The sequence below is a fragment of the Anolis sagrei genome, chromosome Y (assembly GCF_037176765.1).
Source record: "Anolis sagrei isolate rAnoSag1 chromosome Y, rAnoSag1.mat, whole genome shotgun sequence".
Classification (NCBI taxonomy): Eukaryota; Metazoa; Chordata; class Lepidosauria; order Squamata; family Dactyloidae; genus Anolis; species Anolis sagrei.
The window spans coordinates 72,376,128-72,436,395 of NC_090035.1; the positions used below are offsets into that span (position 1 = coordinate 72,376,128).

General features: G+C 42.0%; 2 protein-coding genes across 2 annotated transcripts; one reads left to right on the forward strand and one right to left on the reverse strand.

Annotated features, from left to right (window-relative positions):
* Positions 1–6,601: 6,601 nt before the first annotated feature.
* LOC137095667 (cytochrome P450 2G1-like) lies at positions 6,602–27,726 on the reverse strand. Its single transcript, XM_067462433.1, has 10 exons — positions 27,558–27,726; positions 21,419–21,531; positions 16,644–16,806; positions 16,411–16,560; positions 16,059–16,219; positions 14,610–14,786; positions 13,196–13,337; positions 12,100–12,287; positions 10,754–10,895; positions 6,602–8,045 (listed from the first exon to the last, which is right to left on the reverse strand). The coding sequence occupies exons 1-10, from the start codon at positions 27,724–27,726 to the stop codon at positions 7,864–7,866; spliced, it is 1,587 nt and encodes a 528-aa protein (XP_067318534.1). The 3' UTR covers positions 6,602–7,863.
* Positions 27,727–30,671: 2,945 nt separating this feature from the next.
* On the forward strand, positions 30,672–57,008 carry LOC137095700 (cytochrome P450 2G1-like). Its single transcript, XM_067462500.1, has 9 exons — positions 30,672–30,851; positions 35,618–35,780; positions 38,035–38,184; positions 40,751–40,911; positions 47,398–47,574; positions 50,201–50,342; positions 51,209–51,396; positions 53,721–53,862; positions 56,627–57,008. The coding sequence occupies exons 1-9, from the start codon at positions 30,672–30,674 to the stop codon at positions 56,806–56,808; spliced, it is 1,485 nt and encodes a 494-aa protein (XP_067318601.1). The 3' UTR covers positions 56,809–57,008.
* Positions 57,009–60,268: the final 3,260 nt, after the last annotated feature.

The window sequence follows — 60,268 nt, forward strand, 5'->3', positions numbered from 1 at the left end:
TGCTAATGAATATACCCTATTCCCCTTTCTGAGCAGATGAGTATCCAATTCCTTTGAGAACAGTCATATTCCAAATGTGGGTATAGATTGAAAAGGAAACATGCCACCCTTGGGAATCATAGAATCATAGAATCAAAGAGTTGGAAGAGACGTCATGGGCCATCCAGTCCAACCCCCTGCCAAGAAGCAAGAATATTGCATTCAAATCACCCCTGACAGATGGCCATCCAGCCTCTGTTTAAAAGCTTCAAAGAAGTAGCCTCCACCACACTCCGGGGCAGAGAGTTCCACTGCTGAATGGCTTGTGCATTGTGCATCATCAGTTCATACCTTACAAAGCACAAATCAAGATGAAGTTGAGAGAAGCTGGAGGCCATAACATGACCCTCTTGTAATATGTCACATAACAATTGCGAGGTCAGATTCTGATGCTATTGTTATGGGAGTTTATTTGCATATTAGTATTGTTGTCAAACACGATACCCCTCACAACGATTTATAGTTTCCCAAAGGCACAAGGATAGAGAAATATAAATTCTAATTCTTTTGAAGTCTGCAGATATTTGCTGATACACATCAGCATCAGCCCAAAACAGATTGCCAGCAGCAGCTTCCCAACAAAGACTTTATTGTTTCAACCCTTAATAAAATTTATCCCTCTATTTTTGTTCTTATCTATAAATTCTAATAAAGATTTTTTTTAAAAAAATAAGGAAAAAATAAAACACATCCCTCTATTTTCATTTTATGCCTACATTGTATTGTTTTATATTAGATCGTATATGTGTATGTAGTATAGGTGATTCATATCAAAATATAACAAGACAAATCCCAGAGGTCTTCACTTTTCAGCCCCTATCCCTACCCCGAGGCATTTCCTGGACAGGAAAGGTTGAACTTATCCCCTGGCTATTCCCAGAGTAATAATCAAGTGCCATTATATAGAAATTTTGTTTCCATTTTGGATCTGATAACCCAGTTTATATTTGTTTAACCTGCAGGCAAACCATCGAAGTCGTGTGCTCCCAAGGGCTGAACAGGAGGAACCAGACCAAGCACATTCTGAAGTCCTCAATGGTGGAGCAGGTGAATTATAATATTTGTCTGCTTCGATCTGCTGCAGAAGGCGGCAAGAGATCAAAAGCCACTGATGGTTGAGTTAATTATGTATGTGCACCTCACTCTGTGTGTTGATCGGTTGTGCACTGACCTCCAGACATAAATCAATTTCACTCACAGACATCTTCCAAGAAGAATAAAACAAAACAAATAAAAGTCTCATGATGATTAGTGAATCACAATGGGATCAGGACTGTGAAACCTGGAATCCCCAAGTCACAGACTGGCACATAGACGGTGGGTAGGGATTCAATCATTCTAAGGTCCGAGGCAGTTGAGTAGTTTGGCAACAGTATCCAGGACTGTGCAGCACTTTTTAGGATCCACTCTGCTCACCCCATACGAGAAGGGGGTATAAAAGGTGCTCTAAACATAGCTTGCCTTTCTTATCTCTGATTGGACTTCCACGTACACCTTGCAGCCAAAAAAGAAAAATGAACTTTGGAATATAGAAGGTACAGATACTGTTGGACAACACAGACAATGAAAGCCCTGAACACAGCACTGTTATTATTGCAAGGGAGCTGCGGTGCTTTAACATTGCTATTGCAGCACTTCAAGAGACCCAGAGAGCAGAAGAGGGACACCTTCCTCTGGAAGGGACTGCCTGAGCAAGAATGAAGGATATGCAGAATTGACTTTGCTATCAGAAATGACATGGTGAAGCATCTCTCCGAAGCACCCATCGGCATTAACAAATGATTCTCAGCCCTTTGAATTAATCTTACCAAAAACAAGCAGGCAACTATCATAAGTGTCTACTCACCAACTGTAGATGCTGACAAAGACATCAAGGAAAAAAATTTATTATAAGTTGGACATCATCCTATCAGAGATACCTAAGGAGGTCAAAATCATCCTCCCAGGGGATTTCAATGCAAGAGTTGGATGAGAATTTGAACTGTGACGAGGTACCATAGGAAAAGATGGGATTGGAAACAGCAACATGAATGGCATCCTACTTCTCACCAAATGTGTGGAACACAACTTTGTCATCACCAACACACTCTTCCACCAGAAAACAAGCTCAAGACATCATGGAAGCACCAGACAAATCATTGACACCTCTTAGACTATGTAATTATACATGCCAGAGACTGCTGCAATGTGCTTCACACAAGAGTCATGACAGGCACTGATTACTGCTAGACAGATCACAGGTAATTCAATCCATGATGGCCATCAAGATCACCCCAAACGCAGACTACAAGGAAGAAAGTTAAGGTGTAAAATGAATGAGCCCGCCAAACGAGCCCTTCTTCAAACAACACTCAAGGATCATCTACCCATAGAACTTCTTGAAAACATTGAGGAACAATAAACTTAAGACCTCTATTATCACAGCCTGTGAAGAAACCATTGGATACCAAATTAAGAAACATCAAGAATGGTTTGATGAAAATGATAATGAAATCAAACAGTTAATTGATAAGAAAAAGAAAGCCTTCCAAATATAGCAGTGAGACACCAACTGTTCTGCAAAGAAAAAGGTCTATGCTAGTGCACATAGAGGCTATATGCCATGATTTGTTGGACATAGAGGCTATATGCCATGGAACCAAACTTCTGAAGGATAAAGGATCAACCACAGCTCCAACGTGGCCATAAAGGTTCTCTTGCAAATCCCACAACAACAAACTAGGGATGAGTTTGCAACACTGCCTAGTTTGGAGGAAGTCAGCATAGCCACTAGACAGCAACTAAAAAATAACAAAGCCTGCGGACCTGATAGGATCCCTCTGAAATCTTTAAAGAGGGTGCACCAGAGCTGACACAGTTGGTGGAAACAAGAGAGGGGTTGTTTTTTTCAGTGATCACTCCCTCTCTAAAGAACTAAAAATGCCCCCCTCTCTCCTCTCCTTTAAAAAGCTTTTAAAAACTTACTTATGCACCTTAGCTTATGGAGAGGAAGAAGACTAGTATATTCCCATATATATCCTTGCCTAGATATTGGATACCTACTGCCACCTGTTGGATGCTGTAAACCATCTCAGCTTTTAATGCCTTTTTAATTTAATTTTTAGGAGTTTATCATGTAATGTATTGTGTTATGTTTAATTAAGTTTAAATTTCAGTTATTTTTCCATTAGTTATATAACCTTATATTGAGATTATTTTATCTACTGTTTTGACTTTCTACTTGTTTGGTTTTGGCATTGAATATTTGCCATTTTGTTACTTTGTTGGAAAACACCGTGAGTCCCCCTCGGGGAAATAGCGTGGGTTATAAATAAAGTATTATCATCATCATCATCATCATCATCATCATCATCATTATTATTAAGTATTCAAATCCTATTCTAAATTGAAAATTTTGACTGGTATGGTGTTCTTTCTATGAAATGAGTTCATTTTTTTTTCAGTTTTATATCAGAATGCTTTATCAATAATGCTGTTAACTTCAAAGAAATTTTGATTATACCTAGTAGGTCTTAAAACTTTAACCCATGGACCATAATTCAAGGATATTTTCAGTCTTTTGCAAACGTATTATTATACAGCATTGTGCTGGTACAACTGTACCAGGAGCTCCAATTTTGTTTGCTTTGCAGTTAATGTTTGTTTGCAATCCCAGGCTTGGGATTTTGCAGCAGGGTGGCTTCCTGCTACAGTTTGCAATCCTAGGGCAAGCCACCTGTCAGTTATAGTTAGGTTCCCTGGTCCCGCCCCTTTTTGAGTTTTGGAGGGAATAGGAGCCTTTTTGAGTTAGTTCTCACAGAAAAGCCTTTCGCACAGGACATAAAACGAAGTAGCTCCTGTAGAAAGCTTCGTCTTCTACGGCTTGGCCAGGGAGATATTCAGCTTACAGCCTACAGCTTGGCCGGGGAGAAAAGGCCCCACAGCTTGGCTGAGGGACTTCAGCCACCCATCACAGCAACCTGAAGTCCTTCTTTTTCCCCTGGAAGTCTACAAAGTTCTGCTTGGCAAGGGTCACTCGCGGAAGCCAGACGCAGTTGGTACCCCAGGGGCTCCACGCCAACAGAGGCAAGTACAGACTGCCCAGATTAGAAGTTAGGATTTCCCCATTAGTTAATTACAATTAAGAAGATGGTGCCTGTTCCCAGTGAACAAGATTGCAAGAGCCAATAGATTGTTATTAAAGCTTGAAAGTACCTGTTTGTTTTCATCAATAAAGAACTTTGTTGGATTTACTTTAAGCCTCTACAGAACTCTGTTTGGGGGAATCTAAGGGCCTTCAATCTGAGGCAGCCCCAGCATGCCGTTGGGCACAGAGAATTTATGTCCTGTCTGCAGTCATATGCACAGGCCCAGCGTGCGACAGCACAAGCATACTCCTGTACCTAGGTGCTTCAGACAGGTTTTAATCAGAAAAAATATATAAAAAATATATGTTGGTCCTGGGATTTCTGCCTCCATCGTCCACACTTGCTGCTTAGTTGCGGGATTTAGAAGTTCCCATGGGACTTCCAAGTTGTTTTTTTAAGAAACTCAAGATGTGAATATGTGAAGATGGGTGGTATAAGCTGCAGGGCCATCTATACAGACATGATGTTATTCCTGGGTTATACAGGTCTCTTCCAGATAGCTCTTATTGTGAAAAGATGTACAATGGTGACTAGAGGGTCACAACTTTGTCCTGGACATAAAGTTTCTAGCACACAAACAAAGTTTTCATGTTCTGCTCAACTGCCACCTTCTTTTTAGGAACTGACCAATCAGGAACAAACATCTAAAATCCGGGAACAAACCTAGATAAAAAAATCACATGATTTCCAATTGCAGGAACATACAGACATTCGAAGATGCGGATTTTCGGCTCAGAACTGGGATAGTCCCTCACCTGAAAATCTTGTGTTTTTTTGCCATTTATAGCTATTGCTTCGATGTTTAAAGGGAATGGCATCTGGCCACCCTCCTGTTTGCTGATAAAGGTACTATTTGGACAGATCCTTTGAGGCATATAGCACAACCTGATTGTTCTGGATCCCCCCCCCCCCCACACACACACACACACACACACAGTCTCTAAATCCTGCTATGTAGTCAAGCAATGAATACGGGACTCATAACAAACAAGGATCAGTTATCAGGTAAAGTTATCGATAATCAATAACAGTCAAAAATCTAATTATTAAAGTAACAGTGCCTGGAAATGAGTAACATGAAAGGTGAAATACTGTTGGTCTGGAGACTGAAAAAGGAATATTTTGGCACTTTTTAAAAAAAAAATGGCAATGTGCTGCAACATTTATTTATTCATTCATTCATGTATTTACTTTCTTATTGTATATGCCACCTTTTCTTGGGGCAGGAGCTAAGGTAACTTCCCAGATCAATATTAAAAAAAAAATTCCCAGCCAAAGTAATTGTTTACATAGCAATTGCACCCATAACAAATTACTCTCAAGCATGGGGATGGTACCTTATATATTGTTGGCATGGTACCTAAAACATATGGGATTTGTAATGTAGGAGTATTGGCACATTGAGATTGGTGGTGAGCAGTGCATCTGAGACCATGTTAACTGTAGATGTGTACGGTATACAATTCCTTTGAGAATATTCAGAGTGAAGAGAAAATTCATACTGCCGTTGGAAGCTGTTTATGCATCTCCAGTTCACATTTTCTCACTACTAAAGATGAAGCTGGGAGAAGTTGGAGGTCTGCAATACCATGACATGACCCTTTTGGAATATGTAACAGTTGTTTCCTGCTAGATTAAATTAGAATACAAAAATTCATAGCCTTCTGTCATGTATCATGTTCTGCAGTTGGTGATGGGAGGGTTAATTTAAGTCTTAGTTCTAAAGGATTGAGTAATCTGTAAGAGTTCATGGGTGAAAGCAATTAAGGGTGGAGATATGCAAGAGATAGGTTGCAGCTGGGTGTTTCTGGATATAATGAGCTAGCCTTGGGACTGATCTTCGGGAGAAAAGTATTTGTTTTATTTTGATGGTAGATGCTGCTGGCTTTCCCCCAGATTTGTGGATTTTTGGTATCCTGACCTGTCTCCTGTGCTCTTGGAACCCTGGAACCTTGAATCTCTGGACTGACTTTTGACTATGGGATAGACTCTTGATCCCTGGACTTTGCTCATTGAACTCTTGGCGTTTGACCACTGGACTGGACCTTTTGATTACAGTGTTATCTTGAGCCTGCTACAGTGTTTGCTGTCAGTTTTTGTTTTATATTCTGTGGCTGAGTGCTATCTTTATGTTTTGCACTATTAAAACAGCCAGAAAGTAAGTGCTGTTTGGTTCACCTCTGCTGGAATAACGGCAGAGCCCTGACATCGTGACACCTTGTAAGGATACTGGCCTGGAGATCTATTTGCATTATCACAGTGGCCTTTAGATCAAAGAAATCTGATTGTTTATAATGAAAATAAAAGTCCAAAGCAAAAGGTAAATACACTGGTCAGAATTCACTAAGGCAGTTCACCTAGAGCATATGTGTCTAGGCAGGCCAAACCAGGTCCTCCATGTCATTCTATGTGTCCTTCCAGATGCTGGACTACCATGCCTCTATTCCTCGTCATTAGGTATCATGGCTACAGCTGATGGGAATTGTGATTCAGTAATTTCTGGAAGGGTGCAGTTGTTAAGTCTGGATAGTGAGGTTTGAATTTAGACACTAGGCTTGTAAATATAATGGTCAAATTTAAAATCTTCCTTTGACCTTTCCCCAACCTCAGAGCCACAAGTGCTGTTGAGTTGCAGGTCTCATTATTCCCAGTCCATATGGAGGATAATCAAAAGTCAGTAACATCTGGTGACCTAAACTGAGTAAAAGCACAAATCACTATATGTGTGTGTATATATATAGTTGGCCCTCTGTATCCATAGATTTTCTGTCCATGGCTTCAAGAACTCTTTGAAAGCAACCATAAGACTGATGTGGCCCTTGATGAAAATAAGTTTGACACTCATGGCCTAGAGATATGCATTTATGACTGGTTCATATTCAGGATCCCTATGTGTTCCCTATTCCAATAGTCACTTACTCGGCAGCATCCATTATGATCAACAAAGGTCTGTTCCTTTGTTGATCAGGAAACAACTGAGATTCCTACATCTACAGGTGATCTCCAGTGCAATGGAGAATTACAATAAAATGTCACCTCTGGCTGTCACACTGGAGATTGGTCATGGGGCAGAGTGGGAATATCTATCACCTGCTTCCCCATAAATTGGGATTTGGGATGAAGGACTGAGAGATACAGTGGGTCCTAGATATCTGCTCAAGCTCCCCTTGTGGATATCAAAATTCATTGATGCTCAAGTTGTGTAGTAAACTGATGTCCCTTGCATCAAATGTCAATAAAGATTTCTTTTCTTTTTGCAGCGTTGGGGATATCTTTAAGATATGAATGGTTGAATCCATGAATGTAGCGTTAAGATAGCTAAAGAATGTATGCATAACAGTCTTAAGGAATTCCAACCACAGTTTTTAAATGAGATAGTGTCATGGCAACCTGTGTACTTTACAGACATTTAGCTCTAGATATACATAAAATGGAAAAGGCATCATATTCCTGGGATTCTCCAGAAGATAGGAAATTCTAGAATGAGTCATCAACATCCTTATAACAGGACTGGGGTTTCAATAGCCCACCAGGACAATACACACTAACCCAGGAGTGGAAAATGGAAGACATTTTCTTACAGAAAAACTCAACCCTGTGTATAAGAACCAAAGCATTGAATAAGCAGCCTTTTTTTCCCCTTTGAACTCTGGGAATTAAGCTTGCCCCAAGACTGGGACAGAAAGGGACCTCAGGGTCAGCGTGGAATGATGGAGAGCTGGTAGAAGGGTGGGATGTTGCCAAAGCCACTCTCTTGGGGGCTTATGTCAAGGTCTTGTGGAGGCACAAGGGGCTTCAGCTGGAAACTCTGCAGGGTGGTGGTGAAGAAGAGGAAAAGCTCCATGCGGGCCAATGCTTCACCCAGACACATCCGTTTCCCTGAAAGAAAAAGATGAAAAACTGTCAGGAGACAAGGACAGACAAAGACAGCTTTTTGGACAGATGCCTCCTGAGATGCAACTAGAAGTGTCCTTTTCCCATCTCCACAAGTTACCTTACCTGTTTCATAGCATTTATGGACATTCCCTTCCAACCAGCCATGTCATTGGCTAAAATAATAATAATAATAATAATAATAATAATAATAATAATAGTAATAATAATAATAATCATCATCATCATCTTTATTTGTACCCTGCCACCATCTCCCCAATGGGGACTCAGAGCAGCTTACATGAGGCCAAGCCCAAACAACAAATACAATAAAAAATAAAACCAAAACACAACTGAAAACGCAAACAGTAAACAGTAACATCATAATAAAATAAAACATGTAAATACATAGCAATACAAAATTACAATAGACATAATCACAATAGCTATGGGTGGGCTACATGTAATGATTAAAAAAGAGACTAATTTAAACTAATTTAAAAGTCGGGTGAGATAAAAGAGACAGATTATTTGCGGAGGAAAGCTCATTATAGCAGGGGTTGTGGAATCAGAGTTTCCCACAGAAGGGAGGACAACATATTCCAGTGACAAAACGTTGAGGCTAAACAGTAGTGTGGGGTTGTATACCTACTCTCCAAAGGCGCAGTGGAAGAGCCAGGTTTTAAGGTCCTTTTTAAAGGTTTCTAGGGTAGGGCTTTTCCTAATTTCTCCAGGAAGTTGACTTTTTATTTTGCGTTGACTTATTTTGACTTCTAAAATATTTCTGTGTAGAAAATACTGGCTGCTTAGCATAAAATACTTTGTTGTGTGTAAAAAAGAAATGATTTGCAGAATTTGTGTAAAGAATAGGTCGTAAACTGCAAAAATTCTCCTCAGATTCTCCTTATCAGGGTTTGATGCTTGAGAATCATGTTTTTCTAATTTCCAATTTTTAAGATTTTTAAATTTTATTTCCATCCTCAACTTTTTAAAAGTGCTATTCTTAATCCTTGTCTCATGTAATTTCTGCAAATATAATAGGTTTGCTTCTTATGTGAACTTATGGAATGTGATTTCACATATATGCAAAAAACTTTGAATATTATAGAAATAGACAGGAATACCTAAGATGCTCTTTCTAGGGATGTTATTACACACACAAACATAAACCTAGTTTCTATTACATTTGTAATACAGAAAGGAAACAATGTATAATAGACCCCATCCCATGACACAGATGTACTTCCTAATTGCATATAAGAGAACTATAAAAACATCAGGAATATACTAGTTTATTCAGATATTGATCACTGCACACATCTCATCAAATCCACTTTAGTGGGTAATTACCACTGTTCCGTATGTTCTCAATTGGTAGCCTCAAAAACCTTCACATATTTACATCCAGCTTTTGAGTTTAAGTTCACTCATTTTGCTACTTGCAGAACAAAGGGAGTGATATATATGATCACCTTTGAATGTAACCTAGCATACATTGGCCAAACCCAACAGCCAGTAAAGTCCAGGATAATTAAAAACAAAAGCAAGATTAGGAATCAGTCTAGAGAATCGATACTCTATAAACACCTTTATGATCAACAGCTTTGTTCAGAATCATTCAGATTACGTATTAGAAGTGGTGACACAACCTAAACACATGGATTATTTTATTAAACTCTTACAAATAAAATCTTACTGGATGTTTAAGTTACAAAACAGCATATCCTCGTGCTCTAAATTAACATACTTCATCATTATACTCAGTAACTCCTTATACTCTGTAACTCAATTACTATTGATTTTACAAGCTGCAAGTTTATGCATCGAACACACATTGTTTAAGTTAGGAATTATTTGGGTGTATAGAGTAATTGTAATTGTAATTGTAAATATTGTACTAATTGTATTATATTCTGTACTAATCTATACTGTATATAACAGTTTGTTTATAATTGTCATTGTATATCTTTGTGTTTGTAGGCAAATCTTGTTTCAGGTGTATTTCCTGCCAGCATCCATCATGCCTCATTAAAGAAGTGTTTCTTAAGTTTCTTATGAAAAAAGGGGGAGAAGATAGGCAGAGATTGTCTTCTGAGCTCAGGAATTACGTTACAATTGAAGAAAATGGGGAAAAACATGTGAGATGGGATCTGTCAGATTCCTCTCATTGAATCAAACTGATGACATGGAGTAAGGGGCGTTCCTATGGGCAGTCTCCTATTAAACAGTGACATTTATCTCCCTGAATCCTGCTTCATGGGTCTGGCATGGTAATCTTTTAGCTGAAAAGCCAGGGGAGGGTGAAATCAATGCCTCCTGTTTACTCAGGAGTAGCAGGATTGGAAGGAAAAGTCTATATCCCCAAAGTGGTGTCTATCTACCCAGATCAATGCCTCCTGTTTAGTCGGGAGTAACAGGATTGGAAGGGAGGATCTATATCCCCAAAGTGGTATCTATCTTCCCAGATGAATGCCACACACACATGCCTCATGGTATATTTTAATCTATGTGAGATTGTCCAAGGAGTAGAGATTGCCTAAGGAGGCAGAAGAAACAATCAACTAATTCTATAAAAGCATGAAATGCAATGCTCAGAGTTCATGAGAAGAGTTAGTTGTTTGCTATGAGAGACTAAGGACATCTTAAAAGCAAGTATATATTTTCAAAAACACTAGCAAACAAGTATTGGATTAGTGTTTGTAAAAGAGTTCTACCTGAAGAGAAGGGCACAAAGGCATCATTCTTCTTGAAGCGTCCATTCTCATCCAAGAAATTCTCTGGGTTGAAAACATTTGGGCTTTTAAACATTGTGGGGTCATGCAAGACAGTGGTAAGCAGTGGGTAGACCTCCAGCCCCTGGGAAAGGAAAAAGAAAGAGTTGTGAGGTCAAAACTGCAAAGATACAGCTCTTAAACACTGCATTTCACATGAACATGCCTATGTTCGCCCAGCCATTCATGGTCTATGAACTCCATTTAGACATTTTATGTAAAGTTAGAAGAGTAGTTGGACTTATCTGTGCTTGGTTCTGAATTTCATTAATTTGTTCTGGGATTCAAGGTTGAACCTAGGAATAGATGAGCAAACAGGCTATCTGTCCTAAAGAATGGGGGTCTTGGAAACCCCTGGTGGCTCATGAGTCTCAGGTAGGAGAAAAATAAAATAATAATCATAATTTAAAATGAAAAGATTCCTACCTGGATTCTGAAAAAGACCAGTGTGAGGAAGATTTTTGGCAAAGTAAGGGAAAGAACCAACAAATGGTATGGATCGATAAGAGGTCAACTTGAACTGATCAAAGGTTGCATGTTTACACAGGCTAAATGTTTGTTTTTAGCTAAATGTTGACATATGAAGAAACCAGAGAACTGGCAAGCACATAGAAATCAATAGATATCGATCCGAGACTTGGAACATCTAAGGTCATATGGTGAGAGAGCGGCATCTATTTAATGTAAATAGCAGGCAATTTCAGAAACTCTTTTATTTTAAGCAAGTTTCTTTGGTTTTCATATTAACAACTACGTAATTGAGGCTGAATTTAACTAAAAAGAGATTGCCTTGATCAAATCTTATGTTATAAGTATATAAAACTATAAATCATTAAGAGATTTAAGGGAATTAAGAACAATTGAACATGTCATCTGGAAATAAGGGGTAAAAGGTTAATAGTTATATAAGTGGGCAAATGTTTGGGGTCATGATGATCTTGTCAGAAAGGTGTCCTTGGCAACTATACATGAAAAACAACTGTTAATGATTGTACTGTGTAAATGTCAGGTCATTTCTGCGCATGTATAAACCAGTGACTTTATGCTATAAATACTGGGGCAAGTCTGACTTCCAACTTGTGACAGTCATTGTGATCTGAACACCCTATCTTGCTTGATAGTAAAGCCTGAAATCGACTGCTGTCTCCGTTCTCTTCCTTCCTGATTGTGCTCTAAATGATCTCGGGTAACGTATATTCCGCAACAACAGAACATGCCAGATTACCTGCATTTCACCATACTCATGCCTGGGCTCCCCCTATATTTCCTGGCTACCCCCACTACTGTACCTTAGGGAGGAGGTATCCTCTGAATTCAGTGTCACGAGTAAGCCTGTGGGCCAGATCCATAGGGAGGAGATCACTGACTCTCTGTACTTCATGGATGACAGCATCTGTATATGGCATTTCACTCCGGTCATCAATGTTTGGGACACGATTACGGCCAATCACTCGATCAATTTCTTCATGCATTTTTGCTGTTAAATGTATGCATATAATTAATCCCTTGGGTAAGATTCTACCTCCAATATAGCTAAAGCAGAGACTGAATGGCTTTGGTTGTATTTTCCTCCATTACAGGGGATTGGACTGGATGGCCCTTGAGATCTCTTCCAATTCTATTATTCTAAATAAGGCATAAAATATTTGAATATAAAGTGCAACACCCCTTCTCAAATCAACCACTTGCATGCTTGCCCTGTTGGGGAGGAGACTCATAAACTACCATGCATCTCTTCAATAATTTTTAATTGTCCAGTTATTTCAGAAATGACTAACCCACACCATGGGTCACCAAACATTTTGAAGTACTTTGGGCTCTTAGTTTATGCCAGGGTTTGGTTCCAAAACACCCATGAATACCCAAATCCATGAATCACATAACAGACAATGGTGTTGTAAAATGGAGTCCTTTATAGAAAATGGTGAACAAGTCAGATGAGTGCTGGAAAAAAACTGGAGGATGTATATGATGATAGGAGGCTACAAAATGGGTTGCCTACAAATTAGTGTAGTGGTTTCCTTTGGATTTTTAATGAATATTTCCAAGCCAAGGTTGGTTGAGTCTGTGGATGCAAAAACTGTAGATATCAAGGACAGACTGTATTCAAATGTATGTGGAGCAATAACATGAACTTTGACTATAAAGGTGACCAGATGTTGAGCATAGAGTTGTCTTGGAGAACCTAGAATTTCATAGAGAAGTGTTCTCTCTACAAATCTCTAGGTATTTCAGTGTGACTCCATGAGCTACTTCTGGTGGAGGACCACCATAGTGTCACCTTAGAGAAACCTAAAGATTTTAGAGATACCATATAATTTATAATTTATATACCTGCCAACATGGGCCAGCTGTTAATAACAATAACAATAATAACAACAATACCTTGCACCTCAGGATATTTCATCAAAAGCAGGAAACCAAATCTCAAGGTGGAGCTGACCGTCTCTGTTCCAGCAAAGAACAGATTAAGTGTGTTGAGCTCCAGGTTCTTGACATTAAACTCACTGGCCGGATTATTTTTTTCCTGAAAGCATGAAAGAACAACGTCCTATAAGATGATTTCAAGAAGAACTGCTTGCAAATTGAATAGTAAAGGACATTCTGGAATGAAAGTGGACAATCCACTAAAATCTAGTTGCCCGTTTATGCTTCAAATGCAAAGTGGGTGGAATATTGCATGGCATTCTGCATTGCAGTTACAGATTCATAATCTATAGAGTTTTGGATTTGTAACGGCTCTGTATTCAATAACAATGCGGGCGGTTCCAAACAGCCCTTTATCCCACAATAGTTTTGGATTTGTAACGACTCTGTATTCAATAACAACGTGGGCTGTTCCAAACAGCACTTTATCCCAGGATCATTCACGTTTTAAAAACACGGATGTTCCTGGGGGGCTGTCTATGCCCTCCCCAGAAAGTGTGCACTTTCTGGGGTGGTGTCCAGATGTTCTGCCAGGACTAGCCCAGAAGAACATCTGGGGGCCCTCCACTCTCCCCCAAAAGCCCTTTGAAAAGTAAAGAAAACTTACCCGGCCTCTAGTACACTGTTGCAGCCACTCTCCCGGTGTATAGAAATGATGAGCCAGGAGAGGGGGGGGGGACTCTACATGCTGGGAGAGCGACTGAAACAGTTTACTGGAGGTCAGGTAAGTTTTCTTTACTTTTCAAAGGAGTTTGGGGTTTGGGGGGGAGTGGGGTGGGTATTCCCTCAGTTTTCTAGACTAATTTAGTCCGAGAACTATGGGAATGGTGTCTGGACTGCAGTCCAAACACTGGAAATAGTAGGTTTATCCCGTGCCTTCCAAGAAGGTGCAGAATAAAACCACTATCTAATTAATTCACTACAAACCAGAGTTTTCCTGGTTTGTAGAGAATTAATTTGGGATTGTCCAGGACATCATCTGGACATCCCCTTCTTTATTGTGTGAGTTACTGCAATAAATGGGTTGTCTGGATGCATCCTGTGCGGTCATGATCTTGAAAATATTGTCATACTTGTTATGTCCCCCCTCCCAACCACATTATTTTCACAGAGATGGAGCAGACTTTCAAGAGATAGAGGTCTGTTCTTTTGGTGACAGGTTCAGGAGAATGACATTTCTGCCAGACTCATTCCAAAAGGAAGTTTGTTACCATCAGAAGCATCTAATGCCTTGTCATAGCCTTGCTTGCTAGAAGGAGGGTGAGAAATGTCATCCACTTGAACCCCAATCAACATAAGTCACAGTTCCAAATATCTGGAGTTCTGCACATTTGCTGCAGAACCTTGCTGCCTTCAAGCTCCAACAATGTACCTTTTCCATCTGGATTAGGAAGCAATCAATAAAGTCACGTGGGAAGTTGGGATCAAAGGTTTCTTGATTTTGCTTCACTCTCTTGGCAACGAAGATTCTCATATCTTCCAAGATATCATAGATCTTTGTATGAGGCCCTGGGAAGTATTTCAGGAAGTCGACATAGATGTCATAGAACTGCATGAGGAGAGAAACCATGCTTAGTGGGTTACCTGTCATATTCCTCCCTAATATCAAGAGTGTTTTACTTTACTTTGGAAGGATTCAAGTCTGAGTACAATTAAAGTCAGTGTAGATAAACTTTTGCTATACCTCTTTGAGCGAAGGAGGCATGCAAAACTCAACTTTGTTCTCAGTATTAACATCCCAATACTCCCCAAAAATACATGAGCCTCCCAGATTTAGTGGCTGGGCTGTGTAACCTCAAAGTTGAATCTGCAAATATTTAATTCTTTCAGGGGATAATCATCTACAGATGCAACTTAATGTGGCCATCAGAAAGCTTCATAAGTTGCCCAATGACAACAGGAGTTTGTTGACAGAAAAGTTATGGACTGAGCACAAGGAAGGCATGCAGACATGAAGAGAGAAAAAGCTGGGAGACAAAGACCTTGCAATAAGAAAGCAGAAGACCAAAAGATAAGAAGGAAGATATGGAAACCATGATTTCTAGTGCAAGAAGTTTTATATTAAAATGCAACACAAGTCACAAGAAACATAAGTATAACTGTAACAAGAGTGTGATGTCCCAGGTGAACATACCTTCTTTCCTGTTAGAAAGTATTGGGTTTTTTTTAGATTTACAGTTAATCTTCACTCTTCTATGACCACAGTCAAATAGATGGTTCCTAGTTGTGCCCCCACTATTTCCAGAAACATCCCTTCCCACAATCCTTTGATTGTTACTGTGGACCTTCAGGTAAAGGTTTTACTCAAATATATCAATAAGGAAACTAGATTTTTATATTTAAAATTATAATTATTTTGAATGTACCTGTTGCCTGCAATATTATTCTCAATCACTAGGTGGAGACTTCTTTAACTAGGAAAGAGGAAGCTGAAACCAAGCCTACAATATTTATTTCCCCAGAAGGTCAGAATTATGGCGGCGAAAACAAGTTGAATGTGATTCAACTTCCTTCAACAAGAACTATGATATTAAGGAAGGTAACCTGGATAGCTGCATCAGCACTTAAGTTCGAATCCAGGGAGAGCAGGTTCGAATCCAGGGAGAGCGCGGATGACCTCCCTCTGTCAGCTCCAGCTCATGGGGACATGAGAGAAGCCTTCTACACGGATGGTAAAACATCAAAACATCCGGACGTTCCCTGGGCAACGTCCTTGCAGATGGCCAATTCTCTCACACCAGAAGTGACTTGCAGTTTCTCAAGTCGCTCCTGACACAACCAAAAAAAAAATCTAATAGGCAGAAGAAGAGGTATGGGTTACCTGGGACCAGCTTGAACTCATCTCCCGGAAGCTGTTGTTCATCATCTCCATGAGGGCTTGGAATTCCTTGTCCTCATAGTCAAAGCGGTCCCCAAAAACAATGGAGCAAATGACATTGGAGACCGCACGGCTTAAGAAGTAGGTGGGCTCAATAGGCTTTTCTAAAGCAGCAAACCAAAGAGAATAAATGAACCATCAGTCCACGGAAGTTGTCAAAGGTGCTGAGAAGAAGAACCAATACACATTGTGTCTAAATTTTGGGCAGAATAAGCTGTAGCCCTCCTTGGCATTAGAGAATGTGGTATTTTCACAGATCCGAATGAGTTCAGCCTGTTTTTGGCACCTCACTTACCCTTCGTCTTCCGAAATTCCTCCAGCAGGAACTGGGCTTCCTCTTTGATTCTCTCTTCAATGGATTTTTTCCCCATTCCAAAACTCCTCAAGATGGTGAGGGAGAACCGACGCATTTGCTTCCACCGTTCTCCATTGGCAAAGACCACACCTGAGGACCCCAGAAAAGAAGTCACGGGACTAGCAGAAGAAATAATGGGAAACTTTATTTCAAAGGCCATTGAGATGCCTCACCATATCCTTGGAAGGTCCGCTCGAGTGTAGGTAGGGTAGACCTTCCACTGAACTCTTCTGCTTTGTCGACTAAGGCCTCCTTCACAGCTTGATGCCCACATAAGACCAGAATTGGACGTGTTCCAAAATAGACAGTGAAAACAGAGCCATATTTATCACGAAGCTGTAGGGAAAATAAACTTCTCATATCTGGTACAACCTTCTTGTAATGCTGTCCTTTGAAGTAGATGGATTTGGGGTTAAAGAGTACATTTCACAGGATACTGAGGGCCCTTCCAGACAGGCCCTTTATCCTAGGATCTGATCCCAGATTTTCTTTTTATCCCAGATTTTCCGGCAGCGAGGACTCACATAATCCAGTTTAAAGCAGAAAATCTGGAATCAGATCCTGTCTGGAAGGGTCCTGAATCTTATCATCACACTAGATCAGTGGTTCTCAACCTGGGGTCCCCAGATGTTTTTGGCCTTCAACTCCCAGAAATCCTAACAGCTGGTAAACTGGCTGGGATTTCTGGGAGTTATAGGCCAAAAACATCTGGGGACCCCAGGTTGAGAACCACTGCACTAGATAATGAATACACTTTATATCCAGTTTCTGCCTCCTGCAGAATTCTGAGATTTGTAGTTTAGTGAGGCTGTTAAAAGCTACTTCCTAAACTACAAACCCCAGAATTCTGCAAGAGACAGCAACCGGATTTAATGTGGATTCATTTTTAGTGTAGTGAGGTCCTTAATGAAGAGTTTTGTTTATCATTTAAGGCAGAGCAATGAGCCATTGGGACTGAGCGCTTCTCCAAATTTTCACACATCAATTTCGTCATCCAAATCCATACAAGTCCAAAGCTTCTCTACTCTGCTGCTGAGTATGCATGCCCAGTGTGGAACACATCTCACCACACTAAAACAGTGGATGTGGCTCTTAATGAGACATGCCGCATTATCACAGGGTGTCTGCGCCCCACACCACTGGAGAAATTACACTGCTTAGCCGGTATTGCACCACCTAACATCCGCCGGGAAGTAGCAGCCAATAGTGAAAGGACCAAGGCAGAGACATCTCCAGCTCATCCCCTGTTTGGGTATCAGCCAGCACGTCAACGACTTAAATCAAGACATAGTTTTCTTAGAACTACAGAGACACTCGCTGGAACACCTCAGCAAGCGAGAGTTCAAAAGTGGCAGGCTCAAACCCAGCACCTCAATCCGTGGGTGAGACCAGATGAGAGACTCCCTCCTGGGCACACAGAAGACTGGGCGACTTGGAAGGCACTGAACAGACTGCGCTCTGGCACCACGAGATGCAGAGCCAATCTTAGGAAATGGGGCTGCAAAGTTGAATCCACGACATGCGAGTGTGGAGAAGAGCAAACCACTGACCACCTGCTGCAATGCAACCTGAGCCCTGCCACATGCACAATGGAGGACCTTCTTGCGGCAACACCAGAGGCACTCCAAGTGGCCAGATACTGGTCAAAGGACATTTAATCAGCTACCAAGTTTGCAAAATTTGTGGGTTTTTTAATCTGTTTGTTTGTTTTGTTCTGTTAGAAATGTAATACAATGTTCTGGTTGCGGATGACACGATAAATAAATACTCAGTTCTTGTGGGTTTTTTCGGGCTATATGGCCATGTTCTAGAGGCATTTCTCCTGACGTTTCGCCTGCATCTATGGCAAGCTTCCTCAGAGGTCAATAATAATAATAATAATAATAATACTTTATTTATACCCTGCCACCATCTCCCCAAGGGAACATTTAGTCACCAAAAAATACAATCCAGAAGTTTTAAAAAAAATGGAGACTGCGTGTACATCCATTCCCCCTGCCAGCTCCGTCTACACTAACATTGCTCAACCTTCCTAATGCCACAACCCCTTAATACAGTTCCTTATGTTGTGTTGACTCCCAACCATAACATTATTTTCATTTTGCTACTGTTATGAATTGTCATGTAAATATCTGATAAGCAGGATGTATCTTATTCAATGGATGAAATTTGGCACAAATACCCGATACGCCCAAATACTGGTGAGGTTGGGGCGAGAAACTTATTTTGTCACTTGGGAGTTGTAACTGCTGGGATTTATAGTTCACCTACTATAAACATTCTGAACTCCACCAAAGATGGAATTGAACCAAACTTGGCACACAGAACTCCCATGACCAACATAAAATCCTGGAAGGGTTTGGTGGGCATTGACCTTGAGTTTTGGAGTTGCAGTTCACCTACATCCAGAGAGCACTCAAACAATGATGGATCTAGACCAAACTTGGCATGAATACTCAACATGCCCAAACGTGAACACTGTTGGAGTTTAGGGGAAATAGAACTTGACATTTGGGAGCTGTAGTTCCTGGGATTTATAGTTCACCTACAATCAAAGAGCATTCTGAATCCCACCAACGATAGAATTGGGGCAAACTTCCCACACAGAACCCCCATGTCTTGAAGATACTCGCTGGCGTGAACTTCCCTCCAGCTTCACATGCTCTCCCTTGCCTGCAGATGCACATTACGCTGCCATAAGCTGAGCATGCCTGCTCTCCCCTCCCTGCTTGGAGTCTCAGAAACAGCCCTCCCCTTGGCTGAGAGGCCAACCAATCACAGTGGAGGAGGGCTTTTGGTAGGAGGATTCACCATCTGTTTCCAAAAAGGAAGAGAAGGACAGGGATCTTCAGCCTTCTCTGCCAAAGAGGCTCAAAAGACCATATATGTTTTCTGATGGTCTTTGGTGACCGCTCTGAAACACCCTCGTGACCCTCCCCCCCCCCCCAGAGGTCCTGACACTAGGTTCAGAAATGCTGGTCTAGAATATTCCTCTCTAGAAAATGAAATTTTCCTATGAGGTAGCTATGATAACCTGATGCAATAAAAACAAAATTCTTGAAGCACCTTAATGACAAACATGTTTAATGTGACATAAACTTTCATGGAGTACAGCCCAATTTTAGAATTTTGATATTTTTCAGTCTTCTCAGTCATTTCTAAAATGGCTTAGCCAAGTTATTGGCTTGGAAATAAACCTTATCCATGCACAAGTTCCAAACATCTGCATACAAAACCAAAAATGGCTAGAGAGATTAATGGGGGTTCCAGGTATCTTCTTAAGCAGTTATATTGTTGAAAGCTCAATTTATGACCTCATAATTGTTTCCACTTCACAGTGATCATGATATCATTAGCATGACCACAAATGCCCCCCAAACCCACCTTAAAAGGCAAGGAGCTATACAGAGGCGGCCCTAAGTAATTTTCAACGGTAAGCAAACAGTATTTTGGTGCCCCCCCCCCCCAAACAATCACTATATATTTCCTGTTTGTCGTGGAAGTTCTGTGTGCCATATTTGGTTCAATTCCATCATTGGTGGAGTTCAGAATGTTCTTTGATTATAGGTGAACTATACATCTCAGTAACTACAACTCGCATATGTCAAGGTCTATTTCCCCCCAAAAGTGCCTCAAGAGCACCCCTGGGCAAAATCAACTATACTGCAAATGCTTACTTTGCGTAATGGGTTGAGCCGCCCCTGGAGCTATATCAAGTCAGCGACTTTTGTGGTGCTGGTGAGCTTCCAACATCTTCCCACTATCCAGCCCTAGTGCAAGATGCAGCATGACCCTGATGAATGTCATGCTGTTTGTAAATGTTTGTGACACATATCTGATTTTAGGAGCCCCAGTGGAGCAATAGGTTAAACACTTGTGCCAGCAGGACCGAAAGATTGACAGATCACAGGTTTGAATCCGGGGAAAGCATGGATGAGCTCCCACTATCAGCTCCAGCTCCCCATGTGGAGAAATGAGAGAAGCCCCCCACAAGGATGGTAAAACTGCAAAACATCCGGGCGTCCCCTGGGCAACATCCTTGCAGACAGCCAATTATCTCACACCAGAAGCGACTTGCAGTTGCTCAAGTCGCTCCTAACATGTAAAAAAAATCTGATTTTAAAAAATTGTTTACAGATAGCCAGACATCTTTAAATGCAAAATTAGCATTTTCACAATAAAAACAATTCTGCACAGCCATCCTCTCCACTTTGGCATCTGCAAAAAATATTGGGTTTTTTTGGATGAAAATTCTACTTTTTGTATGAAAAACACTTTGCTCTCTTTCCCAAAAAATCCTGTTTCAAAACTCACATTTTTGTATGTAAAATAAGTGCTTTTTTCACCAAACCACAAAAAAAATCTGCATAGGTTTCTGAACACTTTGTATTTTGTACACATTTTCCCCAATTTTGTACACATTTCCCCATCTATATGAGAATAGTATACAAAATTGTTGAAACTTTGATGCAAACTTCCCACATTTGAATTTTTTAAATTCACTTACATTTCTGCACACAATAACTTCCCAAAACACTACAGAATGCATAAATACTGGGAAGCATTTCATCTAGTTTCTGTCTTCCTCAATGAAGAGAAAATTGTAGAAATCACTTGATCTCGCAGGTGAGGTCAAAATAGTCAGATATTTACATCCTCCATGTGTTTCTGCCTTCACATTAGACTTCAATGTATTTCACAGGGACTTCCAGATAGGAAATCCTATATGGTGCATCTACCATGTAGGATAATGCAGTTCAATATCACTTTAACTACCATGGCATGATGCTATGGGACTCTGGTATTTGTAGTTCAGTTTAGTGAGACATCAACTCTTTGCAGGGAAGGATAAAGACCTCATAAAACTACAACTGCTGTGATTCCATAGCACTGAATTATGACAGTTAAAGTTATATCAAACCCACAACACGTCCATAAATGTCCATACCTTGAGAAGAGATTGTAAGGTTTTAGATGACTTAATCTGTAGGAAATTCCCAATCAGGGGCAGGGGAGTAGGTCCTGGAGGAAGTCTCCTCTTCTGAGAAAATTGTCTCTTTGCTGATAAGAGAAGAAGGTATGAAACATAGACAATGAGGAGGACAGTGATTGCCCCAGTCCAATCCATGGTGCAGGCACCTATTCCAACTGGATGGGGCTCTGTAGCCTTTTATTCAATTCTGTTGAGCACCGCCTTCTGTATTACATAAGTATACAAAGCAAACATGTTAAATCACAATCTCTGGAAGTGGAATCTAATGTAACTATCCTCGCATGGCAAAGAGGTGGACTGATCCATGGCTCTTGTGGTCTCTTCCAACTCTATGATTCCCTGGTTCTATAATAGTTTCTTTCCTTGTGCCTCAATGTTGTGGATATTTGATCTGGAAAACATATGTTTTTAAATGTTTTCATTTCGATAGACATTCTAAAATGTCTTAAGCTTTTTTTAATCAATTGTAGAACATATCGGGTGTTATTTATATGTCAGCCCTCCATAGACACAAGTTCTGCATTTGTGTATTCAATCAACCATTGTTCAAAAATATTCTTTTTGAATGCCTGGGCAGCAACAAAAACTAGAGGTGGGTGGCTTTCTAAGACGTAATTGGTGCTTCCCCCTTCTCTGTGAATTTTTTTTTTTTTTTTTTTGGTCGTGTCAGGGCAACCAGTCAATTGCATTACATTTCTAACAGAACAAAACAAACAGCAGACAGACAAAACACAAAATTTGCAAGTTTGGTAGTTGATTAAATGTCCTTTGACCAGTATCTGGCCACTTGGAGTGCTTCTGGTGTTGCTGCAAGAAGGTCCTCTCTGTGAAATGACACTCACCTTATCCATAGTTCATATCAAAATTTATAGTTTTGGCCCCCAAACCTGCTCTTGACTTAGACATGAGGTCAACTTAGACACAAATATGTACTGTAATTATGAGGATAAGACCTGGGAATTATTCTCTGACTGTCTATAGTGCACTCAATGTCAGAAATTCAGGTCACATAGATCTAGGTACCTTTAGCTACATGACTGTCCAGAGCATGACTGTAGGAACTCACCCTCCTTCTAAACTTTCAGCCTCCCAAAGCCTGTTGTTTTATGACTCCTCAAAGAGTAAGTTTTTGAACTCAGTATTCTACATCCTCTTGACAAACTGATGACTCCTGATTGGTGTTAACTTCAAGGGGATCTTCTCAAAAGCACTAGGCTTGTCTCAACTGAAGTAAAGGCATGGAAATGAAGTAGACTTGTTAACTACCATAAATGCAAGTTCCATTGATTTCAATTGGTCCTCTCTAATTAGAACCAATATTGAAATTGGGGCTGTTGATGGCTGGACTTCTTGGAGATCTCTTGTTCATAAAGTCATAACAGGTTGAGACAATCAGATGGCAAACAACAATAAACGTATGTCAAATATAAAGGTGTGTGTTTGACTTGGCAGATCTAAACAGTGTATACCACTCTTCTGGAAAAGCATTGCATTTACACTGGCTGATGAGAAAGTCCTCGCTATCACGTTTTTATATTCTTCGGATCATTTGTTTGCCTATTAATAACAGCACTAAGGGTTATAGTCAAGAGAGTGGTGAATATGCATGTCAGAAGGGCCCATAGAGATCATTTGAAACTATGCTCATAATCTGGGTTTTAGTGGAAATCAATGCAAATTAACCTTGCTGCCTTGATGTTTATTGATTCAAAGTTTGGCTGTCACTTTGTGATCGTAATAATAAGAATTAGAATAAGAATAATACCTTTATTTACATACCCCACCTTCATCTCCCCAAAGGGACTCGAGGCGGCTTACATGGGGCCAAATTCAACAGAACAGTTAAAACATAACACTTTAAAATGCATATCAACAAAATGATAACAAAAACCAATATAACTAAATAAAACAACAACATTAAACAGTATATAAACGAACATCAAAACCAACAACCAATAGGAAAGTTCAATGTCTCGTCGTGGGTAGGCAGACTGGTGCCAACACATTAGAAGGTATAGCTAATGAGTAAAGTGCAAATATAATGCAGATGAGAATATGAATGATTTACCATTAAGGATTTGGATATAACAATCGTAAAGTGCTTGAGGACAAGATTTTTGGGTCCTAATGGGGGCCAGCTGTCCAGGGAATTGCCTAGTCAAAAACACAGCGGAACATCCACGTCTTTAAGTCTTTGTGGAAGATGGACAGGGAGGGTGCTAGCCTGGTATCCATGGGGAGGGAGTTCCAGAGCCGGGGGGAGTGGTCACGATTGAGAAGACCCATTCTCTTGTCCCCATCAGCCATGCCTGAGATGGATGTGGAAGCGAGAGAAGAGCCTCCCCAAAGTATGTGGGTTCATAGGGGAAGATGTGGTTGCGAAGATAGGCAGGTCCAGCACCGTTTAGAGCTTTATAGGTGATGATCTGCAACTTGCATTGAGACCGGAAACTTATCAGCAGCCAGTGGAGCTGTTTAAACAGGAGGGTTGACCACTCCCTCTAATTTGCTCTAGTTAACGATCTGGCCGCCAACTTTTACACCAACTGCAGTTTCTGGGCCATCTTCAGGGGCAGCCCCATACAGAGTGTACTACAGTAATCCAGCCTTGAGGTCACTAAGCCATGGATCACCATGGTCAAGTTAGACTTCTCGAAGTATGGTCGCAGCTGGCGCACAGCCACTGCTGACACCTGAGCATCAAGCGCTGAGTGTAGGAGGACTCCCAGACTGCGGACCTGTGTCTTCAGGGGTAGTGTAAGACCGTTGAGCACAGGTTGCCACCCTGTACCCCGATCGGTCGAACAACTGACCTGGAGCTGTCTTGTCAGGATTTAACTTCAGCTTGTTGGCCCTCATACAGCCCATCACAGCAGCCAGACACTGGTCCAGAATCCGAGGGGCTTCCTTGGAATTCGGTGGAAAGGAATAACAGAGTTGTGTGTCATCTGCGTAGAGATTGTACCAATCTCCAAAACTCCTGATGACCTTGCCCAGTGGTTTCATGTAGATGTTTAAGAGCATGAGGAAAAGAATAGAACCTTGCAGGACTCCACAAGTCAAAAGCCAGGGATCCAAGCAGGTGTCACCAACTGGGTGCTGCCCTCCAGGAAGGAGTGGAGCCACTGTAAAGCACTGCCCCCAAGGCCCATTCTGGATAACTGCCCCAGAAGGATACCATGATCAATGGTATCGAAAGCCATTGAGAAATCCAAGAGAATCAACAAGGACACATTCCCCCTGTCACATTCTCTGTGGAGGTCATCCACCAAGGCGGCCAGAGCCATCTCGGTGCCGTGACCAGGCCTGAACCCAGACTGCAATGAGTCCAGATAATCAGTTTCATTCAAGAACCCCTGGAGCTGGGAAGCAACCACTCACTTCACAACCTTGCCCAGAAAAGAAAGATTTGAAATTGGCCAATACATTTTCCACTCATCTTTATTCTTTTCATAATCAGAGGCTGTATTGCATAAGCCCTTCTTAGTTTAATCAGTTATGAAATCTACTCTCAAGTGACATCTGAATTACTCCAGCTTAAGAGCAGAAAGCAAACTACCTAGGAGAAAGTATTGCCTATTGGTTGTGGTTACTCTGCTTTTATTAGCACAGCCAAACTCCTCTGTCAACAAAAGAGCCTCACTTAGCATGCCAAAAAACAGAGGTGGTTTTTTGTGTTGCCGCCTTTCTTTTCTTTGTTTTCTTCTGGTTATCAAAGAGGAACCTGGCTCTGGTTTGATGTCCTCAAGTCATTTCTCATTTTGATCATTATATCAGTTATCAAGCAGTCAGCTGGTACCAGCCCCAAGCAAAAACCCAACACACAACAGTGGCTGGATTTCAATATATTCTTTCTGCAACTGGCATATTGGCAAAGCATGGCAAGGCAGGAAGAAGAAATGTAAACAGGTAGATGTACAAATGGTAGAAAATAACACCTGCACCATTCCGTTCTCTTGAAAGGGCGACCAAAATAAAGATGTTCAGGAGGCATTTATCATACGAAAAGAAGAAAGACATAACATGACATAACATAATACAACAATAACAACAACAACAATAATAATCTTTATTTATTTCCCACCACCATCTCCCTGAAGGGACTCAGGGTGGCTTACAAGGCACTCCAGGATGCACATATAACATACGACAGGTAAAAATGGTACAAAAGTATAAAACAAGTCACATAAAATTTTAACAACATCCCCTGTTGAGTAGAGGTTGCCACCCTATATCCCAAATGGCCTCACAACTGACCAGGAGGACCTCTGTCTTGTCTGGATTAAGTCAGAGCTGAAATGTTTAGGTGATTGTGTTGAGGCACGACGTTGTGCCATTGTAAGCCACCTTAAGTCCCCCTGTCAGGGTAGAGAAGGACAGGTTACAAATATAGCAAATAAATAAATAAATAAATAAATAAATAAAGGATATCGGTGTTAATGGATGTTAAGATCTGCTCTAAGTTATTTCAGAGGGCAGACTTCTGGAACAACAAAGCAATTTGGAAATTTGGGGATGTTGAGTCACATAATTTGCTCATTTCAAGAGAATTAATGTTATAGGGGAAAGGAAGTGCAAAGATTTCTCTTTTTAAAAAACTGGGTTCAAATCACACATACACATATAGTTAATCTAAGCTTGAAAGAAGTTCTACAGTTAAATAAAGGTTTTACATTTGAAAGGTTTATGTTGATGTTGGGAAAACATAACGAATGGAAAACATTAGTTTATGGTTAAGTTAATAACTTATGAAAATGTAAGGGAAATGTGATGGAGTGGTGGCTTAGTAAATAAAACATTTTGGATACCTTAATTTGGGTTCAGATACATAGATTTATAAAGGAAATAACACAATGAAGGTTTATATGGTTTACAATAAATGAGAAGACAAAAGTGAGAGTGAACCAATTCTCTGTTTTTAAGTCCTTGAGGAAAATAGATCTCCTTAGATAGAGAGTTCCAGAGCCGAGGGGCCACCACCAAGAAGGCCCTCTCCCTTGTCCCCACCAACCACGCTTGAGACGGCGGCAGAAGCGAGAGGAGAGCCTCCCCGGATGATATTACAGTACGTGCTGGTTCATAGGGGAAGATGCAATCACGAAAATAGGCAGGTCCTGAACCATTTAGGACTTTATAGGTAATCACCTGCACCTTGAATTGGGACCGGTAACTTATTGGCAGCCAGTGGAGCAGTTTGAACAGGGGGGTTGACCACTCCCTGTAACCAGCTCCTATTAATAATCTGGGAAGGCAGCCCCACATAGAGTGCATTACAGTGATCCAAACTGGAAGTAACTAGGGAACACCATTGCCAAGTCAGACTTTATGAGGTACGAGCGCAGTTGGCACACAGGCTTTAATTATTTATTTATCGTGTCAGGAGCGAACCAAACAGTTGTAGTGTATTAGAAAGAAACACACACACAAAGTTTGCAAACTTGACATTCTATTAAATGTCAAGCTGGCCACTTGGAGTGCCTCTGGTGTTGCTATAAGAAGGTCCTCCATTGTGCATGTGAAAGGACTCAGGATGTATTGTAGTAGGTGGTCAGTGGTTTGCTCTTCTACACACTTGCTTTAATTGCACAAAGGCCCTCCTGGCCACCGCCGACACCTGAGCATAAAGCATCAAGGTGGAGTCCAGAAGGACCCCCAAACTGTGAACCTGTGTCCTTAGGTGGAGTGTGACCAGTCAAGCACAGGTTACCACCCTATACTCCGATCGGCCACACGACTGACCTGGAGGACCTCTGTTTTGTCAGGATTAAGCTTCAGTTTGTTAGCCCTCATCCAGCTCATCACAGTGGCCAGACACTGGTCAAGGATATCGTGGGGGGGGGGGGGGGGCATCCTTGGAATCTAGTGGAAAAGAGTAGTAGAGTTGTGTGTCATTTGTGTAGAAATGGCATCGAACTCCAAAACTCAGGGTGACCTCATCCAGCAGTTTGTTAGCCCTCATCCAGCTCATCCCAGCGGCCAGACACTAGTCAAGGATCGGAGGGGGCATCCTTGGAATCCAGTGGGAAAGAGTGGTCGAGTTGTGTGTCATTTGTGTAGAGATGTCATTGAACACCAAAACTCAGGGAGACCTCACCCAGCAGTTTCATGTAGATGTTAAAAAGCACAGGGGAAAGAATACAACCTTGTGGAACCCCACAGGACAACGGCAAGGAGTCCGAGCAGGTATACCCCAGCTTCACCGACTGGGTACGACCCTCCAGGATGGATCGGAGCCACTGCAAAGAAGTGCCCCCAAGACCCATTCCCGAAAGTCGATCCAGAAGGATACCATGGTTGATAGTATCGGAAGCCACTAGGACAGTAGTTCTCAACCTGGGGTTCCCAGATGTTTTTGGCCTACAACTCCCAGAAATCCCAGCCAGTTTACCAGCTGTTAGGATTTCTGGGAGTTGAAGGCCAAAAACATATGGGGACCCCAGGTTGAGAACCGCTGAACTAGGATATTTAAATATACAAACACATTTCTTGTTAGTTTAAACTTTAAAACATTTTGGTTTGTGTCTTTAACTTTCAATCTTTATCAATCTCTTCAACACTATACAGTTCTGTACAACTCTCTTCTTTAACTGCCTACTTTCAACTGTCATCTTCAAATCATTAAAAACAGAGGAAGCTTGAGAAGGTTGCCTATTTCCAACAAGTTGTATCACTATTTCTGGTGCAATATTTTCCTTCCACAGCAGTTCTGGAATTACTACGGAATCTTCCGCCCATCCCTTTCTTATTCCTGATCCCAATGTTTAACACCGCTGCAGATGGAACGAAGGCAGCATCAACTTGGTTGCGCAGAAGCTCATCGCGTGATTTAGAATCAACAAAGATTGCATGATGGCAGCAAGCGTGTGAAAATGTTCATTTTGAATCCAGGATGTATCTAATTGCTTAAACAATGTAATTGCTTTATGAGATATTAAACTGGTGTGATAAAAGTCTTTAATTACATAACTAACATAGTTGTGTAGCTGAGTAGTGTCCTCTGGCTTACCCAGATCTTGTCCGTAGTTAGCAGCAGAAGGTGCTGTGAGCAACTGAGGTCTGCTTTTCTATGAATTGAGACACAGCAAACTGGTGTTTCCACCCTCCTTCAACCAGCAATCTTTGCTGCAACAATCAAAAGCAAAAAAATAAATTATAAATAAATAGTCTGCTGCATCCCAATCGACAGGAGAACAGAGCCTTGCCACTTGCAGAATCTGCTGCTCTGTAAGCTTTTATAATGCCTATAATTCCTCAAGACCTGGCCATTCAAACAAGCTTTTGAGAACACCTATCCCCTAGTTGTTCTATGCAATCATTTTGCAGCCTTGCACTTCATTCCATACCCTCGTTCCATGGTTCAGTTCTGCACTTACCCCATTCCCTTGTCCTATTGTTTACAGCCTGGCCACGTTTACAGTAGTTTACCGCCATTGGTTGATGAGCGCTGATTTAATTGAGTCGTGTTGATGTTTTATATGCCTATATGTTTGATTCAATTTTATTTTATACTGTGCTTTATTTTATGTTGTGTTCTTAGGCACCTTGTGCCATGTGTAAGTCATTCCAAGTCTCTTCGGGGAGATGGTGGCAGGTTACAAGAAGAAAATTATTATTATTATTATTATTATTATTATTATTATTATTATTATTAGAAACATAACAAGATGAGTCCACAGCAAACAAGATCATTCTGCTGGCTGTTGTATTGGATCACACATTGGACACTTCCCAAGTGTCTAGGACTGTGTGATGTATCGGCAAATAATGCATGCAGATCCCAATAAGGTGACCTTTTGCAGTTGGCAGATGGTAATTTTGTCAGTGCCAATTGTGTTTAAGTGCAGGCCAAGGTCTTTAGACACTGCACCCAGTGTGCCGATCACCACTGGGACCACCTTTACTAGCTTGTGCCAGAGTCTTTGCAGTTCTATCTTTAAATCCTCATATTGTGTCAGCTTTTCCACCTGTTTCTCTTCAATCCTGCTGTCACCTGGGATTGCGACATCAACAATCCATATATATTTTTTAACACAATCATGAGGTCAGGAGTATTGTGCTCCAAAACTCTGTCATTCTAAATTCGGAAATCCCAAAGTAGCTTGACGTGTTCACTTTCTGTAACTTTTTCCAGCTTGTGATCCCACCAGTTCTTTTGTCGCAGGCAGATGGTATTTGTGGCACAAGTTCCAATTAATCATCTGAGCAATGGTGTTGTGTCTCTGCTTGTAGTCTGTCTGCATGATCTTCTTGCAGCAGCTGAGAATGTGATCTATTGTTTCATCTGCTTCCTTGCAGAGTCTACACATTATTATTATTATTATTATTATTATTATTATTATTATTATTATGTTCTCTACCCTATTGAATACAGAAGGATCAGGAATACAAAATACTTATGAATGGGTATTTCTAAGCTATGCATTCATAACTGAAAACTAGAAATCCCAGCAATTATTTCACATCAAGTTAAGACTATGAAGAATCAAAAGCCGTTTAAAATGAGAGTGTCATGTTCTTTAGTATCATTTCGTAAGCAGATGAAGACTTCTGTTGTGTGTGTGTGTGTGTGGAAGGTTTGGTGAACTTTATCACTTATGTGGGAAATGATGTTTCATAATGCCCTCTATTGTTTACATCTAACAACAGCAGAGATTATGAAACATCCTTTCCACATAAGCAATCAGATCCCCCAAACCATCCACACACACACAAAATAGAAGTCTTCATCTGCTTATGAAATGAGACTAAAGGAGATGGCACTCTTGCCTCTCTAGCAAGAGAATTCCAGGGTTTGGGAGCAGCCACCAAAAAGCTCCCCTCCTCTGTTCCGATTAGATGTGTCAATTGCATTGTTGGGATGGTGAGAAGCTTCCCATGTAGATCTCGAAAGTTGGGAAAAGTCAAATGGGAGAATAAGACCCTTCAGATACCTTGGACCTGACCCATATATGTCCATTCTCTACTTCTCCAGAGATGTTTACATTGCTATACAGAATTTCAATCTCACTTACCACAGAAAGTTTACTATCTGGGCACTAGTAGCTAAGGGCACCTGCCAGGGAGATAAGTTTGCTAAAAAGGGTGTGACACACCAATCCCTTTTGTTTTTGCTCTAGGTTTTTATTACACCAGGGCCTTGCCAGGGTGGTTGTAGCTCTTTTTCTTCTTGAAATCCAGAGCCAAACTCACCTCAGCCATCTTTGGCACAATGGACGTGGGAGAAGCGATTTCGCTCTTGTTGGTGGTTTTTTGTTCCACCTTAATCCTCCTGTCAGCATGGAGCCAAATAGCCCAAAGAAGAAGCCTACCGCCAGGCCCCACTCCCCTCCCTGCTTTGGGCAACCTGTTAGACCTGAAAGCCAATGATATATTGAAGTCATTCAAGAAGGTAAGAGGGTTCTTCCATTTCAAGAAGGTAAGAGGGTTCTTCCATTTCAAGAAGGTAAGAGGGTTCTTCCATTTCAAGAAGGTAAGAGGGTTCTTCCATTTCAAGAAGGTAAGAGGGTTCTTCCATTTCCCCCCCCCCCCCCCCGGGAACCTGCTTTCAACAAGGTTGGAGTATTCATTACCTTGACTAGCAGCTGTTTGCTTGGTAATTAACCATTCCAATCAGCTGCTGTCTTGTAGAACCTTCCAAATTCCTATGAGGGATGGGTGAAGAAATGGATCAGAACTGCAATTTATAATATTGCCTGGAGTTCAGTATTGCAGTTATGGGCTCATAACCTAGAGTTACAAATCCATATTCACAAAACCTATGTATTCATGCTTGTGCCGCTACTGCTCCAATTGTTCAGGTCCCCCAATCGCGCAACCACTGCGAGTGACGGTGGTCTGTTCTCCTGACAACTGAGGCAAGGAGACAGATGTTTCTAAACCCCCCCCCCCCATTAGTAATTGAGGGTTTTTTATTGTTGTTTTATTGGTTTTTTTCCCACTCCCACCCTCCCCTCCTTGTACATGCAATTTATACATCAAACTACAGAAGTTACATTTGAAATATCAGTCTCAGTCTTAATTTTTCTACTCCACATCTTAGCACATTCTCTAAATAATTCCTAACTGGTTCCCACATCCTCTTAGTTGTTGTAACCTTTCCAATTTTATCTATATTATTCTGTTTGCAATTTGTTATTTCCACATTTAACATATTAACTATATTAGTAATTGTGTTGAGACAGGGATCCTGATTTTGGGATATTGGTCCCACAGGTATGTGGGTCTACTGTACTTATAAATAAAAGACAAGTTTAAATGGAATATTTATTGTCATTTGCCTTTAAATCATTTTTGATTTACAGTTATTCTAAGACAACCCTATCACAGGGTTTTCATGGTAAGTTTATTCAGAGAGTTTACCATCGACTTCCTCTGTGACAGATGCTGGATCCAGACAGGCCTTTATCACAGGAGAATACGTGTTTAAAAAACGTGGATTTTCCTAGGGACCTGTCCAGACAGAACCTTTATTGTGGTAACTCCTACAATAAAGGAGGGGCTGTCCAGACAATATTGCTTCCCCCCTACACTGCTCTCCTAGAGCATCATTTCTACATGCCAGGAGAGCCTCCTGAGGCATTTAATGGAGGCCTGGTAAGTTTTTTTAACTTTTCTAAGGGGTCTGGGGGCTTGGGGGAGGGGGGCAGGGCCTCCAGATGTTCTCTCGATCTAGAAAGCACATGCTTTCTGGGGTGAGTGTCCAGATGTTCTCTTGAGACTAGCCCAAGAGACTGTCTGGAGGCCCTACACCCTTCCGCCCAAACCCCCAGACCCCTTAGAAAAGTAATAAAAACTTACCAGGCCTCCAGTAAAAGCCTCAGCAAGCTCTCCCAGCATATAGAAATGACACACCAGGAGGGCTGGGGGGGGAGCAATGTTGTCCAGACAGCCCCTCCTTTATTGTGAGAGTTACCACAATAAAGGTCCTGCCTGGACAGGCCTCAAGTGTGATTGGCCCAAGGGTCAATCCATTGGTTTTCATGGCCAAGAATCCTAGTTTTTGTTGTTTATTCGTTCAGTCGTTTCCACCTCTTTGTGACCTCCTGCACCATACCTCGCCAGAGCTCCTGTCAGCCATCACTACCCCTAGCTCCTTCAAGGTCAAGCCAGTCACTTCAAGGATGCCATCCATCCACCTTGCCCTTGGTCGGCCTCTCTTCCTTTTTCCATCCATTTTCTCCAGCATCATTGTCTTCTCCAGGCTATCCTACCTTCTCATTATGTGGCCAAAGTACTTCATCTTTGCCTCTAATATCCTTCCCTTCAGTGCAGTGGTTCTCAACCTGGGGTCCCCAGATGTTTTTGGCCTACAACTCTCAGAAATTCTAGCCACTTTACCAGTTGTTAGGATTTCTGGGAGTTGAAGGCCAAAAACATCTGGGGACCCCACGTTGAGAACCACTGCTCCAGTGAGCAGCCAGGCTTTAGTTCCTGGAGTGTGGACTGGTTGGATCTTCTTGCGGTCTAAGGCACTCACAGCATTTTCCTCCAGCAGCACAGTTCAAAAGCATCTCTCTTCCTTTGCTCAGCCTTCCTTAGGGTCCAGCTCTTGCATCCATTGGTTATTACAGGGAATACCATTGCTTTAACTGAGAGAGGGAGAAAAAGTGGAGGCAGTTACAAACTTTGTATTTCTAGGTGCAAAGATTACTGCAGATGCAGACTGCAGCCAGGAAATCTGAAGACGTTTACTTCTTGGGAGGAGAGCAATGACCAATCTCGATAAAATAGTGAAGAGTAGAGACATCACACTGGCAACGAAGATCCGCATAGTCAAAGCAATTATATTCCCTGTAATAACCTATGGATGCAAGAGCTATTCCCAGTAGTAATTTATGCATGTGAGAGCTGGACCATAAGGAAGGCTGAGCAAAGGAAGATAGACGCTTTTGAATTATGGTGCTGGAGGAAAATTGTGAGAGTGCCTTGGACTGCAAGAACATCCAACCAATCCTTACTTCAGGAAATAAAGCCCAACTGCTCATTGGAGGGAAGGATATTAGAGGCAAAGATGAAGTACTTTGGCCACATAATGAGAAGACAGGAAAGCTTAGAGAAGACAATGTTGCTGGGGGAAATGGAAGGAAAAAGGAAGAAGGGCCGACCAAGGGCAAGATGGATGGATGGCATCCTTGAAGTGACTGGCTTGACCTTGAAGGAGCTGGGGGTGGTGACAGCCGACAGGGAGCTCTGGTGTGGGCTGGTCCATGAGAACATGAAGAGTCGGAAGCAACTGAATGAATGAACAACAACAAATGCAGACCTTCATTGCCAGGGTGATGTCTCTATTTTTCACTATTTTATCAAGATTGATCATTGCTCTCCTCCGAAGAAGTAAACGTATTCTGTCTTCCTGGTTGCAGTCTGCGTCTGCTGTAATCTTCGCTCCTAGAATCCTAGTTCAACCCTCAAATCACCACCCCCTTATATGTAGGATAGTTTATTTAAGCAATGAAATCTATTTAATTATTTAAATATGTATATAGTATCTTTCCAGAATCTCCACTCTTTCCTAATGTTCTATCTAGCCATGCACTTTTATTTATCTAATGCAGTGATGGACAAATATCCTCCAGATATTGCAATTTGCAACATTCATCAACAATGACATGGGTTGATGGAAATGTCAGCACAATGACTATGTGAGGATCAAACACTGCCCATCACTGGAATAATATCCGGTGTCAATTTTTCCTCCATTTTGATTGACACATTTAATTCAGCCATGAATTGATTTTTACTATTTGCAGCATATATTTTTAAGCAGTGAGGTGTTACTTAACTCTTTTGCATTTGCGTTTCACTGCTTTTCAGCATTTCCCATCATTCCTTTGTACTTTCTGCACCATTTTTGCCTGCCCACCATAAATATTCAAAATATGGGAGAAGCAAAGGTTAAGTTACACTTGAAATTTATTGAAATACCACCACAAATTGTGCATTTTTTTTCAAATTAGATGAAACAACCTTCTCTGACTACCAGAAAATGATTGAACATGTGCCCAGGGTATGCGTGCCACAAAGTGCATATTGAATTACCTGGGCGCAGCCGTTCCCAAGGAAGTGCAGCAATTCACAAGTCTCAAGTTGCAGAGTCATTCCAAGATAGCAGGCTGGGCATAGCCCTTTCTGAGGCAAATAAATATAAGTCTTGTGGTGAGAGGACAAAGATGAATCTTGGTGCTCTGAAGTGGGCAAAATGTAAATATCTGCTGGTCAAATTAAGTTACACTATACACTATTCTAAAAGGAGCCCCCAATGGCACAGTGGGTTAAAGCCCTGAGTTGCTGAACTTGCAGACCGAAAGGTCGTAGGTTCAAATCTGAGGAGCGGATGAGCTCCCACTGTTAGCTCCAGCTTCTGCCAACCTAGCAGTTCAAAAACATGCAAATGTGAATAGGTCAATTGGTATTGCTCCAGCGGGAAGGTAACAGTGCTCCATGCAGTCATGCCGGCCACATGACCTCAGAGGTGTCTACAGACAATGCCAGCTCTTCAGCTTAGAAATGGAGATGAGCACCAACCCTCAGAGTCGGACATGACTGGACTTAATGTCAGGGGAAAACCTTTACCTTTTTTATACCCTACTAGTTATACCCAGCCATGAACTATCTTGCACAACAGCCTAAATATTCATTCATGTGGGTAAGTGTTGTACAGGATTCCATCCAATATCTGGAAAACCATACCTTTCCCATTCCCTGTCCTAAAAGTTTGAAGAACAACAGACCATCAAGCAGACAGTATTGGCCAGATGGAGCAGTATTATATGGTAACTATTTATTTATTTGTCGCACTTACATCCCACCTTTCTCAACCCTAAAGGGGACCCAGGGCGGCCTTACAAATGCAACAATTTGATGCTGTGTATACACACATCATTGATAAATAAGCAAAAACATTAAAAACCAACCAGTTAAAACATAACATTAAAAAAGCAATTAACATCACATAATTCAGGTCATAATCCAGGGCCAGTGGAAGTCACTAATGTTAATTTATAGTCTTTTACTGCACTGTTCCCATTACTGGCCAAAAGCTTGATCCCAGAGCCATATTTTTAGTATTTTCCTGAAGGCCAGGAAGTGGGACAGGTGCTAGCTCCTAGGTGTCTCAGAAGAGGATCTTCACTTTGTGACTGTTTTCTTTTAAAGCTGAGAGACCAATACGGGCCTGTCTTCACAGTCCATTTGGGCCCGCGGCGTGTGGTGGTCCTATATGGCTACAAGGCTGTCAAAGAAGCTCTGGTGGACCATGCTGAGGAGTTCAGTGGGAGAGGGCATCTGGCCACCGTGGATGACTTCGTTCGTGGATTAGGTGAGTTCCAAAGAAATTACGCTGTTGTCAGAGTTTAAACATCTTCAACTATCATAGCTTGCCAGCACTTCAGTTCAGGATTGTTCTCGACTCTAAGATTCTGGATCAAAGCCTGGTAAATAGGAATGGCACCTAATGGCATCATTAGGTATTATGAATCGAATACCAATAGCAACTGCTCACAGCTTATCAACATACAGACACAGAATATACAGTTGGTCCTCCACATTTTCTGATTTGACTTTTGTGGATTTGATGAGAGAGAGAGATGCTTCTATGACTCTCTTGGTCATCCAGGACAATTTTATATTGATATTGACCATAGAATCCCAGTGTATGACTTCGAGCAGGCATGGGCAAACTTTGGCCCTCCAGAAGTTTTGGACTTCAACTCCCAGAAATCCCAGCCATCTTACCAGTTGTTAGGAATTGTGGGAGTTGGAGTCCAAAACACCTGGAGGGCCAAAGTTTGCCCATGCCTGGCTTAGAGATTCCTAAAGAAGTGGTCTTTCAGATAGTTAAAAATTGTCATTTTAAATCCAGGTTTTCAACTTTTGCAAAGATCCTCCACCCAAAGGTGGATTCTAACTGTATGAAAATATAAGATTAACTTTTTCATTTAAGAGGCTAATCTCAAAGCAAACTGTGATGAGATATTCCTTATGGCCAACTCTTCCAGAGGAAAGGGATTGGAGTATCTCTGCCTAGCAATCCAATGGAAGCATATCTCTAGTCAATGTTTACTTTCTCTTAACTTCTAACTGTGTTAGTCCTAATCTTAGCAACCTGTTACAATGCTTATTAATGATTTTTTTTCACAGGAACTCTTATTAAGTTTCCTTGTAAAGCATTTGTTGACCTTGGTGGATTCATTACTCATTAATGGAGAATCTCATTACTTCCTAAAAATCTACTTTTCTAGGCAGCTTTGCTAAAGAAGTTCTAGAAAGCAACCTAAATGAGAGGAATAAACCAAGAGGCACTAAGAGCTAGTTGATGAAATTCAAAATTTGAAGACTAGCTTTGTGGCTCATAGTGAACAACCTCACACTGGTTTGTTGTAGGTTTTTTCGGGCTATATGGCCATGTTCTAGAGCAGTGGTTCTCAACCTGGGGTCCCCAGATGTTTTTGGCCTTAAACTCCCAGAAATCCTAACAGCTGGTAAACTGGCTAGGATTTCTGGGAGTTGTAGGCCAAAAACAACCCCAGGTTGAGAACCACTGTTCTAGAGGCATTCTCTCCTGACGTTTTGCCTGCATCTATGGCAAGCATCCTCAGAAGTAGTGAGGTCTGTTGGAACTAGGAAATAGTTTAAGCAGTGTAAGAAATGTAAATCAAAGTCCAATAAGACCACCCCCCATAACTGCAGAACCCATATTTGTGGTTTCACTTATCCGCACCTGGGGGAAAATGGTCTGTCTAGTACAGTGTTTCTCAACCTGGGGGTTGGGACCCCTGGGGGGGGGGTCATGAGAGGGTGTCAGAGGGGTCACCAAAGATCATCAGAAAACACAGTATTTTCTGTTGGTCATGGGGATTCTGTGTGGAAAGTTTGGCCCAATTCTATTGTTAGTGCCAAGATTGGTTCAATTCCATCATTGTTGGAGTACCGAATGCTCTTTGATTGTAGGTGAACTATAAATCCCAGCAACTACAACTCCCAAATTTGGATGTATCGGGTATTTGTGCCCAATTTGGTCCAGTGAATGATAATCCATCCTGCATATCAGATACATTACCATTCAGAAAAGTAGCAAAATCACAGTTATGAAGTAGTAATGAAAATAATGTTATGGTTGGGGGTCAACACAACCTGAGGAACTCTATTAAGGGGTCGTGGCATTCGGAAGGTTGAGAACCACTGGTCTAGTAGGATCTAGAAAATCTAGTAAGATCTAGCATGCTTCCCACCAAAATTACTGTAAGGTGACACTGGAGGACCAAGCAAATTTCTAGAGATGATTCATCTTTAGGAGTCTCTGGGTTCTCTAGCACAACATTATGGCATGCTAGGACTGGACAACAGATAATTTGATGGTGTTCGGTCATATCCATAGATTCAGAGAACTATGGATAAGTTGGGAATGTATCCCCTGTAGTTACTTACAATAAAGTAAGGGGTCTTACTATATTGTATTGGGAGGACTGGTCTAGAAGGCTGCAATTTGTAAGATTGTAGTCTTGTTCTTCTGCCTTTTCTTCTTCCTCCTCCTCTTCCTCCTTAACTTTGAGTTTGGGGTGTTGCCTTTTCAGGGATTGCATTCGCTAATGGGGAACGCTGGAAACAGCTCCGTCAATTCACGCTCAGCACCTTGAGGAATTTCGGGATGGGAAAAAGACCTGTTGAGGAACGGATCCAAGAAGAAGCCCAGTACCTGCTGGAGGAATTCAGAAAAACAAACGGTCAGGCATGTTGTTGTTCTCCCTTCTTGAATTGCGAAATGTGGAAATCAAGAGGAATTTTTTTCTTATTTATCGACATACATTGCAATTTCCTAATTGTACTTGGGAAAGAATCAACCAACATTGCTTAGGAAACAGATTTCCCAATTTTTTTAAAAAACCACAAGGCTCTGAAATTGCTCTTGAATTGAAATATGAATCCCCTCTTCCTCATGTAATATTACGTAACATTATTAAGGACAGTTAACCCATACGGAACTATTGGTTTAGAAATATACTTATACATTTTGGCTGAACCTCAGTCAGTTTCTGCTGGTCAAATTCCAAGAGACCCGTGGATCTGTTTTCATGCACCTCCCAAAAATGAGTGGGTAGCCAAATAGCCACTTTCAGTCCTCAGCCAAAAATACAGCTACATCTGGCCCATTGGTGACAATAGGAGAGGCTCCCCAGGCTCCCCTTCCCGTTATTTTAGGACTGTCAGGATGAAAATAACCACACTTGGAGGACACATCTACCACTTTTAGCCCACCAAGTTTCATAATGTTTGGGTCATTTATTTATTTATTTATTTATCGTATCAGGAGTGAACCAAAGGTGCTGTTATAATGTATTTAAAAAACAAAACAAAAAACCCCACAAAGTTTGAAAACTTGGCATTATATTAAATGCCCTTTGACCAGAAGCTGGCCACTTGGAGTGCTTCTGGTGTTGCTATAAGAAGGTCCTCCATTGGGCATGTGGCAGGGCTCAAACTGGAGCCCCCGGTGGTGCAGTGGGTTAAACCCCTGTGCCGGCAGGACTGAAGACTGACAGGTCGCAGGTTCGAATCCGGGGAGAGGCGGATGAGCTTCCTCTACCAGCTCCAGCTCCTCATGTGGGGACATGAGAGAAGCCTCCCACAAGGATGATAAACCATCAAATAATCCGGGCGCCCCCTGGACAACGTCCTTGCAGACGGCCAATTCTCTCACACCAGAAGCAACTTGCAGTTTCTCAAGTCTCTCCTGACACGACAAAAAAAGGGCTCAGACTGCATTGTAGTAAGAAGTCTGTGGTTTGCTCTCCTCCACACTAGCATGCCTCAGACTCTGATTTTTAGGAATTTCTTTTATTTTTAGAGCACAGAGAGAAATATAACCTGAGAGAATTTCTTTGCAAGGGAATGAAATTATAGGTAGTTAGGTAACTAGGTAGTAGGTTTTTGAGAATGAGGCTTTTCTCTTTGTTTGCTGGGGTTGGTATTATTATTATTATTATTATTATTATTATTATTATTATTATTATTATTATTAGAAACACAACAAGATGAGTCCACAGCAAACAAGATCACTCTGCTGGCTGTTGTGTTGGATCACACGTCGGACACTTCTCAAGTGTCTAGGACTGTGTGGTGTATCGGCAAAAAATACGTGCAGATACCAGTGGGCTTTTGCAGCTGGCAGATGGTAATGTCAGCGGTGACTGTGTTTAAGTGCAGGCCAAGGTCTTTAGGCACTGCACCCAGCACCCAGTGTGCTGATCACCATAGGACCACCTTTACTGGTTTGTGCCAGCGTCTTTGCAGTTTGATCTTTAAATCCTCATATCGTGTCAGTTTTTCCTGTTGTTGTTATTGTTGTTGCTATTATCTTTTAAAGGTATTTTCTGAAGGAGGGAAGGAAAGGAGAAAAAGAAGCTAGGCTTTCAGAGCCACCCAACTATTTGTAAAGAAAGGTACACCAAGAGCAAAGAGATGCTCTTTCTTTCTCCCAAGTCCCCAAATACTGGCACGCACTCCACCCACCCGTGCCGCACTTTCCCAACTCCCAGTCCCATTAAATAAAAAGAATCAAGAAAATAAAGGAAAACTGAAAAGATTCAATGCTAGAGAGAGGTCAAGCAAAGCCAAAATAATAAAGCAAAGCAATCAGACTGAAGCATCTCTCTAGAGCCAGGATGCAACTGAGGGCAATGGAGGCACTACCCCATTAAATAGACACAGCTTGCATAAGATATATCACGGCATTCATCTATTCTGATTGGCCCAACAGGCAGGGCTCAGAGGTAAAGCCATGCAATGTCGAATAGGAGAGGAAGAGCCATGACCAGCTGCCATGTGGCCAGTTCTAGATGGAAAAAAACATGGCAGCTGAGCCTTTGCCATTATGGCCAACCAAACAAGCCAAACAAGCTGGATTGGCCGAAGGAAACCAACCAAAAGAAATCCATGCGCAAGCCTAACTGCTACTATGAAAGTCTCACTGAAAAAAAACTTTTTCAAAGCTGGGGCAGGAAAGAAAGAAAATGTATAGAAGTCAACAATTTTGAAATTTAGAATATAGAAAGGACTTTCAAACCCTCCAAGTGTCCTGGTCTTGACAGGCAGGGAAGTCCTCAGCAAAGTAATTGCACTAAATTAACTCAGCCGCAAGAAAAGATAGGAGGAGATAGTATCTTTCTTCCCAGGAGACTAAAGCAAAACGATTGGAAGGGATGCATCTAGCCAAAAGCCATTAAAGTCGTTCTTTAGACTAAGATAAGTGTTGAACTGTCCATCATGCTAAGACCCAATTCCTTTCTGCAGGTTCACTATTTGACCCCACGTTTTTCCTGAGCTGTACAGTCTCCAATGTCATCTGTGCCATTGTCTTTGGCCAACGCTTCGACTACAAAGACAAAGACTTCCTCTCCTTACTAACCAAGATAAATGATTCTTTTGTGAGGATGAGTACCACTTCTGGTCAGGTGAGAATAATAATAATAATAATAATAATAATAATAATAATAATAATATACTTTGTTTATATTCCGCTCTATCTCCCTGAGGAGACTCAGAGCGGACTACAGAACACATATATGGCAAAAGTCTCCACAAAAGTCAGCATTGACACTAAAATTCAACACCGCCTGAGCTCTGCAAGTGCAGCATTTTTCCAAATGAAGCAGAGTGTTTGAGGACTGGGACATCCTTAGGGAGACCAAGGTGCTTGTTTATAAAGCGATTGTCCTCCCAACCCTGCTATACGCTTGTGAGACATGGACTGTCTACAGATATCACATGCAACTCCTGGAACAATTCCATCAGCGCTGCCTCTGAAAAATCCTGCAAATCTCTTGGGAAGACAAGCGGACAAATGTCAGCGTGCTGGAAGAAGCAAAGACCACCAGCATTGAAGCGATGGTTTTATGCCATCAACTCTGCGGGACTGGCCATGTTGTCCTGATGCCTGACCACAGTCTCCCAAAGCAGTTGCTCTATTCCGAACTCAAGAATGGAAATCTGAATGTTGGCGGGCAAGAAAAGAGATTTAAAGATGGGCTCAAAGCCAACCTTAAAAACTCTGGCATAGACACTGAGAACTGGGAAGGCCTGGCCTATGAGCGCTCCAGCTGGAGGTCAGCTGTGACCAGCAGTGTTGTAGAATCTGAAGAGGCACGGATGGAGGGCGAAAGAGAAAAACGTGCCAAGAGGAAGGCGCATCAAGCCAACCCCAACCGGGACCACCTTCCACCTGGAAACCGATGCCCTCACTGTGGGAGAAGATGCAGATCAAGAATACATTCAAACTATGTATTGTTGAAGGCTTTCATGGCTGGAATCACTGGGTTGTTGTAGGTTTTTCGGGCTATATGGCCATGTTCTAGAAGCATTCTCTCCTGACGTTTCGCCTGCATCTAAGGACCTCACAACCTCTGAGGATGCTTGCCATAGATGCAGGTGAAACGTCAGGAGAGAATGCTTCTAGAACATGGCCATATGGCCCGAAAAACCTACAACAACCCAGTACATCCAAATTTCCATTTTTATCCTGATTTTAATCAAATGTGCAAAGCAAACACATTTCCTCAACCTCCTCCCAATTTTCTCTTTTCTTGCTTTTCCTTTTCTGCTTTCCATCCACTCCATGGGTCACACTATTTCAGAAGAATGCAAGGTTTTGAGTTATTAGTCTGAAATCAAAATAGCAATTTATTAAAAACTACATTTGCCACAGCTTTACAGAGAAGTGAATTCCACTGAACCCTTTTGTAATCCTTTACTTTCCTTTACTTTCCATAAACTTCCTGACTTTGGGTTAATTAACTCTGTCCTTCCTTCCTTCCTTCCTCTTTCTTTCTTTCTTTCTTTCAAATATTTTTACCTCGCCCTTCTCAACCCCTTGGGAGTGAGGGGGACTCAGGGCGGCTTCCAGCTGGCAACAATTTGATGCCTCTATATACACATAATAAAATACATAACAAAACCAATAATTATATATAGTTAAAAATGTTAAATCAATACAACTAAAAATTATTAACCAATACCAGTCTAGTGGCTCCATCGAACTTATGCATAGTTCATTACCATAGCCATTGTCATCATTGCCATTGTCTGCATAGTTACCCGAAGGCCTGGTCCCACATCCACATTTTTAACTTCTTTCTAAAGGAGAAGAGGGATGAAGATAACCTAATTTCTCCAGGGAGTGAATTTCACAGGTGGGGGGGCCACTAATGAGAAGGCCCTGTCCCTCGTGCCCGCCAATCGTGTTTGAGATAGAGGTCCTCAAACTTTTTAAACAGAGGGCCAGGTCACAGTCCCTCAAACTGTTGGAGGGCCAGATTATAATTTGACAAAAACATGAATGAGTTCATATGCACACTGCACATATCTTATTTGTAGTGCCAAAAATACTTTAAACCAATAACATAATTAAAATGAAAAACAATTTTAACAAATATAAACTTATTAATATTTCAATGGGAAGTGTGGGCCTGCTTTTGGCTGATGAGATAGGATTGTTGTTGTTGTGTGCTTTCAAGTCGTTTCAGACTTAGGATGACCCTGAGCGAGAGCCGGGTAAATGACCTTGGAGGGCTGTATCCAGCTCCGGACCTTAATTTTGAGACCCCTGGTATAGATGCAGGGAAGTCATGCTACCCCTCTATTCACACCTGGAATACTGTGTCCAGTTCTGGGCACCACAATTGAAGAGAGATATTGACAAGCTGGAATGTGTCCAGAGGAGGGCGACTCAAATGATCAAGGGTCTGAAGAACAAGCCCTATGAGGAGCGGCTTAAGGAGGTGGACATGTTTAGCCTGCAGAAGGGAAGACTGAGAGCAGTCATGAGAGCAATGCATAAATATGTGAGGGGAAGTCACAGGGAGGAGGGTGAAAGCTTGTTTTCTGGTGCCCTGGAGACTAGGACACAGAGCAATGGCTTCTAACTACAGGAAAGGAGATTCCACCTGAACAATAGGAAGAATTTTCTGACTGTGAGAGCTGTTCAGCAGTGGAACTCTCTACCCCGAAATGTGGTGGAGACTCCTTCCATGGAGGCTTTTAAACAGAGGCTGGATGGCCATCTGTTGGGAATGCTTTGAACGTGATTTTCCTGCTTCTTGGCAGGGGGTTGGACTGGATGGCCCACGAGGTCTCTTCCAACTCTATGATTCTATGATTCCTCGCACTCTTCCTTTTTTATCCCCAGCTCACCTCAGTTGCAGCAAACTGCGTTCAAATGGCAAAAGGAGTTTGCACTCACTTAACTCAGTAAAAGAAAAGGGAACCATCTTGCCTTTCCCAACAGGCTCAGGCAAAAGCAAACTCTCCTAGCTCGTATGTTCTTCCACATTAATAATGTTTGCCATCCTGACCCACATATGGATTGTTTCAGTTTCCATTTCTGAAATGTTGGAGGATAGGCCAAAAAAACAGTAGTTTATATCAGTGGTCTGGCAGCGTGACATAATGGGATGGAACCTGTGCAGGTACAGCTGTACCAGGAGCTCCAATTTCGTTTGCTTTGCATTGAATGTTTGTTGTAGTCCTAAGTTTCAGGGACTCTGCAGATAGGTGGTTTCTTTTGGCTGCAATCATAGGGCAAGCCACCTGTCAATTATAGTTAGGTTCCCTGGTCCCACCCCCTTTTTGGGTTTTGGAGGAAATAGGAGCCAGTTTGGGTACAGTCCACACAGAGAAGCCTTTCGTACAGGACATAATACTAAGAGCTCCTGTAGAAAGCTTCATCTTCTACAGCTTGGCCGGGGAGATACAGCCCCACAGCTTGGCCGGAAGATATACAGCCTTACAGCTCCTTCACTGAGGGACTTCAATCAGCCATTACTGAAACCTGAACTCCTTTTTCCCTGGAAGTCTACAAAGCTCTGCTTGGTAAGGGTCACTCGCGGAAGCCAGAAGCAGTTGGTACCGGGTGCAGGGGCTCCACGCCAACAGAGGCAAAGACAGACTGCCCAGATTAGAAGTTAAGGATTTCCCCATTAGTTAATGTACAGTTTATGAAGATAGTGCCTGTTCCCTGTGGACAAGATTGAGAGAGAGAGCCAATAAACTGTTAAGAAAGCCTTAAAGTACCTGTTTGTTTTCATTAATAAAGAACTTTGTTGAATCTTTAAGCAATTTAAAGACTCTGTTTTAAGGAAATCCAAAGGCCTTTAATCTGAGGCAGCCCCGGCGTCCCGTTGGGCACACAGCATTTATGTCCTGTCTACAGTCTGATGCACAGGCCCAGCGTGCGACAGCACAGAGCCAGATTGCAAGAGCAAAAATGTTGACTCATCAGCCTTGGAAAGGTTCCACTTGAAAGGTGAAGCCCAATACGGCAGAGGTGTTTTCATCACCCTTGTTTCACAAACATTTCTGGAACAATTGTCCAAGGAAACTGATTGGCAGAACATTTTGAGATAGCCTTTCTTTACCCAGTGCAGAATTACCTGGTACAATTCCTTGCCAAAAGGAGTGGTCATGGCCAATGGTTTTAAAAAGGAGGATTAGATACATTCAGGGAGGAGAGTTTAACAAGGTCGATCCCTAATTTGCGTTTAATCTCGTTTTCTATAACAGCCCTGGGAGCTTACTGTTAAGCTGCGATATAAATAGTGTTTTTAAGAAGAGGAATAAACATCAGCTGTGACGCCCAAGTAGAACTCCCATGTACAAAGGCAGCCTATCTTTCCGGACACTCCTTCCTGGGCAAACTCAGCAAGGGATCATAGCGATGGTTGTCATGGGAAGAAGGTTCCAAGTTTCAACTAGATTAAACATTTAAAGAGTTCTTTTTTAAAAAAAAATCTTAGAAACTAAACAAATAGGAAGTGTTCAAAATCTCTGAAAATGCCTTGGACTAGATGGCTCTTGGGGGGCCTTTCAACTCCACAATTTTGTGATTTAGATAAAAGAGGCCTGTGACCCATTAGAGGAGCATCCATTACTATTCTATATTAATGACTAGCTGGGAAGTCTGACTTGGCCACGGTAGTCCACGCTCTGGTTACATCCCGTTTAGACTACTGCAACGCTCTCTACGTGGGGTTGCCTTTGAAGACGGCTCGGAAGCTCCAACTAGTCCAACGTTCGGCAGCCATGATACTAACAGGAGCGGAGCGCAGGGAGTGTACAACTCCTCTGCTGCGCCAGCTCCACTGGCTGCCGATCTGCTACCGTGCTCAATTCAAAGTGCTGGCGTTGGCCTTTAAAGCCCTAAATGGTTCTGGCCCAAGTTACCTATCCGAACGTATCTCTGCCTATCAACCCGCCAGGACCCTCAGATCTTCTGGGGAGGCCCTGCTCTCTATCCCGCCTGCTTCACAGGTGCGGCTGGCGGGGACGAGAGACAGGGCCTTTTCTGTGGTGGCCCCTCGGCTGTGGAACACCCTTCCCATGGAGGTAAGATCAGCCCCCTCACTAATGGTGTTCCGAAGAAGATTAAAAACTTGGATGTTCAAACAGGCATTTGGTTAATCAGTGCAATGAATGTGACGATTACAGGAATGGAAATATGGACGATGAATTTGGATCATGACTCTAGTGATGAGAAGCATTGTGTTGTTATTGTTGTGTAATACTGTATATTGTGCTTTTGTGTTTTAAATTGTATATTGTGACTGATTTTACCCTTGTTGTAAACCGCGTTGAGTCGCCGGTTAGGCTGAGAAACTGCGGTATACAAGTAAAGTAAATAAATAAATAAATAAATAATACCCGCCAGGCGTTGTGTGACCAACTTTCCCACCCACTCTCTCTCCTCCTTTCTTTCTATCCTTCCTTCTCTCCTTCCTTCCTTCCTTCCTTCCTTCCTTCCTTCCTTCCTTCTCTTCCTCTTCCCTTCCCCCCTTTTTCTTCCCCTCCCTCTTTCTCTCCTCCTTCCTATCTCTCCTTCCTTCCCTTTTATTCTTTCCTTCTCTCCTTCCTTCTTCCTCTTCCTCTTCCCTCCCTTCCTCCCCTTTTCTTTCTCTTCCTTTTTCTCCTCTTTCTTTCTTCTCTACCTACTCCCAGCAGTCCTCCTGATCAATTTATCTACCTACCTATCTATCTCTATTTATCTTATCTATTTGGAGGATTGCTGGGAGTTGCAGTCCAGGAATAGGAAATTGGAAATATGCATCAATTGGGATGCTCTCAAAGAAATCCAAGGAGAAGAAAGCTCGCATCTTGGAAGCAGTGCATTTGGATCCTCCTCCTCTCCTAAAAGGCCTGGTCTAGGGGATGCTGGGAGCTGTAGTCCAGAAGAGAGTGTGGATACACTATTGTGTGTTTTGTTTGCGGGGGGGGGGGGGGGTCATCTTTGCGCATGTGTTGTAGCGTCTTTTTCCTTTTTTGGCTTTTTAAGTCCCTTTTACTGTGTTTTTCAGTGTTTTTATGAGTTATGGTCACTCATTGGCCTGATAGGTGTCAATTTGTCCAGTGGTTTTTTAGTTATGTTAATCCCACAAATGAACATTACATTTTTATTTATATAGATGTACCATAATGGACACTATTGCCAGAAATCTTCACTCCCTTCGAAATCCTACTTTACTGTATATCAGCTTCATTGAGAGAAGGAGATTCATTTTCCTGGGGATCGGAATATGGGTGAAGAACATTTCCATTGGGTTTGGAGGACTGGGATCAGGTCAGGAGAAGGTGCTTAGTCTAATATATTTAGTTGATATAAGAATCTAGCCCAGTGATTCTCAACCTGTGGCCCCCCAGATGTGTTGGCCTTCCACTCCCAGAAATCCTAATAGCTGGTAAGCTGGCTGGGATTTCTGGGAGTTTTAGGCCAAAACATCTGGGGACCCACAGGTTGAGAACCACTGGGCTAGTGAATATTATGATTTATATTCACTGTTGGTGGCTTTGATGTGCTTTCTTGAAATATAGCTTAATTTATAATTGCATAGATAGATAGATAGATAGATAGATAGATAGATAGATAATGTATTTGCTTCCCATCCCACCTGCAGTTGTATGAAATGTTCTCCTCGATTATGAAGCACCTACCAGGCCCCCACCAGAAGCTGTTCCAAAATCTTCAGGACATCTGTGATTTTGTGGCTGAGAGGGTCAAACTAAACAAGGCTTCACTGGATCCTGAGAACCCACGCGACTATATTGACTGCTTTCTTATTCAGATGGAAAAGGTATCATTGTTCTGTCCCACAGAAGGACCAAATCAGTTAAGTCAGTGGTTCTCAACTTTCCTAATACTGCGACCTCCTCATGTTGTGGTGACCCCCAACCATAAAATTATTTTTGTTGCTACTTCATAACTGTCATTTTGCTCCTGTTATTAATCGTAATGTAAATATCTGATATGCAGGATGTATTTTCATTCACTGGACCAAATTTAGCACAAATGCCCAATATGCCCAAATTTGAATATTGGTGTTGTAGATTGATTTTGTCATTTGGGAGTTGTAGTTGATGGGATTTATAGTTCACCAAACATCAAGAGCATTCTGAACTCCACCAACGATGGAATTGAACCAATCTTGGCACACAGAACTCTCATGACCAACATAAAATACTGGAAGGGTTTGGTGGGCATTGACCTTGAGTTTTGGAGTTGTAGTTCACCTACATCCAGAGAGCACTGTGGACTCAAACAATGATCTGGAACAAACTTGGTACGGAAACTCAATATGTCCAAATGTGAACACTGGTGAAGTTTGGGGGAAATAGACCTTGACATTTGGGAGTTGTAGTTGCTGGGATTTAGAGTTCACCTACAATCAAAGAGCATTTTGAACCCCACCAACAATAAAATTGGGCCAAACTTCCCACACAGAACCCCCATGACCAACAGAAAATACTGTGTTTTCTGATGGTCTTTGGAAACCTCTCTGAAACCATTTCATGACCCCCCCCCCCTCCCGAGGTCTTGACCCCCAGGTTGAGAAACACTGAGTTAAGTGGCCCTTTCCCACTTAAAGGTGTCCTCTTGGAAAGTCAATTGGAAGTGCCACATTTGATATACTTTTGGCAGCACATTCAGATCTCCTTATGTACTAAGAGCTGGGTGACCTTTCTGAGCTCTATTGCAAGGTTGTTACTTTAAAACAGTTGCTCTACTAATTTAGTATCTCTTTTACAAAAGGATGTTGTACTTAATATTTTAGTATCTCTTTTACAAAAGGATGTTGTACTTAATTTTTCAAAACTCAATCTTATAATGTGCTCTGGTAGACTTTAGACTAGTAGTTCTCAACTTGTGGGTCCCCAGATGTTTTGGCCTACAACCAGGGGCAGCTCAACCCATTACGCAAAGTAAGTATTTGCAGTATAGTTGGTTTTGCCCAGGGGCACTCTTGAGGCACTCTTGGGGGAAACAGACCTTGATATATGCAAGTTGTAGTTACTGGGATGTATAGTTCACCTACAATCAAAGAGCATGCTGAACTCCACCAATGATGGAATTGAACCATATATGGCACACAGAACTCCCACAACGAAGAGAAAATATATATCAGTGATTGGTTGGGGCGGGGGGTGCCAAAATACTGTTTGCTTACCATTTAAAATTACCTAGGGCCGCCTCTGCCTACTTCCAGAAACTTCCAGAAATCGCAGCCAGTTTACCATCTGTTAGGATTTCTGGGAGTGGAAGGCCAAAACATCTGGGGACCCACAGGTTGAGAACCACAGCTTTAGATGCAAGGAAACCACATGAATAACAGTAATGGCAGCAGTATGTATTTAGATCCTGTGCCCTTATTATAATCTTTTTTTAATAACATGTTCGACAACACTGAAAATATGTTGGCTAAAAATCATGCAAAGATGTTATTGCCCTATGACTTTCATCATCATTTAATAGAGATGTAATCTCTGTCTAATTTCACTCAACGAAAGGAATGAATAATCTGGCATCGTTCTTCCAGCTGCAAAAAAAGTCTTTGAAAACTGTGGATTTTTCTACACAAAATTCACAGATGTGTTTCACACCTGCAGAAAACAGCTTTTTCTGAGCAGAAAAGAGCATTTTTCCCTGTCCAAAAATGACCTCATTAGGGTTTTCTGTCATTCATGGAATACATTTTTCTACCATTCTTTTTAAAAAAATTAAATACCACATTCTTTCTATTCCTGACCCTTAGTCAGCATTGTCAGTGATGAAGAATTCTAGTTTTGGATCCAACAACACTATATGATACAGAATTAGAATATTTTTTGGAATTACTTTCAGTGTACACATGATAAATGTGGTGGCATTTGAACACCAGCAGAAAATATATTTATTTGGCCAAGCTCTTGCTATTTTAAGAGCTAGCTTATTTGTGTTTCTCCCTTTCCTTGGCAATTAATGTGTTCCTTTTTCTACACCGTCCTGGAATTTTGGTAATGAAGAGAGGTATATAAATATTTTAAAAATAAGGGAAGGGTGTGTTTTTGAAGGCTTTCATGGCTGGAATCACTGGGTTGCTGTAAGTTTTTCAGGATGTATGGCCATGTTCCAGAAGCATTCTCTCCTGATGTATCTCCTGCATCTATGGCAGGCGTCCTCACAACCTCTGAGGATGCCTGCCATAGATGCAGGCGAAACGTCAAGAGAGAATGCTTCTGGAATATGGCCATACAGCCCGGGAAACTCACAGCAACCCAAGAGAGGGATGTATTTTGGAAGGGTCACAAGATCAGCTATTTTGTGGACAGAAACAATTCCCAACGAAAAGGACTGCTGGCCAAAATAGAATTTGAGTCAAGTCTCTGCAGATTGACTTACCTTCTGGAGTGAAGATCTGAATAGATTTGTGTTTGTCATTGAAGGAGAGCAAGAATCCTTCCAGTGAGTTTCACCTCCAAACCATGATCATGTCTGTTCTCAACCTATTCGTTGCTGGGACCGAGACGGTGAGCTCCACACTCCGGTTTGGATTCCTGATTCTGATGAAATATCCAGAGATACAAGGTAATTTAGGAAGGACATGGAAGGAAAATTCTAGGGCAGAAATTATATTTGAAAAGGACACAGTTAGGGAAGTCTGGTTTGGTCACACTAGTCCACGCTATAATTACATCCCATATAGACTACTGCAACACACTCTAGGTGGGGTTGCCCTTGAAGACTATTCGGAAGCTTCATATGGTGTAGTAGGCAGCAGGCTAGTTGCTTATTGCAGCAGCGCTAAGAGAGCATACAACTCCACAGGATGCAAGTCTGCTTCCGGGCACAATTCAAAGTGCTGGCTTTAGTCTATAAAGCCCTAAATGGTTCCAGCCCAGCTTACCTATCCGAACGTATCTCTCCCGATGAGCCACTTAAGATCAGCTGGGGAGGCCCTGCTTTCGGTCCCACCTTCTATGCAGAAATCTAGAAATACGACAGTTCTGGAATACTTTCTTTTGGTAAACATTTCTGCCATTCTGCCACCAAAGGGAAAACAACATTGCTCATTAAAGATTTAGGGGCACAAACACAATTAAATGATTTAAATCTTTTTTAACTTGATTTAATCTGTTTTTAACTTGTAAAATCTTTTTCCAGCCATTGAAAATCTTACTCTGGGATCTCCAGAGACATTCTAATCAATAAGCAAGTGATAAATAGAATCAAGAAATTTTCCTCGTTTAGATTTAAAACAGATTGAAATCTCTGCAGGAAGCCTGGGAATTGTGTGTGTGTGTTTTCCCCCTGGGGATGGCTGCTTATTCTTGGCAACCTCACAAAATTGCCATCCCAGCATCATTTGGCAGAAACGAACCCATTCCCCTCAGACCAGTCTATACCTGTAGCATACCTCTTTCCATTGCTTTGTCTTCCCGTAACCTTTGCAGCAAAAGTGGTGCAAGAGATCGACAATGTGATTGGGAGCAACCGCCAGCCAAAAGTGGAGGATCGAATCCGGATGCCATACACCGAGGCTGTCATCCATGAGATCCAGAGATTTGGGGACGTCCTCCCCATGAACCTCCCTCATGCCATGACACGGACAATACAGTTTCGGGGATACACTTTGCCCAAGGTGAGGCATTACAAAAGATGAGCAAAAGTATCAGTCTATGTGGTCATTCTTATTGAATGGCCACTACCATCAAGAGGCATTCTCAAGTCTAAAAGGATTTATGTGGAAGCAAATAGAGCTAAAGGAAAGAGGGAATAGGACTATCAGGGGCTGCATCTACACTTTTTTCTTAAGTGATCCCTTGTTGTCCGAGTAGGATAATCCTCCAGGGTGGGTCTGTAGGTGACTGTGGAGCCCTATTCTTGATCTGCATTGTCTCCCGCAGTGAGGGCATTGGCTTCCAGGTGGAAGGTGGTCCCGGACGGGGTTGGCTTGATGCACCTTCCTCTTGGCACATTTCTCCCTTTCTCCCTCCATTTGTACCTCTTCAAATTCTACAGCACTGCTGGTCACAGCTGACCTCCAGCTGGAGCGCTCACGGGCCAGAGCTTCCCAGTTCGCAGTGTCTATGCCAGAGATAGATAGATAGATAGATAGTAGGCTTGGGTAACCACGGAAAAATTTGGTTCTAAACTCGTTTTTAGGGGGCCCTTGCGTTTCGTTTTTTTTAAACAATTCCGAAATTTTCCTTTAAAAAAGTTCAAAATATACGAAATTTCATAAAATTACAAATCGATTCGTTAATGGCGGACACGATTGCGCAATATGCTAAAAAACCCTCCAAATGGGACAAGGGGAACTTCTGAAGCTTCCCTCTCCCTCTGTTGTTGACTGTTGGTGTGATAATTTATTTTTTATCACTGATAAAACAAACAACAACTATAAAACTTGTAACAGACATACGGAAATAATTACAAAACAATTTCGAAACAATTTAGAAACAATTTTGAACCAATTACGAAACAATTACGAAACAATACGAAATAAATTGGAAAAATTGTTTCGATTTTTAATTACTCCTCACAGTAGTCCTGAATGGCTCAATATTGGATCATAAGCTAATTTAAATATGAATTAATAAAGAATTACGAAATTAACAAATGAAACCGCCCAAGCCTAATAGATAGATAGATAGACAGACAGATAAGCATAGACTGGCATCTACACTAGGCACGGATATCTATGTCAAAGTCCACGGTAAATGGTGTAAAGTAGAAATCATATGTCAAAAGATAATTTTTAAATTCCCACTTTCGTGTTCAAGTTAGTTCTTATTGTTCTAAGTATTGTTATACTTATTGTTCACACATAAGTATATATATTTATCATCAAGTATATATGGAGCCCCCGGTGGCGCAGTGGGTTAAACCCCTGTGCTAGCAGGACTGAAGACTGACAGGTCGCAGGTTCAAATCTGGGGAGAGGCAGATGAGCTTCCTCTATCAGCTCCAGCTCCTCATGCGGGGACATGAGAGAAGCCTGCCCCAAGGATGGAAAAACATCAAATCATCCGGTGTCCCCTGGGATTGCCCTTGCAGACGGCCAATTCTCTCACAACAGAAGCGACTTGCAGTTTCTCAGGTCACTCCTGACATGACAAAAAAAAATCAAGTATATATATTTTGACACTAGCTGTACCCGCCACACGTTGCTGTAGCCAACTTTCCCTCCCTCTTTCTTTCCTTCATTCTTTCTCTCCTCCCTTCCCTTTTTTTTTTTCCTTCTCTCCTTCCCTAGATGCAGGGAAGTCATGCTATCCCGCTAATCTGTCTTGGTCAGACAACACCTGGAATCACACTATGTCCAATTCTGGGCACCGCAATTTAAGGGAGATGTTGACAAGCTGGAATGTGTCTAGAGGAGGGTGACTAAGAGAACAAACCCTATGGGAAGCAGCTTAAAGAGCTGGGCATGTTTAGCCTGAAGAAGAGAAGGCAGAGAGGAGACATGATGAGGACCATGTATAAATATGTGTGGGGAAGTCATAGGGGAGGAGGGAGCAAGCTTGTTTTCTGCTTCCCTGGAGACTAGGCTTCAAACTACAGGAAAGGAGATTCCACCTGAACATTAGGAAGAACTTCCTGACTGTGAGAGCTGTTCGGCAGTGGAACTCTCTGCCCCGGAGTGTGGTGGAGGCTCCTTCTTTGGAGGCTTTTAAACAGAGGCTGGATGGCCATCTGTCAGGGATGCTTTGAATGCAATTTTCCTGCTTCTTGGCAGGGGGTTGGACTGGATGGCCCATGAGGTCTCTTCCAACTCTATGATTCTATGAAAAGTGAGGAGCAGGGTTCGCATGCAGTCCAATGTTCCACATTTCATCCACTTCTAATAATATGAGGTTCTAATGTAGTCTTGGTTAGATGTCCTTGGCTCCAGTGACTGGAGTGGAGCTTGGGCAGGTTTTGAGCATCTCTATGTTCTTTCATTTCCTTCCTTCTCCACAGGGACTGAATGTCATCCCTTTGCTGACCTCTGTCCTGAAAGACCCCGACTGCTTCTGCGAGCCTGAAAAGTTCAACCCAGGCCACTTCTTGGATGATCAAGGGCTCTTTAAGAAGAATGAAGCCTTCATGCCCTTTTCCACAGGTACTCAGTGGGCATGCGCTGGGGGGAAGAGAATTGTCACTGGAATAAAATCAGGAGGGAAGAGGTCCTGATTTAGGCATCATTTCCCTCTTCCCTTTGGAAATTAATTCACTGGCTTATGTTGTGCCTTCACATTGCTAGTTGACTTATGATGACCTCATGGATTTTATAGGGTTCTCGGGCAAGGTGAACTCAGAGGTGGTTTAGCCAGTTGCTTCCTCTGAAATTTGGCTTATGACATCTGATATATTGATTGCACAGCCCAGCAACAAAAAAATTATTGGTGTCTTGGTTTGTAGATCTGTTCCTGGGATTATTTGGGACACTGGTTCAGAAAATTGCATTGGATAGACCACATCAGCTCTAGTTTCTTAGATTCTTAGATAGCGTTATCATGGTTTTCTATGAGTGACAAGATGGTGACTGGTATATAGCATATATCCTGTATCTCAAAAACTAGAGCTGATGGGGGGAAACTGGTGCCATTTTTGGAATCAGAAGGTCAAATATACCCAGAGACAGGGATAACATTTGAGGGACAAAAATATGTGTGGGCAGGTGTTTTCCTTATTTTGTCATTATAATCAGTGAAATTCAGGAATTGCAATTTATTGGTAACATCAGTACAACAGACATTGCCAAGGGTTCTTTTATAGTCTGGTAAGAAAGAAGATCTATGGAGTAATGCCATGAGTTACTGCACCAAGTGAGTGCAAAATTTCCAAAAGATCATATTTCCTTATATCTATTTAAGTCTATGTGGAAAGCTTCTCTCCATTCAACCACCATCACATATGAATTTGGGAAGCACACAAGAGAAAGAAAGCTTTCTTGGTGGTTGCCCCCCAAACATGGAATTACTTTCCATAGGAGCTGCCAATCTCCTTGTTCTCTTTGTGCTAGTAAACAAAGAACAACACTCAAAAACAGGGGAATTCCAGACAAGAAACAACCAAGGCCAGCTAATCACCTCCCAACAAAGGATTCCCCCAGACAGTAAGAAGCCAGACCTTGAAACTGATAGGCCATTAAATGCTAATCAAGGTGGCCAATTGAAACATTCATACCTGCCTCAAACAGACAAGAGTTCTTTCTCCCACCCTGGACTTTCCACAGATATATAAATCCCATTCTCCTAGTTTCCAGCAGATCTCACAATCTTTGAGGATGCCTGCCATAGTGAAATGTTAGGAGAGAATGCTTCTGGAACATGGCCATATGGCCCGGAAAACTCACAACAACCCAAACAAGGACCTGTTTACTTTTGCTGTTAATTAGTTGTGGCAAAAGGGATTGCACTGGATATTTATTCCTACTGTTTTGAACATGGTTTTTTAAATGGCTCTAAATTCATTTTGGATGGGATTGTCTATATCACGTTTTTTAAAAAAAAAACATTCCATGCTATGTAATTGTGTTTTGCTTTAAGCAGCATTGCTAGCAACTTTGAGCACCCTATTGGATGGAAAATAGGATATGATAGGTAAATAAATACATACATAAGCAAGCCATTTGGTTTTCCCAAATCCCTGATCTTTGCCGCCTACCTGTCTAGCATAGGATCCTCCTTGTGGTCATTTGTGGAATAACATGTTAGACATCAGGTGCAGGTGAGCTCTTTTTTGAACAGGTTACGGTGCAGTCATGCCGGCCACATGACCTTGGAGATGTCTATGGACAACGCTGGCTCTTCGGTTTAGAAATGGAGATAAGCACCACACCCCAGAGTCGGACACGACTGGACTTAATGTCAGGGGAAAACTTTTACCTTACCTAAGCTAAGTTAGGCTGTTTCAGCTTGAGAACAGAAGGAGAAAATAATAGAATCATAGAGGAAGGCACATGGTGCCATATCTTAAAATAACAGATTTATTTTAGCTCAAACTTCCAGATCATAGAATCATAGAATCATAGAATCAAAGAGTTGGAAGAGACCTCATGGGCCATCCAGTCCAACCCCCTGCCAAGAAGCAGGAATATTGCATTCAAATCACCCCTGACAGATGGCCATCCAGCCTCTGCTTAAAAGCTTCCAAAGAAGGAGCCTCCACCACACTCCGGGGCAGAGAGTTCCACGGCTGAACGGCTCTCACAGTCAGGAGATATTACAATCTGAACTTTCTGGTACCTAAGCCTCAATGGGAAGTGAACTGTATATAATTATATCAAGTTACAATACATCACAGAGTCCCTGGTGGCGCAGTGGGTTAAAGAGGGATAGAGGGAGCTCATCCGCCTCTCTCCGGATTTGAACCTGCGACCTGTCGGTCTTCAGTCCAGCCAGCACAGGGGTTTAACCCACTGCACCACCGGCAGCTCCGGCCATGAAGTAAAAAAGTTGTAATCTCTGCTTCTACATCAATGGGACAGCAAGGCCCCATTTAGATTATCATATAATGCGGTTTGAAGCTGCATTATATGGTCAGCATGTGGACTCACAAAATGCAGTATGACTATAATGAAATGCATTATATAAATCTTAAACTGCATTATATGGCAGTACAAATGAGCCCTGAATCTATTCTGGGTTATCATCTAAGCATGCAAAGAGCTCTCCGAGGTCCTGAATGTATTTGGAAGCTCAAGCTCTGCAACTCCTTTAAACTTCAGGCTGAAATATAGAGTGGATGTGCATTACATTGATATGGCAAACACTCATGACCACAGACCATAAAATAGCATGAGTTTGATTTGTTTAGCCCCACAAAATGTATATATGAGAGTTTGGGCATTGTATACTAAGCACCCCTTGTTCTCTCCATAGGGAAGAGGATTTGCGCTGGCGAAGGCTTGGCTCGTATGGAGCTCTTCCTCTACCTGACTTCCATTCTGCAAAAGTTCACGCTGAAGTCCCCCATGGACCCCAAGGACATTGAGCTCATGCCATCCGTGAGTGGCTTTGCCAACGTCCCACCCACCTACCAACTATGTGCCATCCCACGCTGAGGCCACGAAATGAAAGGGAAAGGCCATCATGGAACATCAATAGCCAGGCATTGGAGAGATTATGGTGAACTGGGTATGATGCTCCATCTACAATAGCATTAAGGCTGAAAATTAATTTGACTATGCTGGAAATTAGAAACCATACTGTTGATTCACTAGCATGAAATCCTTTGTGAAATTGATTAATTTCTTTGGAAATTGCTAATTAAGTCACTGTTGAAATGTTAGGTTTTGGGGAACTTACTTACTTAGGTGATCCCTCGTAATCTGAGGATGATGGTCCTCCATGTGTAGTGTCCTGACGGTGGGTCCATAGGTGACTGTGGAGCCCTATTCATGATCTGCATCTTCTCCCACAGTTTCCAGGTGGAAGGTGGTCCCGGTCGGAGTTGGCTTGACTTGCCTTCCTTTTGGCACATTTCTCTCTTTCACCCTCTATTCATGCCTCTTCAAATTCTACAGCACTGCTGGTCACAGCTGACCTCCAACTGGAGCACTCAAGGGCCAGGGCTTCCCAGTATCACTGGCTTCCCAGTGAAGGTTGGCTTTGAGCCCATCTTTAAATCTCTTTTCCCTCTCCTCCAATATTCCATTTTCTGTTTTTGAGTTTGGAATAGAGCAACTGCTTTGGGAGACGGAGACAGAAATGAGAGTATCCCTCTTGTCCTTTGCTGAACGTAGCATTTGTTGGATTTTCTTGGTGGGTTTGTAGATAGTTTGTATGTTGTGTTTCCTGATCAGCTACCCTAAGTGGTCAGTGGTTCCCTTGATGTATGGCAAGAACACTTTCGCCATACACTTTTGCAGGAGTCTACCGGATACCACGCAGCTGTGGACAAGTCTACATAGGGACCACCAAACACAGCAAGGCCCAAACACGAATCAAGGAACATGAAAGGCACTGCAGACTAACTCAACCAGAGAAGTCAGCCATAGCAGAGCACCTGATGAACCAACCTGGACACAGCATTTTATTTGAGAACACAGAAATGCTGGAGCACTCTCACAACCACCATGTCAGACAAGCATGTGGACAAGTTCAACAGAAAGGAGGAGACCATGAAAATGAACAAAATCTGGCTACCAGTATTAGAAAACTCTAAAATTACAACAACACAACAACAGAGAGGAAACAAAGACATCTAATCACCTCTCAACAAAAGTTTGCTCTAGGTACTGCCAAGCCATTATATGCTAATTAAGGTGGTCAGTTGGAACATTCACACCTAGCTCCAGCAGACAAGAGTCCTTTGTTCCACCCTGGTCATTCCACAGATATATAAACCAATTTTCCTAGTTCCAACAGACCTCACTACCTCTGAGGATGCTTGCCATAGATGCAGGCGAAATGTCAGGAGAGAATGCCTCTAGACCAGGGGTCCACAAACTTTTTAAACAGAGGGCCAGGTCACAGTCCCTCAAACTGTTGGAGGGCCAGATTATAATTTGGGGAAAAAAGAATGAATTCTTATGCACACTGCACATATCCTATAAACAATACAATAATTAAAATGGAGAACAATGTTAACAAATATTGGGTGACACCTGTTCGGCTCCGCAACCGTTGCTGTGTGGAGTCCCACAGGGTTCAATTCTGTCCCCGATGTTATTTAACATCTACATGAAGCCGCTGGGAGAGATCATTCGGAGTTTCGGACTAAGATGTTATCTCTATGCAGATGATGTCCAGATCTGTCACTCCTTTTCACCTGTCACCAAGGAGGCTGTCCAGACCTTGAACCGGTGTTTAGCTGCTGTATCGGACTGGATGAGAGCTAACAAATTGAAATTGAATCCAGACAAGACAGAGGTCCTACTGGTCAGTCGCAAGGCCGAACAGGGTATAGGGTTACAGCCTGTGTTAGACGGGGTTACACTCCCCCTGAAGACGCAGGTTCGCAGCTTGGGAGTGATCCTGGACTCATAGCTGAGCCTGGAACCCCAGGTCTCGGCGGTGGCTGGGAGAGCTTTTGCACAATTAAAACTTGTGCGCCAGCTGCGCCCGTACCTTGGGAAGTCGGATCTGGCCACGGTGGTCCACGCTCTTGTCACATCCCGGTTGGATTACTGCAACGCACTCTACGTGGGGTTGCCTTTGAAGACTGCTCGGAAACTTCAACTAGTCCAGCGGGAAGCAGCCAGATTGCTCACCGGAGCGGCGTACAGGGAGCATACCACCCCCCTGTTGCGCCAACTCCACTGGCTGCCGATCCAATTCCGAGCACAATTCAAAGTGCTGGTTTTGACCTACAAAACCCTATACGGCTCCGGCCCAATGTATTTGTCCGAACGGATCTCCCTCTACATCCCACCTCGAAGTTTAAGATCTTCTGGGGAGGCCCTGCTCTCGACCCCGCCACTCTCACAGGTGAGGTTGGCGGGGACGAGGAGCAGGGCCTTCTCGGTGGTGGCCCCCCACCTGTGGAACTCACTCCCCGGGGAGATTAGAGCGGCGACCTCCCTTCTGGCATTCCAGAAAAAACTGAAGACCTGGGTTTGGGATCAAGCCTTTGGACACACTGGCAACTAAATGAAAGATCTAACGATAGACAAGGACAAATGAAATGGAATGGACATATGGACTCTGAACCCGAGCATGAGATTGTTTTTTTAATATTTTATTGTGCACTGATGTTTTAATTTAACTGTTGAATTGTTTTTGTATTTTATATTGTTTGTTGATAGATTTAGGCATCTAATTGTGCCTTCTATGTAAGCCGCCCTGAGTCCTCCCCCGGGGTGAGAAGGGCGGGGTATAAGTAAATGAAATAAATAAATAAATAAATATAAACTTATTAGTATTTCAATGGGAAGTGTGGGCCTGCTTTTGTCTGATGAGATAGGATTGTTGTTGTTGTTGTTATTGTTGTTGTTGTGTGCTTTCAAGTCATTTCAGACTTAGGTTGACCCTGAGCGAGGGCTGGGGAAATGACCTTGGAGGGCCGTATCTGGCCCCCAGGCCTTAGTTTGAGGACCCTTGCTCTAGACCATGGCCATATAGCTCGAAAAAAACCTACAACAACCCAGTGATTCCGGCCATGAAAGCCTTCAACAATACAGCAAGAAATACTGTTTACCCACAAGCAGCAAGAAATTACATATATTAGAAACCAACACTTTCTCATTACTTTTATTATATATATATATATACTAGCCATCTCATATCATGCATTGTGTGTGCATGTGTATATATGTGTTTGTAGATGTATGTGTGTGTATATTTGTGTGTGTATATATGTGTGTGTGTGTGTGTGTGTATGTATATGTGTGTGTGTGTATATATGTGTGTGTGTGTGTATATATTTGTGTGTGTGTGTGTATATATATATATATATATATATATATATATATATTGTAAGCCACTCTGAGTCCCCTTTGGGGTGAGAAGGGCGGCATATAAATGTCGCAAATAAATAAATAAATCAGGGCCAGCTAGCACTTCCCAACAAAGGATACCCCC

Coding starts and splice junctions, on each gene's coding strand:
- LOC137095667 (XM_067462433.1), bottom strand. CDS start 27,726: ATGGGTCTTGGGGGCACTTCTTTGCAGTGGCTCCGATCCATCCTGGAG. Junction 16,807..21,418: donor CCTTACAATCTCTTCTCAAG/GTATGGACATTT, acceptor TTTTCCCTACAG/CTTCGTGATAAATATGGCTC. Junction 14,787..16,058: donor TGAGTTCAAGCTGGTCCCAG/GTAACCCATACC, acceptor CTCCTCATGCAG/TTCTATGACATCTATGTCGA.
- LOC137095700 (XM_067462500.1), top strand. CDS start 30,672: ATGGACGTGGGAGAAGCGATTTCGCTCTTGTTGGTGGTTTTTTGTTCC. Junction 30,852..35,617: donor TATTGAAGTCATTCAAGAAG/GTAAGAGGGTTC, acceptor TTTCTTTTAAAG/CTGAGAGACCAATACGGGCC. Junction 35,781..38,034: donor TGACTTCGTTCGTGGATTAG/GTGAGTTCCAAA, acceptor TTGCCTTTTCAG/GGATTGCATTCGCTAATGGG.